Raw genomic sequence first — 72,089 nt, forward strand, 5'->3', positions numbered from 1 at the left:
GCATGTGTCTCTCAAAAAGGTGTGCATCAAGGATGATTGCGACACAACAAAAATAAAAGACTCCTATAATACACGACGCTCCAAGCAAAATACATATGATGTGGTGAATAAAAATATAGCTCCAAGTAACGTTACCGATGGATTGAAGACGAAAGAGGGGATGCCTTCCCGGGGCATCCCCAAGCTTAGGATTTTTGGTGTCCTTGAATTTGGCTTGGGATGCCCTTGGGCATCCCCAATCTTGAGCTCTTTCCACTCTTTATTCCATTGTCCATGAGAACATCACCCAAAACTTGAAAACTTCACAACACAAAACTTTAAACAGAAACTCATGATATCATTAGCACAAGAAAACAAACTACCAACTCTTTAGGTACTGTAGAAAACTTGATTTCTATTTAAATTGATGTTATATTACTGTATTCTCACTTTCCATGGCTAGTACCTCCCGATACTATCCATAGTTTCATCAAAATAAGCAATCAACACAACAAAAACAGAATCTGTCAAAAACAAACCAGTCTGTAGCAATCTGTATACTTCGTATACTTCCGTTATCTCAACAATTCTTAGAAATTATGACAATTAGGGAAATTTGCATATAAACCAGCATAAAAAAGAATCAACTCAAAAGCTCTATCTGGATAGGAATTAAAAATAATTTCGTGAGCACAAAGTTTCTGTCTTTTTCCAGCAAGATCAAACAACCATCACCAAAACTAGTCATAAAGGTTTTACTTGGCACAAACACAAAAAACACAATCATAACAGAATTATGATGGTGTGGACACAACAAAACAGAAATCAAAAAGCAAAGATAAATTCATTGGGTTGCCTCCCAACAAGCGCTATTGTTTAACGCCCTTAGCTAGGCATTGATAATTCAATGATGCTCACATAAAATACAAGAATTGAAGCACAACAAGAGCACCATAAAGCATGTGAAAATCACATCTAAGTCCAACATACTTCCTATGCATAGGCATTTTATAGGAAAAGAAATTATCAAGACAACAAATAGCTACCATATGCAAGGAAGAAGAAAGAGACAATATCAATCTCAACATAGCGAGAGGTAATTTAGTGATATGAAAATTTCTACCACAATATTTTCCTCTCTCAATACAATTACATGTGAGATCATATTCGAATTCAACAATATAGCTATCACATAGGATATTCTTTTCATGATCCACATGCATGCAAAGTTGACGCTCTTCAAAAATAGTGCGATTATCATCAACTAAAGTCATGACTTCTCCAATCCCACTTTCAATATTATCGCAAACATCATAATCATCATGAGGCTTAAATTGTTTTTCTAGATCATAAGAAAAATCATTACCCCAATCATGATCATTGCAACAAGTAGTGGACATAGAAAAACTAGCATCCCCAAGCTTAGGGTTTTGCATATTTTTAGCATGATTGACACTAATAAGATTTATAGTGAAACCATGGCAATCATGCTTTTCGTTCAAGGAGCCCTCATGAATGACTTCATAAATTTCTTCAGCACAATTTTCAGATTCACGCATCTCAAGCAAAACTCCATAAAGATAGTCAAGTGCACTCAACTCACTAGCAATTGGATCAACATAATCGGATCTCTTAAGGAGATTAGCAATTGGATGAGGATCCATATCAATAGATTTTCAGCAAGCAAAGATGCAAGCATATTGAAGGCACATAGCACACAAGAAAGGGAAAGGCAAACGAAAAAGGCAAATATTTTTGAAATTTTTGTTTTTCACAAGTGGTGGAGAGGAAAACGAGAGGCAAAAAAAGTAAATGCAAGAGATGAGTTTGCGACAGTTACTTGGATAAGCTTCACTTATAATAGTCCCCGGTGCCAGAAATTGACACGTTGAAGGAAGACTATTCTTGACTTGATACTCCTCGGCAACGGCGCCAGAAATTGGCACGTTGACGGGAGACTATTTTTGACTTGATCCTCCCTGGCAACGGCGCCAGAAATTCTTCTTGCTACCTCTTGAGCTCGCGTTGGTTTTTCCCTTGAAGAGAAAAAGGTGATGCAGCACAGTAGGAGTAAGTATTTCCCTTAGTTTGAGAACCAAGGTATCAATCCAGTAGGAGTATCAAGGCAAGTCTCCAAAGTACCTGCGCAAAAACAAACAAACTTGCACCCAACGCTATAAAGGTGTTGTCAATCCCTTCACGATTAAATGCAAGGTGAGATCTGAAGGTGGAAAGTGCAACAAAGTAAAAGTGTAGAGCTGCAAATATGATGTGAAGTAGACCCGGGGGCCATAGTGTTCACTAGAGGCTTCTCTCATGATAGCAAGTATTACGGTGGGTGAACGGATTACTGTCAAGGAATTTATAGAACTGCGCAAAGTCATGATGATATCTAAGGCAATGATCATACATATAGGCATCACGTCCAAGACAAGTAGACTGATACTTTCTGCATCTACTACTATTACTCCACACATCGACTGCTATCCGGCATGCATCTAGTGTATTAAGTTCATAACAAACGGAGTAACGCCTTAAGCAAGATGACATGATGTAGAGGGATAAATTCATGCAATAGATATAAACCCCATATTTTTACCCTTGATGGCAACAACACGATACGTTCCTCGCTACCCCTTCTGTCACTGGGTGAGGAAACTGCACAGTATGAACCCAAAACCAAGCACTTCTCCCATTGCCAGAATTATAGATCAAGTTGGCCAAACAGAACCCACAACTCGAAGAGAATTACAAGGATAGGAAATCATGCACATAAGAGATCGGAGGAGACTCAAATAATATTCATAGATAATCTGATCATAAATCCACAATTCATCGGATCTCGAAAACCACACCGCAAAAGAAGATTACATCGGATAGATCTCCATGAAGATCATGGAGAACTTTGTATTGAAGATCCAAGAGAGAGAAGAAGCCATCTAGCTACTAGATATGGACCCGAAGGTCTGTGGTGAACTACTCACGCATCATCGGAGAGGTAATGGTGCTGATGGAGAAGCCCTCCGTGTCCGAATTCCCCCTCCGGCAGGGCACCAGAACGTGCCCCAGATGGTATCTTGCAGAGACAGAAGATTGCGGCGGCGGAAAAGTATTTTTGTGGCTCTTTGTGGCAGTTTCAGATTTTTGGAGAATTTATAGGCGGAAGAAGTAGGGTAGGGGAGCCACAGGGGGCCCACAAGCCTGCTAGGCCCGCCCCCCTAGGCCGGGCCTGGGTGGCTTGTGACCTCCTCCGAGGTCCCTTGTCTTGGTTCTCAAGTTTCATGCGTGTCTTCTGTTATGGAAAAAATCATTCCGCAGGTTTTATTCCGTTTGGACTCCGTTTAATATTCTCCTATGAAAAAGGTCAAAAACACGGAAAAAGCAGGAACTGGCACTTGGCACCGAGTTAATAGGTTAGTCCCAAAAAAGATATAAAATAACATATTCATGCATACAAAACATCCAAAGTTGACAAGATAATAGCATCGAACCATGAAAAATTATAGATACGTTGGAGACGTATCAGTGATGAAGCCGAAGCGCACGGGGACGACTATGACGGTGATGAGAATTGCACGTCCCTCTAGGCCTCTCCACCCCATGGCCTTGTCGTCTTGTAATCCTGTCGGGGCGCGAAGCTAGTAGATTTTGCTTGAACCTCCTGCTCCTACCATGGATGTTAGTTTTTGTATGGATTCTGATGCCTCGGTTATTATTGCATACCTTGTGTCGTCCAATGTGTAACCCTCATGTGGGGCTTTGCTGCTAGCTGGTAACCAAGCCGCGGTCACGTGTGTAGGGCCAAGCAACAAGGATGTCCGGGGCAGGCATGTGCCCTTCCAAGGTGTAAGCCTGATAAGATGTCCGCTAGGTGTCGCACCTTCACGCAGGGTGTCTTGCTTCGGGGGCACAACATACGCTTGTCGACTCACTTTGGTGCAACGCATGAGAAAGTTAGGCGCTAAGGCCTTGGCGAGGTGGTACGCACGAGAACACGCTCGTAGACGGAGCCTGACAGGTTTGTGGACGAAGCCCGTATCTCGGGTGTGGGCACCGTGCCCCCGCTCTCACTTGTGTGATGTACAAGAGGAAGGTGGAGAGCGCATGTGGTGAGAAGAGAGAAAACCAACGTAACCCCGTGAAAACCGGAAGGGCCAGATCTTTTTTTAAAACCAGAGGCAAACTCGTTTACAAGCCCAAAAAGGGGAGGTGTGTTTTTTCGTGTCTAGCACAAGTCAGCCTGGTGAGCTTGCTTGCAAGTCAAAAAGGGGAAGAAGGAAAATCAGTTGTCGTACCCATGCACAAGTCAACCTAGAAATAAAGGGCGGTTGTCGTATCCAGCACGGGTCAACCTAAAATAAGTGTTAGGTCCGGCTCGTGAGACGTCTTGTTCGATCGATCCGAGGCGCGATGCAAGGGCTTCGACTATGCCGTGGCATAGTCGTGGTTCAACAGTCATTCCGCTAGCGGTATGCATTGGGAGTTCCACTTGGGCACGGGAGGGCCCCTCCACCGTGGCCACGACGTGGCTTGTCATGGGGTTACACATAGGAGGCCCCGGGCGTATACAACCCACTCGTTATTATGTGAGAGTGTCATGGGCAGACTCCAAAGATGCGGAATGTTCCACGCATTGGCCATCATGCTCCCACCCTCAATGTCCAGGTGCACGATGTGAGGCCTCGAGACATGGGCGATCCTGAAGGGCCCCTCCCACATGGGGGAGAGCTTGTGAAGGCCCTCCCCGGAGAGGACCCGCCTCAGGACAATGTCTCCAACTTCGAGGGTGCGGGGGGCGGACATGACGGATGTGGTAGGACCGCATGGCCTCGTGGTATCTTGCGGTGCGAAGGACGGCACGGTATCGGGATTCCTTGAGGAGCAGGATGTCGGCTTTTCACGAGTCAGCTTGATGTGCATCATCAAACGCCAACACCAGCGGGGAACCATACGTGAGCTCCACGGGGAGGACGGCCTCCGCCCCATAGACGAGGAAGAAGCGGTCTTCCCGGTGGGCTTGGTGGTGGTGGTGCGGATGAACCACAACATGGGTTGTAGGTCGTCAAGCTAGCCCTGTCCGCAAGCCTCAAGTTTCTTCTTGAAGCTCCTGGACTTGAGTCCCGTGAGGACCTCGCCATTGGCACGCTCATCCTGGACGTTGCTGCGTGGGTGCGCCACAGAGGCATAGCATACGTGCGTTCCAAAGTTAGCAAAATATGATTTAAAAACACCGCTCGTGAATTGGGAGCCATTGTCGGTGATGATGCGGTTGGGGAGACGTCGAAGCGGCCTACGAGTCCCTTGATGAACTTGATGGCCGAGCCAGCCAGGATGGTACAGACGGCCTCGACTTCGGTCCACTTGGTGAACTTGTCGACGGCGATGTAGAGGTAGCGGTATCCGCCGGCCGTGCGGGGGAAGGGGCCCAGGATGTCCATCCCCCACACCATGAAGGGCGAGGAGAGTGGAATGGTTTGGAATAACTATGAGGGTTGGTGGATCTGCTTGGCGTGGTGTTGGCACGCCTCGCAGGACCGGACCAACTCAGCGTCGTCGCGATGCTCTGTGAGCCGGTAGAAGCCTCTACGGAACGCCTTGACAACGAGGGCGCGCCACGAGTAGTGGTGCCCGCAGTCCCCTTCGTGGATGTAGGCAAGCAACTCACGTCCTTTCTACTCCGAGATGCACCGCATCGAGACGCCATTGGGCCACGTGCAATACAGCTCCCTGCCCTGCACGTGGTAAACGGTGGCCTGTTAGACGACGTGCTCTGCCCCCTCGTCCTCCGTGGGGAGGACACCACCTATCAGGTAAGCCTTCAGCTTGATGGTCCAGTCGCCCTCTTGAGGCTCAAGTGCCAGCAGTAGTCGATCCCTTGAGGGCGGGCCACAGTCCGACGCGCTCGTCCTCGGTGCGGGCGGCAGCTCCTGAGGCAGCAGCACTGTGCTGACGATAGGCTCTCACACACTGTTTTCACCTAACTTTCATTGTGGTTTCAAAATTCGTGTTTATTAAAAAATTCAAGAACAAATGCTATGAGTGCCATGGTTGTCATTGTATCCTTCTATGCTTGATTGAGTAGTATCAAAAACCATATTTTTCATAACATAAATATTCCCAAAACTCTTTTTCATATTTTTGACTATTTCAAAACCTTGCTTTGGGTTGCACTACAAGTCCTTGATAGGAAGGGAGTGCTCTAACCCAAAGATGGTGATCTGGTTTTAAAAACTATTTTAACTCTCGAAAACCATAAAATAATTATTTTATAAATTATTTTCCTATTTTATATGCATGTCCATTTGTGAGGCCAGAAATGATAATCCTAAATGGAAAATTACTTTTCTGCCTTAGAAAAATGTGAGAAAATTTGGAGATACTCGCAGGACATATATTTTCCATACATAAGATTTTCCACCCCTATTTATACTCAAAATATTTGAACAAAACCTTGAAAACCTATTATGTCTGTTTTGATATTTTGGAATATTTCCAACGGAAATATTTCCAATAAAATCCTAGAAAATTCCAGCAACATTCCCAAGCAATATTTGGTGGCCACACTAAGTTTCACGTCATTCCAAGGTGAGTTGGTTCACTAAATAATCCTAAGACCCTCTCTGTCCAGAACCAAGTTGTAACATCTCTACATTGCAAAGTTTATCCAAATGGGTTGAAACTTCGCAAGAGTGTTCAACACCCGAAATAAGGAGTCTGTGCCAAAATGGGATTTGCAGGAGGTATTCTACCCACATTACCTTTGGAAGGGACATATCTGCCCATTTGAGGGTGATTTCAAGTTTGCATTGCCAGTGGTGAGGTGTTGCTATCCCAAACACCTGTCGAAAACCTTCTGTCATATTAGAAAATCAGCTCCTACCCCACTCCACACCTAAGCTCTTCCCTCCAAACTCTTTGACCAAGCAGCCAGCACCACTCCCTAACTACTTGAGAGTGGCCCATCCTTGAATCCAAGCAGAAGATCCCCAAAACCCCATTCTAAGTTCTGGTTCAAAGTTGGTATCACTTCTTTCATCACACCCCATGGCCAAGAGAGAGTCCCTTGGCTCCCAAATGACTAGGCATCACCAGACCTAGCCCCAGGACACCCCAGACACGGCCAAAGTGCCCCAGAACGCTCCAGCATGCCGTGGCATGCCAAAAATGCGCTCTAGGCATGCTGCTGGGCGCACCCGAAGCAAAGGTGGCCAGCCCCGGCTGGTTCGAGCCTCCCCCTATTGCCCATTCGTGTCCCCGACAATCTCTCTATATGAGGGCAGCCCAGGGCCCCTCCACCCTTGCTCTGTTGAACCAAGCGACGCGTGCCCGCATGCACGAGAGCCAGCCAGAAGACCACGGCCACGCGCGCACGCTCCTCCTCACTCTCTCTCCCTCTCAATGGGTCACACGGGTCCTAAACCATGTCCGCATACCGTGGTTTCGACCCCGATCACTCACTGCCACTCCTGCGAGCTGCGGTAAAACCACCGGCGCCACCGGCTCGGTGCACCTTCGGGGGCCTATAAATAGGCCTTCCCCCTCGCTCCAGCACCCCTATCCCACTCCTCCAGTGCCTAAATTCCACCCCCAGCCACTCCATTTGAGCACAGTGAGCTCGTGTGCTCGAGATCGACCGAGGCTCTGCCGCTTCGAAGCTTCGTTGATCTCGGGCTACGGGCCAGCTCCGACGCTCCTCTCACCTTCTCCATGACCCTACCAGCCTCACGGAGCTTCCCCATCACCTTCCCGAGCTAATACACGCCTGTAGCACCTAGTTCATCGACCTCCCGAAACAGCTCCGCCACAACCACCTCGTCGCCGGTCAACCAGGGCCTCACCATCGACCCCTCCACCACGAACAGGTAGGCGACGGTCAGCTGGTTCCATTTCTGCCTTCGATTGGGCTCGAGGATGTCGGTAGCGTCGCGGGCGTGCATCATCGACCTCCCGAGTTGGAAGGCGACCCTGACAGGTGGGGCACACATGTCGGTGGCTATTTTCTCTCCCCCTCTCTCGTCTCTGTCGCTGACCACACGGGCCCGCGCGTCAGGTTTGAACCTGGCCGCGCGCGTGCCTGGGCAGGCAAGTTGGCTGGCTGGCCAGCTAGGCCGACCCAAGCCATAGGCCGAGCCAGGCCTGAGCCTTAGCCCCTTTTATCTTTTTCTGTCTAATTCAGTTTTAAAGGATTTTTATAAAAATTGTTATCCAATATATTTTTATTATTTTTCCACCATAATTCTTCTAAAAATGAGTAGAATTTAACAAAGTCTTTGCACTAATTTTAAGACAACCTTTCTGTTTTATAATAATTAAAAAGGTATTTGGAATATTTTTTCTTGTGTCAAAATGATTTTTAAAATAATCCTTTCACTAAAACCAGAGACAAATATTTTAAGAATAACAATATGGATTTATTGGAATATGGCAACATTGTAAAGTAAGTTTGTGATCTGTTTTTGAGTGAGCTACTTATTACTTCTTTATTTATTACGACGATAGAAACCACGTTTGACGAAGGAGTTTGAGTTGAAGACACCGAAGACCCCAGATACTTAGCTGATCAAGGCAAGCATCCCTTTGACCATGTTTGAGAAAAATATTATTTGCATGCTAAGTAGAGCAATTATTCCAGTTACATATGATATTTGGTAAATCATCGGTATGATGTTTCCGATAGCTCCTCCGGAGCACTTGCATTTTGAGCTTGATCCTACCACCTATGAGGGTCACACTAATATCATGTTGACAAGTAGAGCTAAGCATAGTAGAAGCATGAGCATGATGATGGTAAAAATTAAAGGTTTATGAAAACCCCGTCCGGTGCCACTAATGCCCGAGGGTGATGACGAGGTAGGTGGCCACTTTTGGAGAAGTGGTGCGCCGGGTGTATTTTGGTGTGAGTGGTTTCGGAAATGGGATTAGATTTACGATGTGTCGACCGTCCCAACCTTACATGTGCGACCACATTACCCCTTTATGGGACGAGGCTTTGTTGATTACTCTGGTCGGTGCTAGCAAAGAGCCACATTACTAGTGGCGGGAGTGATGTGTGGTCACTCCCGTGACGGGGTCGTGCCAGGTAGGACGACTATGCCATTTTTACGTGTTCCTGGCACACCGTTGGTCCCCTCATGGATGATACTGTCTAGAGTCGGTGCTCGTAAGACGAACATCATGTGGGCTGGGTACCAATCGAGTGGACCTCTTTGTCGGGTATCGTAAGGGGAAATACATTGATCTGGTACTTACCTCGGGTATGTTATGTACGGCGAGTCATGGATGACACGAAAGTTTCCCGGATCTCGTGGGTACATCGTACAACCTCTGCCGAGTGTAAAACTATTCGAATAGCCGTGTCCACGGTCAAGGACTGTTGGGTAATCCTTCTTAAACTACGTCCAGTCGTTTCTGCAGAAACCAAGTGTGTGTGTGTGTGTTTAATGGTGTTATTTGAGAAAGAGTTGATATGACTAAGTTTGGTGACTTGGCATATCGGGTGAATCGGAGTGTTCAGCCCATAAAAGATATGTTGATATCTATAACCTGTTCTTCTAAATACCATCTAGCTCAAGTTGCATTTCCATCTATGATCATGTTTATTTACAATTAAGTTGCTATCCACCAATATTACATATTACATGTTATCCTACCAAATGCATTATCCATATCATGGGTTGTTTGCGAGTACATTCAAAGTACTCACTGGCTTGCCACTTGTTATATTATTGACCAGATATGGAAGGAATGCAGTTTGGAGAAGAGTACGTCATCGGAGACGGACTTGTGAACTAGGATGCTTCCCAGTCAGAATGTCTATTGATGAAGGCTGATGGCATGGGCACCCGCTTAGCCCCGAGATTTCCGGTATTAGTGGTATCAGTGTGTTTTTGCCCTACCTATGTGAACTTGACCTTGGTGGTCACGTGTTTTAATATTTCAATATGTTGGGTGTAAGACTCTTAATATTCAGCATATGTGTGTTTGGTGAGCATTGATCTCTGGGACCACTGAGCACGTTCATTCGGCGATCTCAACTCGTAAGTCGGGTCCCCACATAGGAGGCATGGACGACGGGTTGAGGAGTTGCTCCTCAAAGACGCCGGGTCCTCGGGACTCCCGGCGGGATGCCCTCTTTGCGATGTCATCAGCCTCCTGGTTGGAGTTGGGAGGAATGTGCTCCAATTCCACACCAAGGAACCGTTTCTCAAGTGTACGTTCCTCTTCCAGGTAGGCCGCCATGTGCTCATTGATACGTCTCCAACGTATCTATAATTTTTGATGGTTCCATGCTATTATCTTGTCAACTTTGGATGTTTTATATGCATGAATATGCTATTTTATATCTTTTTTGGGACTAATCTATTAACTCAGTGCCAAGTGCCAGTTTCTGTTTTTTTCCGTGTTTTTGGCCCATTTTCAGAGGGATTCCAAATGGAATGAAACTTTCCGATGATTTTTTTTGGACCAAAAGAGACCCCCGAAGCTTTGGGAGAAGGCCAGATGGGCCACGAGGGAGTCACAAGCACTCACGCGGCCACCACCCCCCCGGTGATAGCGCGCAGGCTTGTGACCTCCTCGTGGGCCCAACTGACGCAATTCCACCGCCATAAATTCCTATAAATTCAAAAATCCCCAGAAAGAATCCTAGATGGGGAGTTCCGCCGCTGCAAGCCTTTGTAGCCACCAAAAACCAATCTAGAGCCCGTTCCGGCACCTTGCCGGAGGGTGAATCCATCTCTGGGGGCCATCTTCTTCATCCCGGCGATCCCCATGACGAGGAGGGAGTAGTTCGCCCTCGGGGCTGAGGGTATGTACCAGTAGCTATGTATTTGATCTCTATCTCGTGTTCTTGAGATGTCTTGATCTCGATGTACCATGGGCTTTGCTACTATAGTTGGATCTTATGATGTTCTTCCCCCTCTGCTTCTTGTAATGAATTGAGTTTCCCCTTTGGAGTTATCTTATCGGATTGAGTCTTTGAGAACACTTGATGTATGTCTTGCACGTGTCTATCTGCTGTGATCAACTTACGGGTTTGTGACAATTGGGAACCTATGCATATGGGTTGGCACACGTGGATTCATGTGAGTACTTGATGTATGTTTTGGTGATCAACTTGCGGGTTCGTGACATAGGGAACCTATGCACATGGGTTGGCACACGTTTTAATTCTCTGGTAGAAACTTTGGTGCACTCTTTGAAGTTCTATTTGTTGGTTGAATAGATGATTCTGAGATTGTGTGATGCATATCATATAATCATGCCCACGGATACTTGAGGTGACAATGGAGTATCTAGGTGACATTAGGGTCTTGGTTGATATGTATCTTAAGGTGTTATTCTAGTACGAACTCTATGATGGATCGATCAGAAAGAATAATTTTGTGGTGGTTTCGTACCCGACAATAATCTCTTCGTTTGTTCCCCTCTATTAGTGACTTTGGAGTGACTCTTTGTTGCTTGTTGAGGGCTAGTTATATGATCCAATTATGTTATCATTGTTGAGAGAACTTCGCTAGTGAAAGTATGAACCCTAGGCCTTGTTTCCACGCATTGCAATACCGTTCGTGCTCACTTTTTTTACTTGTTACCTTGCTGTTTTTGTAATTTCAGATTACAAAACCTATATCTACCATCCATATTGCACTGGCTTCACCATCTCTTCGCCGAACTAGTGCACCTATACAACTTACCATTGTATTTGGTGTGTTGGGGACACAAGAGACTCTTTGTTATTTAGTTGCAGGGTTGCTTGAGAGAGACCATCTTCATCCTACGCCTCTTGCAGATTGATAAACCTTAGGTCACCCACTTGAGGGAAAATTTCTACTGTCCTACAAACCTCTGCGCTTGGAGGCCCAACAACGTCTACAAGGAGAAGGTTGCGTAGTAGACATCAAGCTCTTTTCTGGCGCCGTTGCCGGGGAGGTTAGCGCTTGAAGGTATATCTTTAGATCTTGCAATCGAATCTTTTTGTTTCTTGTTCTTTCGCTAGAAAACTACAAAGAAAATGGAATTGATGAGGCCTCATATGCTCCATCTTTTCAATATCTTTCGTGAGCATGATGGGAAGGAAAATTGTGTTCAAGTGCTGAAAGGAGAATTATATAGAATGCTTGGCATAGAATATGTGAATGATGAGCATGATTGCAATGTTGTTAGCATGAATTCTATGAATACCCATGATGCTAATGATATGCAAAGCCACAAGCTTGGGGATGCTATATTTGATGAAGATGATCTTTTTAGTTCTTCCACTTTGAATGATCAAAATCATTTTGATGAAAGCATGCCCCCTATCTATGATGATTATTGTGAGTATACTTATGCTTTGAAGAAGAGGGATGATAAAACTTGTCATACTCTCGAGAACCCCTTTGCTAAACCTTGCTTTTTCATTGGGGACACAATTTGTAGTGCTCAAGTCTTTTACGATACTCCCACTACTATGCTTGAGAATAGATTTCCTTATGTGGAGAGTAGTAAAATTTCTATGCTTGTAGATCATGAAAAGAAAGCCTTAGGTGCTGGTTATATTATTTAATTCATTCATGATGCTACTGAAAATTACTATGAGAGAGGATCATATGCTTCTACTTATTGCAATAGTATCAAGCTTCCTCTCCATATGTTGAAATTTTTGAAGCTATGTTTGTTTTGCCTTCCTATGCTAGTTGATTCTTGCTCAAATAAATTGTTTGATCACAAAATCCCTATGCATAGGAAGTGGGTTCGACTTAAATGTGCTAGCCATTTGCTCCATGATGCTCTCCTTGTGTTTCAATCCTTACCTTTTATGTGAGCATCATTGAAATCAATGCCTAGTTAAGGGCGTTAAACGATAGCGCTTGTTGGGAGGCAACCCAATGAATAAATTTTTCTTTGCTTTTTGCTTCCTGTTTTGTTTTCTTCACACCATCATAATTCTATTATGATTTTGTCTTTTGTGTTTCTTTTTGCGTTTGTGCCAAGCAAAACCGTTATTATTAGTCTTGGGGATGATCGTTTGGTCATGCTGGAAAAGACACAAACTTACTGCTCACGAAAAGAATTTTCCTTTTTTTTTGTAAGAGATTTTGAGTTGATTCGTTTTGCTACTGATTGCTACGCAAATTCTTCAGACTGTCGTAATTTGTCAGATTTCTTGAAGTACGAGAAGTATACGAAGTATACAGATTGCTACAGACTGGTCTGTTTTTAACAGATTCTGTTTTTGTTGAGTTGGTTGCTTATTTTGATGAAACTATGGATAGTATCGGAGGGTATTAGACATGGAAGATTGAAAATATAGTAACCCAACATGAGCATAAGTAGAATTTAAGTTTTCTAGAGTACCTAAGGAAGTGGTGGTTTGCTTTCTCATACTAATGATATCACGAGTTTCTGTTTAAGTTTTGTGTTGTGAAGTTTTCAAGTTCTGGGTGAAGTGCTTATGAACAAAGAGATAAAGAGTGGCAAGAGCTCAAGCTTGGGGATGCCCAGGGCACCCCAAGTTGATTCAAGGATGCCGAAAAAGCCTGAGCTTGGGGATGCCCCGGGAAGGCATCCCCTCTTTCGTCTTCAATCCATCAGTAATGTTACTTGGAGCTATATTTTTATTCACCACATAATATGTGTTTTGCTTGGAGCGTCTTGTATCATAGGAGTCTTTTATTTTTGTTGTACCACAATCTTCCTTGCTGCACACCTAGAGAGAGAGACATGCACTCACCGTGATTTTGTCGAGCTTCACTTATATCCTTTGGTAGACAATTCAGCTCACATGTGCTTCACTTATATCTTTTGAGCTAGATACTTTTTCTCTATGTGCTTCACTTATATCTTTTTGAGCGCAGCGGTGCGTGGCTTGGTAGTTGATCTATGCTTTGAAAGTAGTCTCAAAAGGGGTAGTTATCTAAAGGGATACGAAAACTTCCACCTTCATGTGCATTGAATAGCTAGAGAAGTTTTATTCATCTCAATTAGTTTTGAGTTGTGGTTTTGGTAATATTGAAGTCATGCTAGTAAGGTGTTGTGGATCTAGAAATACTTGTGTTGAAGTTAGTGATTCCCGTAGCATGCACGTATGGTGAACCGCTATGTGATGAAGTCTGAGCACGATTAGTCTTTTGATTGTCATCCTTTGCGTGGCGGTCGGGATCGCGCGATTTTTTATACCTACCAACCCTTCCCTAGGAGTATGCATTGAATGCTTTGTTTCGATTACAAATAAAACTTTTGCAACAAGTATATGAGTTTTTCTTGACTAATGTTGAGTCCATGGTTTAGATGCACTTTCACCTTCCACCATCACTATATTCTTTAGTACCGTGCAACTTTCGTCGGTGCATAAACCTACCATATAGCCTCCCTCAAAACAGCCACCATACCTACCTACTATGGCATTTTCAAAGCCATTCTGAGATATATTGCCATGCAACTACCACCATGACATGTGCCACCACATCTACATTCCCATTGCATGATCGTAAGATAGCTAGCATGATGTTTCGATTAATGTCTATGCCATGCTAGATCGTTGTCACGGTACACTACCGAAGGCATTCCGTATAGAGTCATCGTTGCTCTAAGTTTTGAGTTGAAAGTGTGATGATCATCATTGATGGAGCATTGTCCCATGTGAGGAAATAAAAGAGGCCAAAGATGCCTACCAGAAAAAAGAGGCCAAAGAGCCCACCAAAAATAATATGAGAGAAAAAGAGAGAAGGGACAATGCTACCACCTTTCCACACTTGTGCATATTAAGCACCATGATCTTCATGATTGTGAGTCTCTCGTTTTGTCACCACCATATAGCTAGTGGGAAATTTTCATTATATAACTTGGATTGTATATTCCTATGATGGGCTTCCTCAAAATTTCCTTAGGTCTTCGTGAGCAAGCAAGTTGGATGCACACCCACTAGTTTTCTTTAAGAGCTTTCACATACTCCTAGCTATAGTGCATCATTTGTAAGGCAATCCCTACTCATTCACGTTGATATCTATTTTTGAGCATCTCCATAGCTCATTGATATGCCTAGTCAATGTGACCATCTTCTCCTTGTTTGCCTTGCAACCTCCACCACAGTACACACCACTTATAGTGCTAAAACCATGGCTCACGCTCATGTATTGCATGAGAGTTGAAAAGGTTTGAGAAAGTAAAGGTGTAAAACAATTACTTGGCCAATACCGGGGTTGTGCATGATTTAAATTCGTTGTGCAATGATGATAGAGCATAGCCAGACTATATGATTTTGTAGGGATAACTTTCTTTTTGGCCTTGTTATTTTGAAAGTTCATGATTACCTTGCTAGTTTGCTTGAATTATTATTGTTTCCACGTCAATAGCAAACTATTGTTCTGAATCTAATGGATCTGAACATTCATGTCACGTGAGAGAAGTTACAAAGGACAACTATGCTAGGTAGCATGCAACATCAAAAATTCATTCTTTATCACTTCCCTACTCGAGGACGAGCAGGAGTTAAGCTTGGGGATGCTTGATACGTCTCCAATGTATCTATAATTTTTGATGGTTCCATGCTATTATCTTGTCAACTTTGGTTGTTTTATATGCATGAATATGCTATTTTATATCTTTTTTGGGACTAACCTATTAACTCAGTGCCAAGTGCCAGTTTCTGTTTTTTCCGTGTTGTTGGCCCATTTTCAGACGGAGTCCAAATGGAATGAAACTTTACGATGATTTTTTGGACCAAAAGAGACCCCCGAAGCTTTGGGAGAAGGCCAGATGGGCCACGAGGGAGTCACAAGCCCTCACGCCACCACCACCCCCCCCCTCCGTTGGTGGCACGCAGGATTGTGACCTCCTCGTGGGCCCAACTGACGCAATTCCACCACCATAAATTCCTATAAATTCAGAAACCCCCAGAAAGAAACCTAGATCGGGAGTTCCGCCGCCGCAAGCCTCTGTAGCCACCAAAAACCAATCTGGAGCACGTTCCGGCACCCTGTCGAAGGGGGAATCCATCTCCTGTGGCCATCTTCATCATCCCGACGATCTCCATGACGAGGAGGGAGAAGTTCTCCCTCGGGGCTGAGGGTATGTACCAGTAGCTATGTGCTTGATCTCTCTCTCTCTCGTGTTCTTGAGATGTCTTGATCTCGATGTACCATCGGCTTTGCTACTATAGTTGGATCTTATGATGTTCTTCCCCCTCTCCTTCTTGTAATGAATTGAGTTTCACCTTTGGAGTTATCTTATCGGATTGAGTCTTTGAGAACAATTGATGTATGTCTCGCACGTGTCTATCTGCTGTGATCAACTTGCGGGTTTGTGACAATTGGGAACCTATGCATATGGGTTGGCACACGTGGATTCATGTGAGTAGTTGATGTATGTTTTGGTGATCAACTTGCGGGTTCGTGACATAGGGAACCTATGCACAGGGGTTGGCACACGTTTTGACTCTCCGGTAGAAACTTTGGGGCACTCTTTGAATTTCTATGTGTTGGTTGAATAGATGATTCATAGATTGTGTGATGCATATCGTATAATCATGCCCACAGATACTTGAGGTGACAATGGAGTATCTAGGTGACATTAGGGTCTTGGTTTATATGTATCTTAAGGTGTTATTCTAGTACGAACTCTATGATGGATCGATCAGAAAGAATAACTTTGTGGTGGTTTCGTACCCAACAATAATCTCTTCGTTTGTTCCCCGCTATTAGTTACTTTGGAGTGACTCTTTGTTGCATGTTGAGGGCTAGTTATATGATCCAATTATGTTATCATTGTTGAGAGAACTTCGCTAGTGAAAGTATGAACCCTAGGCCTTGTTTCCACGCATTGCAATACCGTTCGTGCTCACTTTTGTTACTTGTTACCTTGCTGTTTTTGTAATTTCAGATTACAAAAACCTATATCTACCATCCATATTGCACTTGTTTCACCATCTCTTCGCCGAACTAGTGCACCTATACAACTTACCATTGTATTGGGTGTGTTGGGGACACAAGAGACTCTTTGTTATTTGGTTGCAGGGTTGCTTGAGAGAGACCATCTTCATCCTACGCCTCCTGCGGATTGATAAACTTTAGGTCACCCACTTGAGGGAAAATTGCTACTGTCCTACAAACCTTTGCTCTTGGAGGCCCAACAACGTCTACAAGGAGAAGGTTGCGTAGTAGACATCACTCATCCTTGGGTGTGTACTTCTTGTTGGAGAAGTTGATGAGGAGCTGAGAGTAGCCCTTCACAATGAGGAGCTTGACGCCAAGAGCCGAGGCAACCTTGAGGCCGGCGATCAGGCCTTCGTACTCAACAATGTTGTTGGAAACCTTCATGTTGTGCTTGCAGCACAACTGGACTGCGTAGTAGAGCTTGTCGCCTTTCGGCAAAGTGAGCACCACGCCAGCCCCCGCGCCCTGCATGGAGAAGGCGTGATCGAAGCGCATGACTCTACCACAAGGCGCCTCGTCCCCATGCATGGTGGATTCGCACTCGCGAGGCTCCTCTTCTCTTGGGTCCGTCCACTCCGCGATGAACTCCACCAGGGACGCACCCTTGATGACCCTGGTGGTGCAAAACTCAAACTAGAAGGCTTGCAACTTGATGTTCCACTCGGCGACCCTGCCAGCGGTGTTAGGTTTGTGCATGATTGCCTCCAAGGGGTATGCAGAGATAACATTGATTGGGTGCCCCTGGAAGTAATGGAGCAGCTTCCTGGAGGCGACGGGGAGCACGAGGAGGAGCTTTTGCTGCATGGGATAACGCTCGCGGGCATCCCTTAGTACTGTACTCACATAGTACACAGGGTGTTCCACGTGCCTTGTGACCGTGGTGCCCTCGTCGCACTGATCGTGGGACTCGTGGGGTGAAGCCGCGCGGACTTCCGATGGGCGGCGTCACGGGTCTCGCGAGTCCCCTGTGGTGAGGCAACCTCATGAGGTGAGGCGCCCCTCAGGGGGAGGCCTGGCGGATCCCGCGCAAGCAACTGTAGAGCTTGCCCGGTGGACGCCGACTTCTTACTGGGGCGAGCAGGGCCTTCCTGCTCCACCACGAGGGCTTCACTGGTCGTCCGAGGGGTGGCGGCCAGGTACAGCAGCAGGGGTCGTGAGGCTACAGAGCGACCATGACCGCAGGGCTCGTGAGGTACCACCTGATGTCCGCGAAGGTCGCGTTAGCCTCCGGAGTGCATGAGATTGGGCCCGACCTCTTCATCAGCTTGAAGAACGGCATTGCCCGCTTGCCGAACTTGGAGATGAAGCGCGCGAGGGAGGCTGGCCACCCTGCCAGCTTTTGCATTTCCTTGAGGGTTCGGGGGGCACATCTACTCAATGGCCTTAACCTCCTCTAGGTTTGTTTCTATCCCTCGATGCGACACGAGGAAGCCTAGGAGCTTACGAGAGTGAACCCCGAAGACACACTTGTCGAGGTTGAGATTCAGGTTGACCTTTCGCAAATTGATGAAAGTTTCCTCCATGTCCTCGATGAGTGTTGTGGCCACACGTGTCTTGACCACGATGTCATTGACATAAGCCTCGGTGTTCCTCCCAAAACGGGGCCCGGACACAATCTACATTAGCCGTTGGAAGGTGGTACCAACACACTTCACGCTCAAAGGCATCCTCACAGAGCAATACACTCTGCAGGGGGAGACGAAGGCTGTCTTTTCCACATCTTTCCCTGCCATCTTGATCTGATGGTAACCCGAGAAGGCATCTAGGAAGCAGAAAAAGTTGTAGAAGGCGGTAGATTCCGTGATCTGGTCGATGCGTTAGAGCGCGAAAGGTTCTAGTGGACCTGCCTTGTTGAGGTTGGTGAAGCCGACACACATCTACTCCTTGCCGCCTTCTAGGGGACGATGATGGGTTACCAAGCCACAACGGTCGGCGTACCTCGTGGATGGCCCAAGGCTTCTTGCAGCTTGTACACTTCCTACACGATGAAGTGCTGCTTTTTCGGTGCTTGGCACCACACCTTCTGCTTGATGGGGCGTGCGTTGGGGCTCACCTCCATGTGATGCTTGATCACGTGCCTCGGCACCGTGGTTAGATCAGTCTCCTTCCACGCGAACACATCCGAGTTGGCCCTGAGGAAGGCAAGGAGCGCGCCCTCTTGTTCCGGAGAGAGGTCGACACTAATGGTGAAGGTGGGGCTCGAGTCGCTGTAATTCAGCGGCACCTTCTTCGTCTTGGTCTGGTCTTGCCCGAACGTCATCTTCTTCCTTATGGGTGCCGCTTCGAGTAGGCTCTAGGGACGCACCACCTTGCCCCCGTCAGCTGCACACACAGCCTTTAGGGCTTCGCGCGCTTGCTTGAGGCATCTCACCACGTCCCAGCTGCCGGGGATCTTGATGATGTTGTACCCCGGATAAGTAGCCGCCATGAATCTGGCGAGTGCAGGGTACCCCAGGATGGCATTGTACGAGAGGCATATTTGTGCCACACGGAAGTAGACGAGCTCGATGTGGTAGTTGGAGCAAATGCCAAGGTGACGGGCAGGCGGATGTGGTCGAGAGGGGCTGCAATCTCGCCGACTATCCGAGAAAGAGGCTTGGTAGGCTTCAAGTCACCGTAAGGTGTTGGAAATATGCCCTAGAGGCAATAATAAAATGGTTATTATCATATTTCCTTGTTCATGATAATCGTCTATTGTTCATGCTATAATTGTATTAACAGGAAACAGTAATACATGTGTGAATAAATAGATCACAATGTGTCCCTAGCAAGCCTCTAGTTGGCTAGCTCGTTAGTCAATAGATGATCATGGTTTCCTGGTCATGGGCATTAGATGTCATTGATAACGGGATCACATCATCGGGATAATGATGTGATGGACAAGACCCAATCCTAAGCGTAGCACTAGATCATATTGTTCGTATGCTAAAGCTTTTCTAATGTCAAGTGTCTTTTCCTTCGACCGTGAGATTGTGCAACTCCTGGATACCGTAGGAGTGCTTTGGGTGTATCAAACGTCACAACGTAATTGGGTGACTATAAAGGCGCACTACGGGTACCTCTGAAAGTGTTTGTTGGGTTGGTACGAATCAAGATCGGGATTTGTCACTCCGCGTGACGGAGAGGTATCTCTGAGCCCACTCGGTAGAACATCATCATGAGCTCAATGTGACTAAGGAGATAGTCACACGATGAAGTGCTACGGAACGAGTAAAGAGACTTACCAGTAACGAGATTGAACAAGGTATAGGTATACCGATGATTGAATCTCGGGCAAGTTCTAAACCGAAAGACAAAGGGAATTGTATACGGGATTGATTGAATCCTTGACATCGTAGTTCATCCGATGAGATCATCGTGGAGCAAGTGGGCGCCACCATGGGTATCCAGACCCAGCTGATGGTTATTGGCCGGAGAGGTGTCTCGGTCATGTCGGCGTGCCTCCCGAACCCATAGGGTCTACACACTTAAGGTTCGATGACGGTAGGGTTATAGGGAATTGTTATACGATGTTATCGAAAGTTGTTCGGAGTCCCGGATGAGATCCCAGACATCACGAGGAGCTCCGGAATGGTCCGGAGGTAAAGATTGATATATAGGACGGATGGTTTGGGTCACTGTAAGTGTTTCGGGCGTCGCCGGTAACGTACCGGGACCACCGGGACCACCGGAGGTGGCCCCGGGGGTCCACCGGAAGGGGGCCACGACCCCAGGAGGCTACATGGGCCAAGTGCGGGAGGGAACCAGCCCCTAGGTGGGCTGGTGCGCCCCCACACTCAGGCCATGGCGCAAGAAGAGGGGAAGGGGGGGGGGGAACCCTAGCGCAGGTGGGCCTAAGGCCCACCAGAAGGGTGCGCCGCCCCTCCTCCCCTCCTAGCCTCCGCACCTCCTCCCCATCTAGGGCTACTGCCCCTCCCAGGAGAGGGAAACCCTCAAGGGGGCGCAGCCCCTCCCTCCCCCTATATATAGTGGGCACTTTGGGCTGTTGGAGACACAAATCTTCCTCTCCCTCGGTGCAGCCCTGCTCTTCCTTCTCCTCCTCTCTGCCGGTGCTTGGCGAAGCCCTGCCGGGAGACCTCGTCTCTCCATCGACACCACACCGTCGTGCTGCCAGAGATCTTCCCCAACCTCTCCCTCCTCCTTGTTGGATCAAGGTGCGGGAGACGTCACCGGGCTGCACATGTGTTGAACGCGGAGGTGCCGTGGTTCGGCACTAGATCGGAATCACACTGCGATCTGAATCGCCGCGAGTATGACTCCATCAACCATGTTCTAGCAACGCTTCCGCTTAGCGATCTTCAAAGGTATGAAGATGCACTCACCCCTCTCTCGTTGCTGGTCTCTCCATAGGAAGATCTGAATATGCGTAGGAAATTTTTTGAGTTTATGCTACGTTACCCAACAGTGGCATCCAAGCCAGGTTTTCTATGCGTAGATTCTATGCACGAGTAGAACACAAAAGGTTGTGGGCGATGATTTGTCAATTTCTTGCCGCTACTAGTCTTATTCTTTTCCGGCGGTATTGTGGGATGAAGCGGCCCGGACCGACTTTACATGTACGCTTACGTGAGACTGGTTCCACCGACAAACATGCACACCGTGCATATAGGTGGCTAGCGGGTGTCTGTCTCTCCCACTCTAGTCGGATTGGATTTGATGAAAAGGGTCCTTATGAAGGGTAAATAGCTTTGGCATATCATCGTTGTGGCTGTCACGTAGGTAAGAAGGCCTTCTTGCTAGAAACCCAAATCAGCCACGTAAAACTTGCAACCACAATTAGAGGACGTGTAACTTGTTTTTGCAGGGTTTGGCATGTGATGTGATATGGCCAAAGTTGTGATGTTGCATGTATGATGTATGAGATGATCATGTTATTGTAATAGGTTTCACGACTTGCATGTCAATGAGTATGACAACCGGCAGGAGCCATAGGAGTTGTCTTAATTTATTGTATGAGATGCAACGCCATGTGCTTACTACTTTTACTTCATTGCTAACGGTTAGCTATAGTAGTAGTGATAGTAGTAGTTGGCGTGACGACTTCATGGAGACACGATGATGGAGATCATGGTTTCACGCCGGTGACAATGTTGATCAGGTGATGCCTGAAGATGGAGATCGAAAGAGCAAAGATGATAATGGCCATATCATGTCACTATATGATTGCATTGTGATTTTTATCATGTTTTTCATCTTACTTAGAACGACGGTAGCATAATAAGATGATCCCTCTTAAAATTTCGAGAACGTATTCCCCTAAGTGTGCACCGTTGCGAAGGATCGTTGTCTCGAAGCACCACGTGATGATCGGGTGTGATAGATTCTAAAGTTCGCATACAACGGGTGTAAGCCAAATTTACACACGCGAAACACCTAGGTAGACTCGACGAGCTTAGCATGTATAGACATGAGCTCGAATACAAGAGACCAAAAGGTTGAATATGAGTCGTATGGTTGAATACGATCAGCATGAAGTTGCTCACCATGGTGACTAGTCCGTCTCACGTGATGATCGGACACGGGTTAGTCAACATGGATCATGTATCACTTAGATGACTAGAGGGATGTCGATTTAAGTGGGAGTTCATACTTAATTTGATTAAATGAACTTAATTGTCATGAACTTAGTTTAAAAGTTGTCTTTATAAATATTGTAGATGGCCAACGTCAACCTCAATTTCAACGCATTCCTAGAGAAAAACAAGCTGAAAGATGATGGTAGCAACCATGCGGACTGGGTTCGCAACTTGAAGCTCATCCTTGAAGCCGCTAAAAAGGCTTATGTCCTTGATGTGCCGCTAGGTGACCCTCCCACTCCCGCAGCAGCCCAGGACATTCTGAACGTCTGCCACGCGGAGTGATGACTACTCTCTGGTTAGGTGTGGCATGTTATATAGTTTAGAAACGGGGCTCCAAAGGCGTTTTGAGCAACACGGTGCATATGAGATGTTCCAAGAGCTGAAGCTAGTTTTTCAAGCTCATGCACGTGTCAAGAGATATGAAGTCTCCGACAAGTTCTTTAGTTGTAAGATGGAGGAGAACAATTCTGTCAGTGAGCACATACTCAAAATGTTTGGGTTACACGGTCGTCTGACTTCACTTGGAGTCGAACTTCCGGATGATGCTATAATTGACAGAATCCTCCAGTCTCTCCCACCAAGCTACAAAGGTTTTGTGCTGAACTACAACATGCAAGGGATGGAGAAGACCATTCACGAGTTGTACTCGATGCTCAAGTCTGTAGAAGTAGAAATCAAGAAAGAGCATCAAGTGTTGATAGTCAACAAGACCACTAGTTTCAAGAAGGGCAAGGGTAAGAAGAACTTCAAGAAAGACGGCAAAGACGTTGCCGCGCCTGGTAAGCCAGATGCCGGGAAGAATAAAAAGAATGGACCCAAGCCTGAGACTGAGTGCTTCTATTGCAAGGGAAAGGGTCACTGGAAGCGGAACTGCCCCAAATACTTAGCGGACAAGAAGGCCGACAACGTTAAAGGTATATGTGATATACATGTTATTGATGTGTACCTTACTAGCGCTTGTAGTAGCTCCTGGGTATTTGATACCGGTGTTGTTGCTCACATTTGCAACTCAAAGCAGGAACTACGGAATAAGCGGAGACTGGCCAAGGACGAGGTGACAATGCGCGTCGGGAATGGCTCCAAGGTCGATGTGATCACCGTCGGCACGCTACCCCTACATCTACCGTCGGGGTTAGTTTTACACCTTAATAATTGTTATTTAGTACCAGCTTTGAGCATGAATATTGTATCAGGGTCTTGCTTAATGCGAGATGGCTACTCATTTAAGTCAGAGAATAATGGTTGTTCTATTTATATGAGTGATATGTTTTATGGTCATGCTCCGCTGGTGAATGGTTTATTCTTGATGAATCTCGATCGTGATGTTACGCATATTCATAGTGTGAGTACCAAAAGATGTAAAGTTGATAATGATAGGCCCACATACTTGTGGCACCGTCGCCTTGGTCATATCGGCGTTAAGCGCATGAAGAAGCTCCATACTGATGGACTATTAGAGTCTCTTGACTTCGAATCATTTGACACATGCGAACCGTGCCGCATGGGCAAGATGACTAAGACTCCATTCTCAGGAATAATGGAGAGAGCAACCGACTTATTGGAAATAATACATACTCATGTGTGTGGTCGAATGAACGTTGAAGCTCGCGGTGGCTATCGTTATGTTCTCACTCTCATCGATGATTTGAGTAGGTATGGGTATATCTACTTGATGAAGCACAAATCTGAGACATTTGAAAAGTTCAAGGAATTTCAGAGTGAGGTTGAGAATCAACGTGACAGAAAAATTAAGTGTCTACGATCTGATCATGCAGGAGAATATTTGGGTCACGAGTTTGGCACACACCTAAGGAAGTGTGGAATCGTTTCACAACTGACGCTGCCTGGCACACCGCAATGCAACGGAGTGTCTGAACATCGTAATCGCACTTTATTAGATATGGTACAATCTATGATGTCTCTTACCGTCTGACTGCTATCATTTTAGGGATACACATTAGAAACTGCAGCATTCACTTTAAATAGGGCACCGTCTAAATCCGTTGAGATGACACCGTATGACCTATGGTTTGGCAAGAAACCTAAGTTGTCGTTTCTTAAAGTTTGGGGCTGCGATGCTTATGTGAAGAAACTTCAACCAGAAAAGCTCGAACCCAAAGCGGAGAAATCCGTATTCATAGGATACCCTGAGGAAACTATTGGGTATACCTTCTATCTTAGATCCGAAGGTAAAGCCTTTGTTGCCAAGAACGGATCCTTTCTAGAGAAAGAGTTTCTCTCGAAAGAAGTAAGTGGGAGGAAGGCAGAACTTGATGAGGTAATTACACCCCCTCTCGAACAGGATAGTAGTGCAGCGCAGGAAGTTGTTCCTATGGCGCCTACACCAACTGAAGAGGAAGTCAATGATAATGATCATGAAGCTTCTAATCAAGGTACTACTGAGCCGCGGAGGTCCACAAGCGTACGATCCGCACCAGAGTGGTACGGCAACCTTGTAGTGGAAATCATGTTGTTAGACAACGGTGAACCTTCGAACAATGAAGAAGCGATGGTGGGCCTGGATTCCAACAAATGGCTTGAAGTTATGAAATCCGAGATAGAATCCATGTATGAGAACAAAGTATGGACTTTGGTGGACTTGCCCGATGACCGGCGAGCCATAGAAAATAAATGGATCTTCAAGAAGAAGACTGATGCAAACGGTAATGTAACCGTTTATAAAGCTCGACTTGTCGCAAAGGGTTTTCGGCAAATTCAAGGAATTGACTACGAAGAGACTTTCTCTCCCGCAGCGAAGCTGAAATCAGTCCGAATCATGTTAGCAATTGCCGCCTTTTATGATTATGAAATTTGGCAAATGGACGTCAAAACAGCGTTCCTTAACGGGAACCTGAAGGAAGAGTTGTATATGATGCAACCAAAAGGTTTTGTCGACCCTAAGGGTGCTAACAAAGTGTGCAAGCTCCAACGCTCCATCTATGGGCTGGTGCAATCATCTCGGAGTTGGAACATTCGCTTTAATGAGGTGATTAAAGCGTTTGGGTTCATACAGGTTTACGGAGAAGCCTGTCTGTACAAGAAAGTGAGTGGGAGGTCTGTAGCATTCCTCATACTGTATGTGGATGACATATGATTGATGGGGAGTAATATAGAGATGTTGGAGAGCATAAAGGCCTATTTGAACAAGAGTTTTTCAATGAAGGACCTTGGAGAAGCTGCATACATATTAGGCATCAAGATCTATAGAGATAGATCGAGACGCCTCATAGGTCTTTCGCAAAATACATACCTTGACAAGATATTGAAGAAGTTTAATATGGAAAACTCAAAGAAAGGGTTCTTTCCAGTTTTGCAAGGTATGAGATTGAGTAAGACTCAGTCACCGACCACGGCAGCAGATACAGATAAGATGAGTTCTGTCCCGTACGCTTCAGCCGTAGGCTCTCTTATGTATGCCATGCTATGTACCAGACCTGGTATAAACCTTGCCATAAGTTTGGTAGGGAGGTACCAAAGTAATACCGGTATGGAACACTAGACAGCGGTCAAGAATATCCTTAAGTACGTGAAAAGGACTAAGGAAATGTTTCTCTTTTATGGAGGTGACGAAGAGCTCGTCGTAAAGGGTTACGTCGACGCTAGCTTCGACACAGATCCGGATGACTCTAAGTCACAGACCGGATACGTATATGTGTTGAATGGTGGGGCAGTGAGATGGTGCAGCAGCAAGCTAGAAGTCGTGGCAGCATCTACATGTGAAGCAGAGTACGTAGCAGCTTCAGAAGCAGCTCATGAAGGAATTTGGATGAATGATCTCATCACCGACCTTGGAGTCGTTCCAAGCTCGTCGGGTCCAATGGCACTCTTCTGTGATAACACTGGGGCCGTTGCCATAGCCAAGGAGCCCAGGTTTCATCGGAAGACGAAGCACATCAAACGCCGCTACAACTCCATCCAGGACCATGTCCAGAGTGGAGTAATAGAGATTTGTAAAGTACACACGGATCTGAATGTTGCAGACCCGTTGACTAAACCTTTTCCACGAGCAAAACATGATCAACAACATGATTCTATGGGTGTTCGATACATCACAATGTAACTAGATTATTGACTCTAGTGCAAGTGAGAGACTATTGGAAATATGCCCTAGAGGCAATAATAAAATGGTTATTATCATATTTCCTTGTTCATGATAATCGTCTATTGTTCATGCTATAATTGTATTAACATGAAACAGTAATACATGTGTGAATAAATAGATCACAATGTGTCCCTAGCAAGCCTCTAGTTGGCTAGCTCGTTAGTCAATAGATGATCATGGTTTCCTGGTCATGTGCATTAGATGTCATTGATAACGGGATCACATCATTGGGAGAATGATGTGATGGACAAGACCGAATCCTAAGCGTAGCACTAGATAATATTGTTCGTATGCTAAAGCTTTTCTAATGTCAAGTGTCTTTTCCTTCGACCATGAGATTGTGCAACTCCGGATACCGTAGGAGTGCTTTGGGTGTATCAAACGTCACAACGTAACTGGGTGACTATAAAGGCGCACTACGGGTACCTCTGAAAGTGTCTGTTGGGTTGGTATGAATCGACATCTGGATTTGTCACTCCGCGTGACGGAGAGGTATCTCTGGGCCCACTCGGTAGAACATCATCATGAGCTCAATGTGACTAAGGAGTTAGTCACACGATGAAGTGCTACGGAACGAGTAAAGAGACTTACCGGTAACGAGATTGAACAAGGTATAGGTGTACCGACGATTGAATCTCGGGCAAGTTCTATACCGACAGACAAAGGGAATGGTATACGGGATTGATTGAATCCTTGACATCGTGATTCATCCGATGAGATCATCATGGAGCAAGTGGGAGCCAGCATGGGTATCCAGACCCCGCTGATGGTTACTGGCCGGAGAGGTGTCTCGGTCATGTCTGCCTGCCTCCCGAACCCGTAGGGTCTACACACTTAAGGTTCGATGATGCTAGGGTTATAGGGAATTGTTATTCAAGGTTATCGAAAGTTGTTCGAAGTCCCGAATGAGATCCCGGATGTCACGAGGAGCTCCGAAATGGTCCGTAGGTAAAGATTGATATATAGGACGGATGGTTTGGGACACTGAAAGTGTTTCGGGCGTCGCCGGTAACGTACCGGGACCATCGGAGGTGGCCTGGGGGTCCACGACCCCGGGAGGCTAGATGGGCCAAGTGCGGGAGGGAACCAGCCCCTAGGTGGGCTGGTGCGCCCCCACACTCAGCCTTTGGCGCAAGAAGAGGCGAAGGGCGGGGGACCCTAGCGCAGGTGGGCCTAAGGCCCACCAGAAGGGTGCGCCACCCCTCCTACCCTCGTGGCCGTTGCACCTCCTCCCCATCTAAGGCTGCAGCCCCTCTGAGGAGAGGGAAACCCTCAAGGATGCGTAGCCCCTCCCTCCCCCTATATATAGTGGGCAATGTGGGCTGTTGGAGACACCAATCTTCCTCTCCCTCGGCGCAGCCCTGCTCTTCCTTCTCCTCCTCTCTGCCGGTGCTTGGCAAAGCCCTGCCGGGAGACCTCGTCTCTCCATGGACACCACGCCGTCGTGCTGCCGGATATCTTCCCCAACCTCTCCCTCGTCCTTGCTGGATCAAGGTGCGGGAGACGTCACCGGGCTGCACGTGTGTTGAACGCGGAGGTGCCGTGGTTCGGCACTAGATCGGAATCACACCGCGATCTGAATCGCCGCGAGTTCGACTCCATCAACCGTGTTCTAGCAACACTTCCGCTTAGCGATCTTCAAAGGTACGAAGATGCACTCACCCCTCTCTCGTTGCTGGTCTTTCCATAGGAAGCTCTGAATATGCGTAGGATTTTTTTTGAATTTATGCTACGTTACCCAACATAAGGCACCTGGAGCGCCTGGAAAACCACGACGGATATGATGTTGATCCCGACGCCCCTGTCAATGAGGGTCTTGGTGATGGCGATCCCGTCGATGGTGGGGGTGCACACCATGGGGAGAGCGCCCGAGGCCAGAAAAGATCCGAGGCGGTCCTATGGGCCGAAGATGATGTCCTTCAGCGCCTGAGCAGGCCCGGGGGCGGTCCCCGGGGGCCCCACGTCCTGTTGACCCTTGAGGGCTGCGCCCACCCTGTGAAAGTATGTCGTGGAGTGCTGGCCATCGCATGGTATCTGGGCTCCACCCATGATGCACGCGACCTCGCGCCGCCCCCGATGCAACGCGGTGCCACCATTAGCGAGTGGTGCGTCGTACCGACGTGCGCCTGGGCCGATGCCCCGGGATCCATGTTTCGTACCTCCCACATGTAGCAACAGGGGGCAAGGTGGTAGAGGAAGGGACATGGCCCCTCCGAGAACGGTGGTGAGCCCGATGCGTCGGCCCTGCCAGGCGACGGGCCCTGCGCCCACTATATGAGGACGGAAGAGCCCCCTACACAGTGAGGCATGGGCGCCCGCCTATCCACGGGCGACGGGCCCGGCGAGGGAGCCAGTGTTGACACCTCAAGTGGCCGCCTATTTGACGCGCAAATGGCGGGCATCTTCCATGGAGTCAGTGTAGCTCGAGTGGAAACCCGAGTCGGAGAACAGCTAATCACGCCTACCTGGAGTGCCAAATGTCAGAATCGGGGCTCCGCACACCCAAGAAAAGGTTCGACCTCTAGGGTGCCCGCGCTCTCCTGCCCTGTTCTACCCCCAACATCACGCCGACTCTCCGGTGACTCGAGCTAAGATAAGCGAACTAGAACACACATCAGTTTACCCAGGTTCGGGCCACCTTGCGGTGTAAAACCCTACTCCTACTTGTTTTGGAATTGCTTGAGGTGGAAGATGAGTACAAATGTGTGTTCTTGCTGCAGTGGAGATAAAGGGGACTAGATCCCCTATTGAGGATGCCGGACCTATCTTTTATACTGGCCTTGGTGCTCTCCCCCCTGAAAATATTGGCAGGAAGGTTTGCCACAACAGCCATTTTGAAAGGTGATAGGACCGCAGTCATCCCTAAAAAAGTGGTATTCGCGTGCAAAAGTTTCTCTTCATGATGTGCCGGTGGGCTCGGGGGTGACCTCAATCTTGCCGATCCCCCAGCCTTAGTCCTCTTGCAGCAGTTGGCAAACCTTTGGGTGGTTACTTTGGGAACCAGCAGCTGGCCTGACACCCTTAGCACCAAAGGCGAAAGCTCCTCCGCCCATGCCCGCTGGCACTGCCTCGGTATCGCCTGCATAGCCTGCACCACCAACGTGGAGGCGCAGAGCCGTGGGGCCCTGCCATGATGCCCTTGGCAAGTCCACCTCACGAGGTCCTCGGGGGTAGCCCTAAGGCGTGCCCCAGAGTGCGCGCCGTTCTGCAGCCCTTGATGACGACCCTCAGATGCTTCCCTCGCGAGGGTCTTCCTTGTTAAGCCCAAAGATGGGCCGAGCCAGGATAGGACGGCCGTACCACGCATGGGGCCGCAGGCCGACGGGCCTGGGCACCCCCGTTCCTAGGGGCCCGACAACCACCTCTATGTTGACAAAAATGCCAAATATTTTGATGAGAAGGTATATCGCTACATGATTGGTTCTTTGTTGTACCTATGTCCATCTAGGTCAGATATAATACTTAGTGTTTCCATGTGTGCCCGATTCCAAGTGGGACCAAAGGAATCGCACCACCTTGAAGTGAAGCGAATTCGTTGATATTTAGCTCACACCCCAACGCTAGGATTATGGTATCCAAAGGGCTCATGGTTTGATCTAATTGGCTACTAAAATTTTCATATGCTTAAGACAGAGTTGATCGCAAGTCTATATCAGGCAAATGTCACTTTTTGCGTCGATCTCTTGTCTGTTGGTCTTCAAAGAAGTAGAACTACATCTCACTCTCCACTGCCAAAGTCGAATATAGTTCTGTTGGTGCCTGCTGTACACAACTCCTCTGGATGAACGAAACCTTCATGGACTACGAAATCAACAAGAATAAAGTACCACTCTACTACGACAATGAGAGTGCCATCAAGATCTCCCACAACCCAGTACAACACCAGAAGACAAAGCACATTCAGATATGCCGTCATTTCCTTCGTGGTCATGTGTTGAAGGAAGACATCATCATTGAGCATGTGAAGATAGAAGAGCAATTGGGTGAAATATTCACGAAGCCTCTGGATAAGAAGAGGTTTTGCAAGTTGCGGTGTGAGCTAAATATCTTAGAATCCTCAGATGTACAACGAATGGACACACATCCTAACGCTTATGCCCTTTGATGACTTTGACGCACAACACACGAAGTAACGTATGCCTTCAAATCATGAAGATATATACTCTAAGGGTGAATATATTTACAAAGAATATTATTGACACTGTGGGAACCAGGGTACGTTGGTCCGTCTGCTGTTGTCCTAGAGGACGACACTTGGGCCGGCCAAGGAAGATGACCTTGCCCTAGACGCTCCAAAGAGAGTTGCCTCACGAGGTCCCTTGCCACCAGGCTGAGCCCTATTGAGATCTCTAAGCGCCAGGTCACCTCGCGAGGCTTCCTCACGAACCTTAGCATAGGGCGCCTGCCAAAGGGCCCTATTCCCATCAAGCGGGTGATGCACCTGTGCATGGAAGGAAGATAGACGCCATGCCAGCCGGCATTGATAGGGAGGGTTTCCTCTTCGGTGATTAAAGTACATCCCCCGCTGTCCCTCCAAAAGCAGGTTCAGAAAGCTTGCCATTCCATTGAAAATAGATCAGGGCAGATCGGTGCACCAGGATGGAGGTCACCGCCGAGCCCACCCACGCGTCACGAAGACAACTTTAGCAGGCCGAGACTGCCTTTTGTCAGGATGATTTTTAGTTCCTATCCCTCCTTGAATTGCCACACTATTGCCACCCTTTCTCACTCATGTTTTTGGAGAAGAGGACCAAGGAACTACAAGGGGGAATGGGCCACTTCCATGTAAGGGGATCGAGCCATTCTCTCCCCCACACCCTGTGTACTTGAGCCATGAGTTCTCCTTCACAAAGGAATTCAACACAGGAAGGAGTAGGGTTTTAGACCGCACGGTGGCCCAAACCTAGGTAGCTCGTGCATCCCCAAAGTTCCTGGTGAGAAGGAGTGAGCTCGCCGTCGATCTTGCTGTGGGTTGCAGGTTGCTAAGACAAGACCTCCTAGTGTTCGTACCATAGTTCTTGGACGCTGACCCCACACTCCAAAATTTAGTGTGCTAGGTAGGGGGGCATGCCGCCTTTGCTCCATCGACCTCGACATAAACATTTACATGGACAAAGTAGCCGCTCATCGGGAACGTGTTGGATGATGAGCTGTCACTAGGACCGCCGCGACGCCCACTACCCGAGGTGCCTCGGGTTGGAACCATCGCGCCTTCATCAAGCCTGTCTGGGAGCGGGTGCCTCCTTCGTCCACCCATCGGTGAATGACCTGGCGCGTGGCTGCTCTGCCGCCATCTCCTCACTCGTTCGATGTGACCTTACGTCCCGTCGTGCTGCTCATGGCGTAGGAGCTCATGCGCTATCAGCCTGTCAGTGACGGCTACGATGCGTGGCTAGAGCGCATTACTGAGCTCGTCGACACCGCGCGCGATGCTCCAAGTCACCATGGTCAACCACCCTCCTACTCCTTTCTTGCTCCCCCATTGCATGCCGACTGGGCTAAGAACGATGGTCCACCTCCTCCTCCTCTGGCCCACAACACGGTCGAGCGGTGCCTTGTGGCACGTGCTTCGGAGCCGTCGCACGGGGCGTTAGCGCCCGCCGGTGGCGCCTATAGCTGCTAGATCATCCAGCATGCACAACCGAACATGTAGGTGACCCTAGAGAAGGCGCGCAACCGCCAAGACTGTATTCTCCAAGGCGTTTCCATGGCCAGCCTTGAACCACGCGTCCCTCAATGGAGGTCCCTTCACCATCGGGGGCTACCTGGCCCTCGCTCCCGAGATACACCGCGTGGTGTGTCCTGACAAGTTCAACACAGAGCTTCCTCCTAACTACGAAAGTCGTGCCAACCTCAAGGAGTTCCTCCTTCATTACACCGTCAGCGTCCAGGTTGCGAGGGAGGATGACCGGTTCATGGCGAACTAGTTCCCAATGGCCCTCAAGGACGTCGCGCATGTGTCGCTCATTAACCTCCCCGAAGCGTCCATCACTTCATGGGAGGACCTGCGCAAGCAGTTCATCGCCAAATTCACGGGCACGAGCGATCGTCCCCTCATGCTCAACAACTTGCAGGCCATGAACCAGTGCCCTGAGGAGCCCCTTCGCAAGTTTATTCAAGGCTTCAACCACGTGCGCAATAGGATCCCTAGGGCCTACGACGATGCGATCGTCTGTGCCTTCATCAATGGCGTCACCGACGTGAAGATGCAAGAGAATCTCTCCATCAGGGATGAGCTCAACTTCACAGTAGAGCTGTTCATCCTCGTCGACCATTCCACCAAGGCCGAAGAGGGACGCCTTTTCCTACACAACGACCCTGACACCAAGGCCGACACATCAAAGTCCAAGGGCAAGGATCCCATGCACAAGGGCCCTTCCGTCCTTGTAGCAGAGCCTTAGAAGAAGTGTGGGTGCGACCGCGACGAAGCACCTAAGAAGCCCTTCTGCGCCTACCACAACATGAACTCCCACATCACCAAAGACTGCTACAAGCTTAGGCAGAGTCGCGAGGGCTGCACCGATTGGCACAACAGCCATAAGGAGCATGGTAGGGGTGATGACCCACAATTATAGGTGATCAATTGCAGTCATTCCAATAAGTAAGAATGTCGAACCCAACGAGGAGCAGAAGGAAATGCTAAGCAATTTTCAGCAAGAAATTCTCTGCAAGTGTTGTAAGTAACACTGATAGATAGTTCTGTAACAAGATAATTCATAACAAGTGAAAAGTAACAAGAGCAGCAAATGTGTAGCAAGGTAGCCCAATCCTTTTATTGCAAAGGACATGCCTGAAAGTTCTCTTATATAAAACAAGTGCTCCCGATGACACATAGGAATTTATGTCTAGTCATGTTCATCATATTAAGTTGATTCACGTTTTCTACTTTGATGATTTGATATGTGGGTGGACCGGTGCTAAGGTGTTGTTCTTACTTGAACTAACAACCTACTTATGATTACCGCCTCTCACAAGCATCCACAACTAGGAAAGAAGAAATAAGATAAATCTAACCATAGAATGAAACTTGTGGACCCAAATCTGCCCCTAGTGAAGCAATGCATAAACTAGGGTTTAAGCTTTTGTCACCCTCGCAACCCATCATCTACTTGTTACTCCACAAAGCCTTCCCTTAGGCCCGTAACATGGTGAAGTGTCATGTAGTCAACGTTCACATGACACTACTAAGAGAAGTAACATCATCCATATTAGCAAAATATCGAACGAATACCAATTTTATATGATTATTTATAACATTACTTCTCCCATGTCGTTAGGAACAATAAATACTGCTCACATATCATCAACATGTTCAATATGAGAGGTGCAGTAATAATGATTAAGGATCTGAACATAATATCTTCCACCAAGTAATCCAACAAGAATCAACTACAAGGTGTAATCACCACAACTAGTAACCCACATGTAGGAATCTGAAGTTTTGTGACAAAGATTGAATACACATGATGAACTAGGGTTGGAGATGAGATGGTGCTAGTGAAAATGTTGATGAAGATTGGTCCACACATGAAGGAGGAAGCGTTGTTGATGACGATGGCTTCGATTTTCCCCTCCCGGAGGGAAGTTTGCCCGGCAGAATCTCTTTGTTGGGGAGGAAAAGTGCCTGTGCCTAGGTTTCCGCCTTGAGACACGGGAGCTTCGTCCCAAAAGACGACTTATGATTTTTTCTAGGGTAAAACACACCATATAGGAGGAGATGGTTGCTAGAGGGCCATCTGGGGCGCGAGAATCCATCAGGGCGTGGCCAAGGGGGTCGCGCCCTATTGGCATGTGCCCAGCTGGTGGCCCATCTCCGGTATATTTTTGCTATAAATTCTGAAATACTCCAGTAAAATTAACCATAAAGTTTCAAGTTATTTGGAGAAAGTTGATGTTTCTACATTTTTCTAGGTTTCCCAGTCCAAAATTCGAGTTTCCACATATTTCCCTCTCATTGATATACCTTCCATATTTACAGAGAAAGAGCATACAAATTGTATGATAGTACGGGATAATTGGTGGGATCAACACAAATATAAATAGTAATTCACGATGAAAAATGATTGTATCAACTCCCCCTCTTAGACCACACTTGTCCTCAAGCGGAATAGAAGATAAAAAATAATGACCACGTGATTTGAGAGAGAGGTGTCAATCAAACAGAATACAAGCATGAGAGTATCATTAATACCATCATAGCAGCAAGTATTTTATCATATATATTTTCATAAACAAGTAACAATCCATTCACAACTATTGGAGTATGAAGCATAAACCTGATTGATAATCAACAAACTATCTTCTCAGCCATTAGGGCAATCATAATTCAGAGGATAGTCTATGTCAGAGCTTTCTTTTTGGCAAATTCACATACTCAACTATCGTTTAATCTTCTATTATTGCTCACGCTCAAGGAAAATTTTTGGAGCTCATGTTTCCATGGACACATAGGAAGATAGGGGATTGAATGATTTTCCACCTAACTTATTTACTTCAAGGATAATGTCAACAATAATAAATCATGATCATTTACATTCACTTGGATATATAAATATGAATCTTTCCTCGACAGATCGTGCTTTCCACTATAATATTAACAAGTTGGAAGACGGATAAACTTTATTGACTCAAGCACAAGATTGAACTCCTGAAAGTAAAAGATAGGCCCTTCACAGAGGGAGGCAAAGGTTGTAATGCACTTTTAATTGGTTGCATGTGTGAACTCTTAAAGCAAAGTAACTGTCACACCCTGTTTTTACCTTACTTCAACTGTAGCCTCTTCAAAAATTTGAGTTTATTAAAAAAATTTAAGCAAGTGCTATGTGTGCCATGATTGCCATTGTTTGTATGTAGGCTTGAGTGAGTGGATCCAAGAACAATATTTTTATAACCTGATATTTCCAAAAAGGTATGTTTCTCATTTTTTACCATTTCTTAACCTTGCTTTGGGTTTGCACTACAAGTACCTGATTTCAAGGGAGTGCCTTCACCCAAAGATTGTATTATGGTTTTGGCACTATTATAACACTCCAATATCATAAAATAAATAATTTATAATATATTCTACTATTTTATTTGCTTGTCCTTTTCTGAGGCTAGAAATGATATTTATGAATGGAAAATTATTTTTCTGCCTTAGAAAAATCAGAGAAAATTTGGGAATACTCACAGGACATATATTTTCCATACATAAGATTTTCAACACCTATTTATGTTCAAATTATTTGAGAAAATCCTTGAAATCCTATTTTGTTTGTTTTGACCTTTTGAAAATTCTAGCATGCTTTCAAATCTATATTTGGGAGCCATGCCAAACTTCACCTCATTCCAAGGTGGTTTGGTTCACCAAATAATCCTAAAACCCTGTGTGTCTACAATCAAGTTGAAGCAACTATACATAGAACAGTTTGTCCAAATGGCTTGAAAGTTTGCAGGAGTGCTCAACACCCCAAATGAGGAGACCTGCCAAAAATTGGATTTGTGGGGATTAATTTACCCACATTCCCTTTTTAAAGGATTGAACTGCCCATTTGGGATGATTTCAAGTTTGCACTGCCAAACTTGTCCAATGGAGCTCAAATTTGGTGGAGCATTCTATTTTTGCATCAAACTCAATCCTGTTAACTTTCAGCATCAGTGGTGAAGGTTAACTACCCCAAACACCTGTCGAACACCTTCCGCCAGCTTGGTAAAACAACACTTGTCTCACTCTACCCCCAATCCCTTTTCATTAAACTCGTAGAGCAAGCTGCCAGCACCACTCCTCAACTGCAAACGAGTGGCCCCTCTCTGGTTCCAAGCAAGTAAGCCAAAATCTTCATTTTAGTCTCTGGTTCAAAGCTGACAACTCATCTTTAATAACCTCCTTTGACCAACAGTGAGACCCTTCGCTCTCAAACGGCTTAGGAGCATCCAACCCAACCCCCGAACAAGCCAGACAAAGCCAAAACACCCGAGAGCACGCCAGCATGCCGTGGCAAGCCAAAACTGCACTTTGGGCGCACTAGAGGGCGCTCCCGAGGCAAAGGTGGCCAGCCCCGGCCGGTTCTCACCTCCCCTCGGTGTCTCTCAGCGTCTCCGACAACCCACCTGAATCAGGGCAGCCTCAGGGCCCCTCCTCCCCCTCTCTGCTGACAAGGGCGACGCGTGCCCACGCGCGCCAGATTCGGCCAAAAGAACGCGACCACGTAGCACGCGCGCACCTCGTACCCTCTCTGTCTCGTTGAGTCTCCGGGGTCCTAAACCACATCAACGAGACTGTGGTTTCGACCCCGAGCTCTCTCTGCCTCTCCTGCAAGCCACGGTGAAACCACCAGCGCTCCCCGCTCGGTGCACCATTGCTGACCTATAAATAGGCTCCCCCCTTCATTCCAGCACCTCACACCACTCCTCCAGAGCCTCAATCGAGCCCTAGCCACCCCATTAGAGCACAACAAGCTACGGTGCTCGAGATCGACCGAGGCGCCGCCGCTTGGGAGCTCCGTCGATCTCGAGCTACAAGCCAGCTCTCGCGCTCTTCTCACCTCCTCCGTGACTGTAGTGAGCTCAGGGAGGTTCCCCACCTCTTCCCCGAGCGAATCCCCGTCTGTAGCACCCTTCTCCTCCACCTCCCGAATCTGCTCCGACGTGGCCTCATCATCGCTGGTGACCCACGTCCTCCCCGTCGCTCCTTCGACCACTTGCATCTAGGTGGCGATGCGCTAGTTCCATTCCTGTTGTCGTTGGGGCATGAGGGCGTCGGTATCACCACCGGTGTGCCTCCCCTCCCCTATGTCCAGAGGAGGAAGACGACACCGACAGGCATGCCACACCTGTCGGTGGCCAGTCTCTCTCCCTCTCTCCTCTCTCTTTCGCTGATCGCACAAGCCCGCGCATCAGGTTTGAACCTGACGGTGCGTGGGCCTGGGCTACTGGCTGGCTAACTAGCCGATTGGCCAGATGGGCCGGCCCAGCCACTGGCCAAGCCAGGCCAAGGCTGAGCCCCCTTTTCTTCTAGTTTTTAATCTATTTTTAAAATATTTTTGTAGAGATCATTGTTTAATAAAAAAATTAATTATTTTTCAACCACAATTCTTCTAAAAATGTGTAGAATTTAATAGACCTGTTATAATAATATGAAAACTTTTCTGCATAGTTATAATTAAAAGGCTTATTTTGAATACTTTAGCTCGTGTTAATTTGACTTTAAAAATAATCTTTTCATCAAAACCAGAAACAAATATTTTTAAAACTAAAATATAGATTTATCAGAATAGGATAACATTCTTAAAGTAAGTTTGTGCTCTATTTTTGAGTGAGCTACTTACTTTATTACTAGTACTACGACGATAGATTCTGCGTTTGACGAAGGAATTGGACTCGAAGACCCTGAAGACCCCGGATACTTAGTTGATCACGGGAAGCAGCCCTTTGATCATGTTTGAGCAAAATATTATTTCATGCCATGTAGAGAAATTATTTCCGTTGCATACGATCATGAGTATTCGGTAAATCATCGATAGGGTGTTACCGATAGCTCCTCTGGAGCTCTTTGATTTTGAGCATGATCCTACCACCTATGAGGATCACGTTGATATTATGTTGACAAGTAGATAGTAGAGCTACGCATAGTAGAAGCCTATGGTGGTAAAGTTAATATCAAAGGATTACGAAAACCCCGTCGGGTGCCACTAAGGCCCGAGGGTGATGATGAAGAAGTGGTGCACCAGGTATATTTGGTGTGAGTGGTTTCGGAAATGGGATTAGATTTATGATGTGTCGACCGTCCCAACCTTACATGTGCGACCATGTTATCCCTTTATGGGACGGGGCCTTGTTGATTACTTTGGTCGGTGCTAGCAAAGAGCCACATTACTAGTGGTGGGAGTGATATGTGGTCACTCTCGTGACGGGGTCGTACCTGGTAGGTTGACTATGCCGTTTTTGCATGTTCCGGGCACAAGTTGGTCCCCGCATGGATGATACGGTCTAGAATTGGTGCTCGTAAGACGTACATCATGTGGGCTATGTACCAATCGAGTGGAACTCTTCGTCTAGTATCGTCAGAGGAATGGCAATGATCGGGTACTTACCTCGGGTATGTTACATATCGCAAGTTGTGGATGACACGGAAGTTTCCCGGATCTCATGGGTACAGCGTACAACCTCTGCAGGGTGTAAAACTATTCGAATTGCCGTGTCCATGGTCAAGGACAGTTGGGCGGTGCTGCTTAAACTACGTCGAGTCGTTTCCGCATAAACCAAGTGTGTGTGGGTGTGTGTTCAAGGAGTTATCTGAAAGAATTGATATGACCAAGTTTGGTGACTTGGCATATCGGGTGAACCCGAAGTGTTCAGCCCTCAGCAGATATGTTGATATCTGTAACCCGTTCTTCTGAATACCATCTAGCCTATGATGCATATCCATACCCATCTATGATCACGTTTATTTACATTCAAAGCTTGCTTTCCGCAAATACTGCATATCACTTATTATCATACCAACTATCCATATCATGGAACGTTTGCGAGTACATTCAAAGTACTCACTGGCTTGCCACTGGTTATGTTATTGACCAGACATGGAAGTACCGGAGTTTGGATAAGAATTCGTCATCGAAGACGGACACGCGAATTAGGATGCTTCCCATGTTGGCGACATGGAAGTACCATTTAATGCCTGTTGGTGAAGGCTGATGGCATGGGCTCCCGTTTATTCCCAAGATTTCCGCTAGTAGTTGTATCGATGTATTTGGCCTTCTAGGCCCTACCTATGTTTGACTTGACCATGATGGTCATATGTTGTATTAAATGGTATGTTGGATGTTAGACTCTTAATATTCAGTATTTGTGTATTTTGTGAGCATTGATCTCGGGGATCACTGAGCACATTCATTCGGCGATCTTGATTCGTAAGTCGGGGTCACCATAGAGCTGGTATCAGAGCCATCCTGACTGTAGGAAGCCTTAGGTAGCAGGGACGATAGTCGAGATGATTAGAACACTCAGCCCATGCACTTGAGCTTTCTACACCTTACTACTATTTCCTACCACCCAAAAAGTTCTAACCCTCTCCTAAAAACCTTGTAGATGGCCGTCGTACCCGAGACACTTCTGGAAATCGACTTTCCCTTGCTTTTGGGAGACAACCTGGAAAAGTGTCAAGTACGCTGCACGCCCATTTTCCTCTACCACGATCACCGGGTCAACACCGACACAAAGGAATATCACGTAGACGTGATAGTGAAGCCAAACGACTCCCCAACTAGCTGGTTCTTTGAAGGACCACAGATGGAGAACCTAGTGATGGCAGTGGAGACGGCAACACGAGAGGCGCTCATGCATCTCCGTGATATCCTCCCCGAGATGGCCAATGAGCCGGCTACTCGTCACCCGCCTTTTGTTAAGGACGAGCTTGACTGGAGCTGGACACTCAACCCATCCCCGAAGGACAGGACACCACTCAGGTTTCAGACCTACTATAGCCTCTCCGCCGACACCTTGACTCATCTTCTGATCAAGGAATCCGTGACGCTTCACCAAGAGCTACACGAAGTCATGGACCTACTTCACCTGGAAAAGATGAAGACCCGCAAGGTCAAGAAGGAAGGAGCACCCGGAGGGCAGTCGGCCATTGCCTTCCGAGGAGGGATAATACTGCTCCAGGCTATTCCTATGCAGAGTCACCATCTGACAGCGGAAGAGTACACTGAGCTTCTCACCGCTTCACCAACAAAGAGACGCTGTGATGGACCTCTTACATCTCCCACAGCTCTGAAGGAAGAAGGCACCGACGAGGGTGAAGACGAAGACCACGTAGAACCTGCATACAAGACCGAGCATTCCACCGCTTAGAGGAACGTCTTAGATAAATTAGGATTCTCCCGAGCAAAGTCAAGTCCGTGTATCGGTTCATGAGAACCACGAGTGTTGTGTGCTTCATGTTCATGTTTTGATGCCAGCCGCATTTCTGGCTTAGGCAGCTTGTAAGCGACTGCATCACTTGTTTTAATTTATTCCATTAGTTTCCTCAAACCTTTTTGTTTGTCTCACACACTTGCACAACACCAAATCCCCTTATCTAGGAGCGTCATCCCTTATGATCCCCCACCAATTCGGAATATTAACCTATCTGCTCCCAAACAGGATGGTGATTTCAACTCGCACCAGCACCTTCGGCAACCCTAGCACTGCCACTTCTGGCCAGCAGCAGGGAACCGGTGGGTCTGCCCAAGCTGGAGATCACCTCGAGCAGTAGCAAGGAGGCATTCCTCCGCCGCCACCTCCTCTGGAGAGCATGACCATGGCTCAGCTCCTCCAAGCTCTCCAAGAGGAACGTCAAGCCAACAATGCCGCCATCCAACAGCTGGCTCAAGTCTTAGTGAACAATCCGCCGCAAAAGGGAAATGGCAACAGTCGCTCCGCTAAGTCTGAGTTTATGAGGACTATGCCTCCCATATTCACGGAGACAACTGAACCGTTGGATGCCGATGACTGGATCCGCACTGTAGAAGACCTCCTCACGCTGGTCAGATGCACCAATGACCGCGAGAAAGTGCTGTATGCTTGTCACTGTCTCGGAGGCACGACCAGAGCTTGGTGGGATGGGTTCGAAATGATGTGGGAAGGGCAAGCTATTACTTGGGCTGTACTGAAGGAAGGATTCCGTGCCGCTCACATCCCCGTGGGATGATGACCATTAAGAAGAGGGAATTCCTAGCTTTGAGGCAAGGCAGTGGAACCATCAAGGAGTACCTGCAAAATTTTAACCTTTTGTCATGATATGCATCGGAAGACGTCAACACTAAAGCTGGGAAGGTGGAACGCTTCATGGAAAGACTCCAGCAGTCGCTTCAGTATCAGCTTGTTGTCTGCGAATGCTTAACCTTCTACGACCTGGTGAACAAGGCCATTATGTTAGAAATTAAGCGTCGTGCGATGGATGACACCTGTAAGCGCAAGCTGATGGGTAATGGGGGTCCCAGTAACCAGAAGTCACGTTCGTGGCAATCAGCCCTGGCAAGACCCAGCTATCAGTCACAACAGTATAAGGCACCAACGTTCCGCCAGAACTACCAGCCCCAACAACAAGCCAAACCCAAGCCAGCAATCAATCCACCCAGTAGTAGTTGAGTCAAGCCCAACATTTCAGGGCAGGTTACCTGCTTCGGATGTGGGCAGACTGGGCACTACTCGAGGCAGTGCCCCAACAAGAAGCCCGATACACCGCGCCCCAATGCGCCTAATCAAGGACAAGGTCATGGAGCCCCAAGAAGGAACGAGGATCCCCACAACCAGCAGTACCACAACAGGGGACGAGTGAATCACATCTTCGCAGAGGAAGTCGAGGAGGACCCGGACTATATTCTGGGTACGTTCCTCGTCAACTCCACCCCAGCAACAACATTGTTTGATTGTGGTGCTTCGCATTCCTTTGTCACGCAAAATTTTGCGAAAAAATGTGGGTTGAATCCTACCCTCCTTAATGGGCAAATGGCAGTATATATCCCAGGAGCAGTGCTAAGAACCAACCAAGGATGTAGATGAGTCCGGATCAACATCAATGGGATAAGGATCAATGCAGATCTCATCGTTCTTAAGTCACAAGTCTTGGACATGATCCTTGGTATGGATTGGTTGGCCAGGCACCAAAGCATACTAGACTGTGCAAATAGGACAATTACCATGACAAGTGACCAAGGGGTCAAAGTCAAGTATGTCCCTCAACCTACCTCCACTCAAGTTTCTCAGGTTAATTGCCTTTCGGAAGAAGAGTTGGATCGAGTACCAATAGTCTGTGAGTACCTGGACGTCTTTCCAGATGAGTTGCCTGGGATGCCTCCCGACCGAGATATCGAGTTCATTATTGAGATCATGCCCGGATCAAGGCCTATCTAGAAGAAGACTTATAGGATGGGATCCGAAGAGCTAGCAGAATTGAAGAAGCACTTGGATGAGCAACTCGGGAAGGGATTCATCCGTCCGAGTGCATCACCTTGGGGATCACCTGTTCTATTTGTGTCCAAGAAGGATGGGACTATCAGGCTCTGCATCGATTACCGTACCCTCAATGCAGTCACGATAAGGAACAAGTACCCACTCCCCAAGATCGAAGACCTATTTGACAAGTTAAATGGTGCCAAGGTATTTTGCAAGATCGACCTCAGATCTGGATATTACCAACTGAAGATCCGACCCAAGGACATACCTAAGACGACATTCGTGACCCGGTACGGTCTATACGAGTGCACAGTCATGTTATTTGGTTTGACGAATGCCCCATCATACTTCAGATACCTCATGAACAAAGTCTTCAAGGAATACCTGGATAAGTTTGTCGTAGTCTTCATCGATGACATATTAATCTTCTCCATGTCCGAAGAAGAATATGAGCAACACTTGAGGCTAGTGTTCGAAAAGCTTCGAGAGCACCAACCTTATGCCAAGTTTAGCGAATGCAAATTTTGGCTGCACGAAGTTGGATTCTTGGGGCATACCATGATGGCAAATGGATTGGCGGTCGATCCTTCCAAGATTACCACAGTAACCAAGTAGGAGTCGCCAATCGATGTAAAGGAAGTCAGAAGCTTCCTCGGGCTCGTGAGATACTACCGCAAGTTCGTGGAAGGATTCTCCCGCATCGCCCGACCAATGACTCAGCTCTTGGAGATGGGCAAGAAGTTTGAATGGACGCCGGAGTGCAAAGAAAGCTTCCAGGAACTAAAGAAGAGACTGACTACCACCCCGGTGCTGGCTACTCCGGATATCAGCAAGCAGTTTGTGATATACTATGATCCCTCAAGAACCGGGCTCGGTGGCGTCCTAATGCAAGACCACAGGGTCGTGGCTTACCCCTCACGGCAACAGCGCCCACACAAGGAGAACTACGCCAAACATGACCTCGAGTTGGCAGCCGTAGTGCATGCCCTGAAGACATGGTGACATTACCTTCTGGGGAAGCGATGTGAAATATACACTGACCACAAGAGTCTGAAGTATAGTTTTACTCAAAGGGAATTGAATATGAGGTAGCGGGGATGGTTGGAGCTAATCAAAGACTACGATCTCAGCATTCAATACCACCCCGGTAAGGCCAATGTGGTGGCCGATGCCTTAAGCCGGAAGGCCTGCACCTTGACTGCTATGCTCAAGGAAAGGCTACCCGCCTTATATGATGAGCTGGAGAGCTTCGGGTTGGAGGTAGTTGAACCGAGATTCCTAGCTAACCTCGAAATCAAACCCACTCTGGCAGACGACATTAAAGAGGCCCAGAAGGGACACAAGAACGTTGAAGGCATCAAGAAGAAGATCCAGGAAGGCAAGGCCCCAAAATTCTCAGTGGATGAGCAAGGAGTCATGAGGTTTGGGAAATGCTTATGCATAGACAAAAAGGTTGAACTCAAGAATTTAATCTTGCAAGAAGCCCATGACACACCCTACTCAATTCACTCCTGTGGCACCAAGATGTATCAAGACCTCTGGGAAAGGTTCTGGTGGCATGACATGAAGAGGGAAATACCTTCCTATATCGCCAAGTGCGACGTGTGCCAGCGAGTCAAGGTTGTGCACCAACGACCTACTGGATTGCTACAACCTCTCCAAGTGCCCGAATGGAAGTGGGATAGAGTCAGCATGGACTTCATCACTTGTCTACCCAAGTCAGGCAAAGGGCACGACTCCATATGGGTCATTGTCGACTAACTAACCAAAGTGGCCCATTTTATTCCAGCCAACACCACTTATGATGGTAGCCAATTGGCCAGCCTATATATCCATATTATTGTGAGCCTCCATGGAGTTCCTAAGGAAATTGTATCTGACCGAGACACCCAGTTCACCTCAAGATTCTGGAAGAAGTTCCAAGAAGCTCTCAGAACCTATCTCTCTTTCAGCACTGCCTTCCACCCACAGACGGGCAGACAGACGGAGCTAGTGAACTAGATACTTGAGGATATGCTCCGCGCTTGTGTCTTAGCGCATGGGACTAAATGGGAAGACTCTGTGCCATTCGTTGAGTTCTCTTATAACAACAGCTACCAGTCTAGTCTCCAGATGGCCCCATTTGAAGTGTTATACGGACGGAAGTGCCGCACTCCGCTCAACTGGTCTGAAACTGGTGAAGGATTGATTTTCAGGCCAGAAATTCTTCGTGAAGCAGAAGACAAGGTGCAACATGTCAGGGAAAACCTGAAAGAAGCCAAGTCGCTACAGAAGAGCTATGCGGATTCCCACCACAGAGAAGTGGAGTTCAACCCCGAAGACTAGGTGTACCTTCGCATCACACCTCTTAAGGGAACCAAGCGTTTCCACGTCAAGGGGAAACTTGCTCCAAGGTTCATTGGACCTTTTAAGATCACGACAAGGCGTGGAGAAGTTGCTTACCAGTTGGACCTACTTATAGAAATTCGGGTCTGCACAACGTCTTCCACGTGTCACAACTCCGGAAGTGCCTTCAAGCGCCGAACCGTCTAGATCTTTATAAGGACATCGACCATCAAGCCATTGACCTTCAACCAGACCTCACCTATCGCGAGAGGCCGATCCGCATCCTGGACGAAGCCAAGCGTTGTACCATAAGCCGCAACATCAAGTACTTCAAGGTTCAGTGGAGACACCACACCGAAATAGAAGAAACATAGGAGCGTGAAGACTTTCTCCGATCCGAATTTCCGTACCTTTTTAGCACCTAGCTTAGGAATCTCGGGGACGAGATTCTTGTAAGGGGATAGGTCTGTCACACCCTGTTTTTACCTTACTTCAACTGTAGCCTCTTCAAAAATCTGAGTTTATTAAAACTTTATAAGCAAGTGCTATGAGTGCCATGATTGCCATTGTTTGTATGTATGATTTAGTTAGTGGATCCAAGAACATTATTTTTATAACCTGATATTTCCAAAAAGGTCCTTTTCTCATTTTTGACTATTTCAAAACCTTGCTTTGGGTTTGCACTTCAAGTCCTTGATTTCAAGGGAGGGCCTTCACCCAAAGATTGTATTCTGGTTTTGGCCCTACTATAACTCACCAATATCATAAAATAATTATTTTAGAAAATATTTTCCTATTTTATTTGCATATCCTTTTCTGAGGCCAGAAATGATATTTCTGTATGGAATATTATTTTTCTTCCATAGAAAAACATGAGATAATTTGGGAATACTCAGAGAACATATATTTGCATACATAAGATTTTCAACCCCTATTTATGTTCAAATTATTTGAGCAAATCATTGAAAACCTATTCTCTCTGTTTTGACATTTTGAAATATTTCGAAAGGAAATATTTCCAACAAATTCCCAGAAAATTCTAGGATGATTTCCAAGCTATATTTGGTAGCCATGCCAAACTTCACCTCATTCCCACGTGGTTTGGTTCACCAAATAATCCTAAACCCCTCTTTGTCCAGAATCAAGTTGAAGCAACTCTACATAGAAAAGTTATTCCAAATGGGTTGAAACTTTGCACGAGTGCTCAACACCCCAAATGAGGAGACCCTGCCAAAAAATGGATTTGTGGGGATTGATTTACCCACATTCCCTTTTTAAACGACATAACTACCCATTTGGGGGTGATTTCAAGTTTGCACTGCCAAACTTGTCCAATGGAGCTCAAATTTGGTGGATCATCCTATTTTGGCATCAAACTCAATCCTGTTAAGTTTTAGCATCAGTGGTGAAGGTTAACTACCCCAAACAGCTGTCGAACACATTGTGCCAGCTTGGTAAAACAACACTTGTCTCACTCCACCCCCACTCCCTTTTCATTAAACTCTTAGAGCAAGCTGTGAACACCACTCCTCAACTACAGACGAGTGGCCCCTCTCTGGTTCCAAGCAAGTAAGCCCAAATCTAGTCTTTGCTTCAAAGCTGACAGCTCCTCTTTAATCACCTCCTTTGACCAACAGTGAGACCCTTGGCTCTCCACCGGCTAAGGAGCATCCAACCCAACCCCCGGACACGCCATACACAACCAAAGCACCCCATAGCGCTCCAACATGCCGTGGCAGGCCAAAATTGCGCTCTGAGCACGCTACAGGGCGCACCCGAGGCAAAGGTGGCCAGCCCTAGCTGGTTCTCACCTCCCCTTGGTGTCTCTCCGCGTCTTCGACAACCCACCTGAATCAGGGTAGCCTCAGGGCCCCTCCTCCCCCTCTCTGCTGACCAGGGTGACGCGTGCCCACGCACGCCATGTTTTGGCAGAAGAACGCGGCCATGCAGCACGCGCGCACCTCGTCTCCTCTCTCTCTTTGAGTTTCTGGTGTCCTAAACCATGTCCAAGACCGTGGTTTCGACCCCGAGCTCTCTCTGCCTCTCCTGGAAGCACCAGTGAAACCACCATCGCTCCTCGCTCGGTGCACCATTGCTGGCTTATAAATAGGCCTCCCCTCTTTGTTCCAACACCTCACACCACTCCTCCAGAGACTCAATCGAGCCCTAGCCACCTCATTCGAGCACAACAAGCTCTGGTGCTCGAGATCGACAAAGGACCCGCCGCTTCAGAGCTCCGTCGATCTCAGGCTACAGGCCAGCTCTAGTGCTCCTCTCACCTCCTCTATGACCATAGTGAGCTCAGGGAGCTTCCCCACCTCTTCCCCGAGCGAATCTCTGTCCGTAGCACCCTTCTCCTCAACCTCTCGAATTGGCTCCACCGTGGCCTCATCATCGCCGGTGACCCAGGGCCTCCCCGTCGCTCCTTCGACCACCAGCAGGTAGGCGGTGATGCGCTGGTTCCATTCATGCCATCGTTGGGGCATGAGGGCGTCGGTATCGCCGCCGGCATGCCTCGCGTCCCCTCTATCCAGAGGTGGAAGACGACCCCGATAGGCATGCCCCACCTGTCGGTGGCCCGTCTCTCACTCTCTCTCCTCTCTCTACCGCTGACCACAGGGGCCCGCGCGTTAGGTTTGAACCTGACGGCGCTCGCGCCTGGCCTGCTGGGTGCCTAACAGGCCGGTTGACCAGTTGGGCCGGCCCAGCCACTCGCCGAGCCAAGCCAAGGCTGAGCCCCCTTTTCTTTTTGTTTATAATCTATTTTGAAAATATTTTTGCAGAGATCATTATTTGATAAAACTTTAATTATTCTGCCACCATAATTCTTCTAAAAATGTGTAGAATTTAATAGACTTGTTATACTATTTTTTATGAAAACTTTTCTGCATAGTTATAATTAAAAGGCTTATTTTGAATACTTTAGCTCCTGTTAATTTGACTTTGAAAATAATTTTTTCATCAAAACTAGAAACAAATATTTTTAAAACTATAATATAGATTTATCAGAATAGGATACCGTTTTTAAAGTAAGTTTGTGCACTGTTTTAGAGTGAGCTACTTATTTTATTACTATTACTACGATGATAGATTCCGTGTTTGACGAAGGAGCTGGACTCGAAGACCCCGAAGACCCCAAATACTTAGCTGATCAAGGCAAGCAGCCCTTTGACCGTGTTTGAGTAAAATATTATTGCATGCCATGTAGAGAAATTATTTCCGTTGCATACGATCATGAGTATTTGGTAAATTTTCGATAGGGTGTTACCGATGGATCCTCTGGAGCTCTTGCATTTTGAGCATGATCCTACCACCTATGAGGATCATGCTGATATTATGTTGACAAGTAGACAATAGAGCTACGCATAGTAGAAGCCTATGCGTGATGATAGTAAAGTTAATATCAAAGGTTTACGAAAACCCTGTCTGGTGCCACTAATGCCCGAGGGTGATGATGTTGAGTTGGTGGCCACTTATGAAGAAGTGTTGCACCGGCTATATTTGGTGTGAGTGGTTTCGGAAATGGGATTAGATTTATGATGCGTCGACTGTCCCAACCTTACATGTGCGACCACGTTATCCCTTTATGGGACGGGGTTTTGTTGATTACTCTGGTCGGTGCTAGGAAAGAGCCACATTACTAGTGGCGGGAGCGATATGTGGTCACTCTCATGATGGGGTCGTACTAGGTAGGTCAATATGCCGTTTTTACGTGTTCTGGGCACACCGTTGGTCCCCACATGGATGATACGGTCTAGAGTCGGTGCTCGTAAGACATACATCATGTGGGCTGGGTACCAATCGAGTGTAATTCCTTGTCTAGTATCGTCAGGGGAAAGGAAATGATCGGGGTATTTACCTCGGGTATGTTACATACCGCGAGTCGTGGATGACATGGAAGTTTCCTGGATCTCGTGGGTACAACGTACAACTTCAGTAGAGTGTAAAACTATTCGAATTGCCGTGTCCGCGATCAAGGACAGTTGGGTGGTGCTGCTTAAACTGCGTCAAGTCATTTCCGCATAAACCAAATGTGTGTGTGCGTTCAAGGAGTTATCTGAAAGAAAAATATATGACCAAGTTTGTTGACTTGGCATATCGGGTGAACCCAAAGTGTTCAGCCCTCAGCAGATATGTTGATATCTGTAACCCGTTCTTTTGAATACCATCTAGCCTATGATGCACATCCATACTCGTCTATTATCATGTTTATTTAGATTAAAAGCTTGCTTTCCGCAAATACTTCATATCACTTATTATCATACCAACTGCATTATCCATATCATGGGCTGTTTGCGAGTACATTCAAAGTACTCACTGGCTTGCCACCGGTTATGTTATTGACCAGACATGGAAGAACGAGAGTTTGGAGAAGAATTCGTCATCGGAGATGGAAAAGCGAACTAGGACGCTGCCTAGTCAGAATGTATGTTGGTGAAGGCTGATGGCATGGGCTCCCGTTTATTCCCAAGATTTTCGCTAGTAGTTGTATCGGTGTGTTTAGTCTTCTAGGCCCTACCTATGTGAGAATTGACCATGATGGTCATATGTTGTATTAAACAATATGTTGGATGTAAGACTCTTAATATTCATTATTTGTGTGTTCGGTGAGCATTGATCTCTGGGATCATTGAGCACGTTCATTCGGCGATCTAGACTCGTAAGTCGGGGTCCCCACAGTAATGTCACTTTATATTGCCCCTTACGATAGCAAACTTTATTATGCACTCTGTTGCTTTTATTTATTTGTCATCACAAGACCGTACAAAGGTTATTTTATCTTGCAATAAAACATCATACATATTTAGGAGGAATTTTTATTTCTTGATGCATCGATGACAACTTACTTCATAGATCTTACTCAATCCATAGGAAAATTTTGTGGACTCTCATGTCAAGAAACTAGGTTCGTGGGTTATGGATGCACAAGTAGTATTCCTACTTAGTGCGGAATGTTTGGGCTAGCAAAATATCCGAAGCAAGCATCACATGTTAAAGGATCCAAGACCATATAACTTCTATGTAAATATAAACTACCGTGATCATTCTGTTGTCTTCCATGTCCAACATCAACACTTGATCATTATATAATATTTGATCAAGGCTCACAATCAGAAAAGGTGTCCGAGATAGTGTATTTATGTGTGAGTCTCCTCTCCTCTACCTTAATATTTCTTAGGTTGCAACAATGACTAATACTATGTCTATTTACTATCAACAACTTTTATCACTTACACCCTTTTTGTGTGAAGTCATTACTTCTGATGAGATAAGCATATGATCTTTATCTTTCTCTTTATTGCCATGCTATGATGATGGGTGCCCACGGGTAAACCACGAAACTCAACTAATCTTTATTACTCCCTCCATTTTTATATACAAGGCCACTATCAAAATTACAATTTGCATAAATACAAGGCCACAAACACTAATCGATGCAATATTAATGGTGTTTGCCTCATAGTACTAATAAATGAGGACATTAATTATCCCTTGCATGCATGTGGGAGTGATATAATTGGCTTAATGTGCATGAGAGAGAAAAATACACATTAATTTACACGGCAAACAAGAAGGCATTAACTTTTGCCTTGGTACCTGTAATATGGGTTTGTGGCCTTGTATATAAAAATGGAAGGAGTATATAACTCGCATACTCGATTACAAGGATAGATGGAACTCAAAAGAAAATTCTAAGAAAATAAAATATGAAATTTATTTCTCTAAATCATAGAAAAACTAAGGATCGAACTAAGATAGATAGTAATGGTGGTGATACAATACAGGGGCACCTCCCTCAAGCTTGAGGCAAGCCAAGGGTGGGGCCCATACCCTTGTACTCAAGCTTCCTTCTCAAGTGATGGTGGTGGTGTAGTAGCAGGATTCTTCTTCTCCATCTTACGTTGGAGGATAAAATTCTCCTCCCTCAAGTCATCATGTTCTTACTCAAGCTTGAATAAACGTGACGGCATAAACTGATCCTTAGATTTATTTACCCTATGTGGGGGACTTGATTTCTTGGATTCCACATGCACATCTTGAGGCTAGGGTAGTGGAACTTCGTCCTCATCTGAGCTGGCCTCCTTTGTTTCTTCGAAATAATTGTCCTCCTCCTCGTCTGTGGACGAAAGGTAGGGAATGATATCCCCAGAGATCTTTGAGTCCGGAATATACTGAGAGAAATAGCTCTCTCCATCTGAATCTTAAGACGACATATTCTCGCGCCTGCGAGAAAAACACCTCGAAACAAGAATAGAGGAAAATCTTGCGATGTGGTGGTCAAAACACACGGGAGTATATATAATGATTTCTTCGAGGTAAGAATGTGTGGTAAGGAGTAATTCAGAGTCCTGGACGCGCACGAGGGCCCCACAAGCCATCACGATGCGGCCTAGGGTGGCGCCGTGTTGGCTTGTGCCTCCCTCATGGGTCCCCTGGACTCCGTTTTATTTTTGTATTTGTTCAGAAATACCAAAACCAGTAAAAAATATTTTTTAGAATATTTCTAGTCGGTTTACTTACCGTACCACGTACCAACCCCTTTTTCATGTTTCTGGAGTGTTCCGGAAGACTTCCCTTATGTACTCCTCCGGTGTTATGACTTGGATGGCATTACTTTCCTCATTAATGGTTGTACGTGAAATATAATGCTTGATTCTTTTCCCATTCAACACTCTCTGGTTATTACCTTCGAACTTATTATTTTTATAGCACCAGAGTCATAAACCTCCTCTCGCTGAGAATGTCGGGAGCTACGAGGAGCCCCGCGGGGTGGCATGCATCCCTGGTGAGGCCCAGATCCCTCTATTGAAGCGCCACTTCAAGAAGTTCTCTCGGGAGGTGAATGCAGCCCTGTCAACACTTGAGTCCGCCAACCGCCTCAAGTGGTTTGAGATTCCCATCGCCTTTGACGCCAGTAACCATCCCAAGTCCACTAATGTCGTGGTTGCCATCCCCTTTTTATGCACTCCCACTATCAACAACATGGATGTCACCAAGATCCTCATTGATGGTGGGGAAGGGCTGAATGTACTCTCTGTGGAGACATTCGGGACACTCCAAGTTCTCTACGAGGGCCTAGTGCCCACCAGGCCCTTCTCGGGTGTCACCGATGACTCCACTATCCCGCTGGGGCAAGTGCAACTTCCCGCGACCTTCGGCACCCGTAGGGACTATCACAATGAGTTGATCGACTTTGATGTGGATCACATTGGCCTGCCCAATAATGCCATCTTGGGATACTCGACGCTCTCCTTGTTCATGCTCGTGACTCACCACATCTACGGCCACGTCATGATGCCCGGCTGTGGTGGCACCATCATCATCCCCTGCAAGGAGAAGGACGTGGTGCACACCCTCGAGCATGCCTAAAGGGCTGCTGCCACCACCTAACCGGCCGATGAAGATGCCCCAAGGCTTGTGGAAGAGTTGCACGTGAAGAAGAAGCCCCTACTCTCCCAGGAGCAGGAGGAGTTCAAGAAGGCATTGCTGGATGAGTGCGACATAGGCCCCACCCTCACCGTCGGCACTGACCCCTCCCCCAAATAGGGAGGCGCGCTCGTAGCCTCCCTGTGGGAAAGCTTAATTGCGTTGGCTTGCACCTCATCAGTCATGCCCTCCCTGCCGAGCGAAGCGATCGAGTACTACTCATCCGCGGCCCAGAGCACGCGGCCCGTCAAGCACAAGGAGTGGCATTAGGTGCCTCAGAAGTGGAATTGAGCAAGCTCTAAGATGCAGGACTTGCCACTAAATCTCTCCACCCCAAGTGGATGGACAACCGCACCCTCGTCTCCAAGATGCGCTGTGGTAGGAGCATGTGCATCGACTTCATCGCCATCAACCATTCTCGCCCCGCGAGGCCCTGTTCTCCTCCACCTGCGCTCATGTGTATGACTTTCGGCCTGGAAGGTATCGCACCCACATTCACGAGGATCATGTCCATGAGCATGGATTCCCGCACCACGGGCATGGTTCATGACCACCTACCGGCCCTGAGCGGTGCCACTCATGACAATGGAGTTGTTCTGGTACAAAACACATGGAACGCCCGTCATCACTAAGTTCTATCCGCGGTCCAGGATACAAGCGAGATGGATATGTTCACGCTCTCGGGCTCTCTCTCTACCCATGTGATACGTCTCCAACGTATCTATAATTTTCGATGGTTCCATGATATTGTCTTGTCAAACTTTGGATGTTTTGTATGCCTTTTCTATCTTTTTTGGGACTAACTTATTAACTCAGTGCCAAGTGCCAGTTCCTATTTTTTCCGTGTTTTTGACCCTTTTGAGAGGAGGATTTTAAACGGTGTCCAAACGGAATAAAACTTCCGAAAAGTTTTTTTTCCGGAACAGAAGATACGCACGGGACTTGAGAACCAAGGCAAGGGCCACCAGGGGTCCCCACAAGCCCCCTAGGCGCGGCCAGGGGGCGCGCCTAGCAGGCTTGTGGGCCCCCTGTGGCTCGTCGGCCCTACCTCTTCCACCTATAAATTCAGAAAAATTCGAAAACTGCACAAGAGATCCATGAAAATACTTTTCCGCCTCCGCAAGCTTCTGCCTCCGCAAGATCCCATATGGGGAACGTTCTGGTGCCCTGCCGGAGGGGGATTCAGATACGGAGGGCTTCTTCATCAACACCATGACCTCTCCGATGATGCGTGAGTAGTTCATCATAGTTCTCCGGGTCCATAGCTAGTAGCTAGATGGCTTCTTATCTCTCTTGGATCTTCAATACAAAGTTATCCATGATCTTCGTGGAGATCTATTAGATGTAATCTTCTTTTGCCGTGTGTTTGTCGAGATCCGATGAATTGTGGATTTTATGATCAGATTATCTATGAATCTTATTTGAGTTTCTTCTGATCTCTTATATGCATGATTTCATATCCTTGTAATTCTCTTCGAGTTGTGGGTTTTGTTTGGCCAACTTGATCTATGATTCTTGCAATGGGAGAAGTTCTTGGCTTTGGCTTCATACCGTGCGGTGACCTCACCGAGTGACAGAAGGGATAGCGAGGCACGCATCGTGTTGTTGCCATCAAGGGTAAAAATATGGGGTTTTCATCATTGGTTTGAGTTTATCCCTCTACATCATGTCATCTTGCTTAAAGCGTTACTCTGTTCGTCATGAACTCAATACACTAGATGCATGCTGGATAGCGGTCCATGTGTGGAGTAATAGTAGTAGATGCAGAAAGTATCGGTCTACTTGTCTCGGACGTGATGCCTATATGTGTGATCATTGCCTTAGATATCGTCATGACTTTGCACGGTTCTATCAATTGCTCGACAGTAATTTGTTCACCCATCGTATTATTTTCTATTTTGAGAGAAGCCTCTAGTGAACACTATGGCCCCCGGGTCTACTTCACACCATATTTTCAGCCTTACAATTTTACTTTTGCACTTTCCGCCTTCAGATCTCACTTTGCAATCAATCTTGAAGGGAGTGACAACCCCTTTATAGCGTTGGGTGCAAGCTCTTTTTTGTTTGCGCACGTACTTTGGACTTGGCACGATTCTCCTACTGGATTGATACCTTGGTTCTCAAACTGAGGGAAATACTTACTGCTCCTCTGCTCCATCGCCCTTTCCTCTTCAAGGGAAAAACCAACACAAGCTCAAGAGGGAGCAGAAGGATTTCTTTAGCCATAGCACAATGTTGCCTCCATCACACGAGATACCCTTCCCACTCTCATGGAAGTCCCATGCTCAGAGCTCGAGGATGCCCCATGCTCAGTCATGGCGGACCTTTTGACAATGTGGGCACTTTTCAGATGCATCAACCTTAGCCTCACCCGTGTCCGTATGTGCAACATTTATGTCATGTTTTGAGGGGCGCCTCTTGGCGACAGCCTCAAGCTAAAAAATTCCAAACACGGCAGCATGTATCTTTGTGTTATGTAATGAAATTACTTCATGCAATGGTTAAGCTTATTTCCTTAAGCATCCTCGTGTACTTGTAGTTGAGTATGCCTCGGGAAGGGAGCGCGCTCACTGTCTCCCCTATGTCTGTCACGCAAGCGGGGGCCTTAACATGTTAAGACGTCCTAGGTAGCCTCCCGAAGCAGGCTCCACCCCTCCTCCAAGCACCACCGCTCCACCGTGCAAACCTCCGCCTCCTTCCTGAGCTCGCTCTCTAGGGTGTCGAGGGTCGTACTAACGCCACTAGGGTCCCCACCCCAGGAGCGGTGCTGGTGACCCCCAACGCTATGACGCGGCTCGCCCGGGCCTCCTCTTAAGTCGCGGTGCCATCATGTGGGAGGGCACGATCTCAAGCCCCTTCATTGGCTCCGCCTAGTTTCCCCAGCAAGGGTCACGCGTGTAATCTGGCGTGTAGGACTCATGATTACTGTCCCAAGCACCGCCAGCGTTGCATCGTCCCTTGGGGTTACCAAGGGTGCCTCAAGGGCTGGCTATCCGGGACCAGAATCAGTTCCCATGGTCCATGGAGGCTGTGGGGTCCTCCGACGCGGCGAGTGCGGTGTTCTCAGAGGGGTCCGCCCTAGAAGGATTTGCCACTATAGGCCTGGGATGCGTCACCTCGCTCCGGGGGATTGCCTCTGCGCGCCCCTGGGAAGCCCTTCCATACCGTCGATAGCCCCGCCCTCGACCTTGGGCTAGAGCTCGCCCTCCGCATGGCCACCTGCCGATTGCTCCACCAAGTGTGCATACACGGCGGGTGGAGCGGCCCTCAAGTGAGGAGAGGTCCCCTCGACCATGGTCTTCTTCTTCTTGATCTTCTCCTTCGTGGTCGCCAGCTCGGGACTCCTGCGCGGGCAGATATCATTAGTGGCCATGTGGTGGCGATCGAAGGACGGGGGTGGGGAGGCTTACTCATCCTTGGGGTTCCAACACCCCTCTTCAGCTCCCCTACGACACCATTGATATTGTCGTCCCCGCTGCGAGGTGCACCGGGTGGCCAAGCGAGGGCGTGGCGGTCCCATCGACACAATGAGCGCGATGGTCCTCTCCGCCCACGCCGATAGAGGTTCGCCGTCCTCCTGAGCTTCTCCTCACCTTTGCCTCTTGCCCGCTGGCTTGGCAGGCATGATGCGAAACTCGTTCCGCTTCGCCATCACCATTATCTCCTAACATGAGCTGGTGGCACGCCGACGGTGATAACAGGGACAGCTGTCTACTACTCTCCTCCTCGAGGGAGAGGCATCCCAGTCACCCGAAGTAGACTCCATCTCTGAGGATTCCTCGCGAAGGTCCTCGGAGCCGTCGAGATCTGTCTGGATCAGCCCCCAATAGTCAAACCAAGGCATCGCCGTGATGAGCTTGTCCTTGTTGGACCAACGATATAGTAGGTGCACACGGTCGGAAATCTCTTCTGCCTTCCTTGGGTGCAAGACTTCCCACGCTGCGGATCTCTCTTTGTGTGACATGCACTGTTGTACCAACCGGATCTGGTCTGTGTAATCTCCCACACCTTGCACGAGCGCTTCTACAGGGGCGCGATGCGGCGGTTGAGGAACTCATTGGCGACCATGCCCATTGTGAGCATGGTCTCACACAGCTCCGCCAACCACGCGAGGATCGGCCTCAGGGTTGTGCCACCGAGCTTATTGTGCTCCCAGCGAGGTGTCTTCATGACCGGCTCAGTAGGGATCGCCAGGAGGGAGCTGGTCCCTTCAGCATCAACGTAAACCGAGCGCATCCTGAATTTCTCCACCTTCTTTGAAATCTTCATGTTCATGAAGGTCCCGCACATATGGTCATCAATATGGAAGGAGATACCTCCAAAGCGCTGATTTCCCGTGGAAAAAGCATGCATGCTATCAAAAGTTGAGAAGAGTTCCATGGATGGCATCACTCCCAGGAAGGCCTCGTAGAGGTTCGCAAACAGAGCAACGACAAGAATAGAGTTGTGGTGTAGGTGGACAAGGAGAATCTCATAGTGTCCTAGTATGGCGAGGACGCAATCACAGAAGGGTGGTACCTGTTGGGGAACATTGCATGGGAAACAAAAAAATTCCTACGCACACGAAGACCTATCATGGTGCTGATCATCTAGGAGAGGGACATTGGATCCACATACCCTTGTAGATTGCTAAGCGGGAAACATTAAGAAATGTGGTTGATGTAGTGGAACGTCTTTGCGATCCAAATCGCCGCCGTCCTATGATCCGTCCTGATCTAGCGCCGAATGGACGACACCTCCGCGTTCAGCACATGTACAGCTCGATGATGATCTCCTCCTTCTATATCCAGAAAGAGGGGGCGGAGAGGTAGATGAGTTCTCCGGCAGCGCGATGGCGTGACGGCGATGGTGGTGTAGCTAGTCCAGCGGGGCTTCGCCTAAGCACCGCTGAAAACTAGACTAGAGGAGAAACAGGTCTAGAGAGAGGGGAACACGTGGCTGATTATTGTGTCTCAAGAACCCTCAAAACCTCTAGTGTATATAGGAGGAGAGGAGAGGAGCCTGCCTTGGTCCCTCCTCCAAGGAGAGGGGTCGGCCGAACCAACGGAGGAGTCCACCTCCTTGTGGGAAGGTGGACTACTTTGGGAGGACTCCTCCTTTCCCTTCCTTTTAAAAGTTCTTTGCCTTTTATCTCTTCTCCTAGCTGCATGGGCCCTTGAGAGAGGATTTGGCCAGCCACCATGGGCTGGTCCACCTCTTCTCACATCCCACAAGGCTCATGGGTCATCACACCCCTCCCGGTGGTCCCCCGACACCCTCCCAGCACTCCCGGTACACAACCGACGAGCCTAAAACTTTTCCGGTGAACAAAACAGGACTTACTATATATTAATCTTTGCATTCGGACCATTTCGGAGATCCTCGTGAAGTCCAGGATCTCATCCAGGACTCCGAACAACCTTCGGTCATTAACACCTATGACTCAACTATACTGAAACGTCATCGAACCTTAAGTGTGCAGACCCTGCAGGTTCGATAACTATGTAGACATGACCGAGACACTCTCTGGTCAATATCCCATAGCGGGACCTGGACGTCCATATTTGATCCTACATATTCTATGAAGATCTTATCGGTTGTACCTCTGTGAGATTTCAGGCTCCGCAAAACCCTTAAGATTCAAACTCAGGGGCGTGGACGGAGATCTTTCACGACCAAACCACGCCTAGCACGCTACTCGATGGGGACGACGAGGAACTTACTCGATGGTGAGGGAAACACAGAACACAACCGTTTACCCAGGTTCGGGCCGCTACGAAGCGTAAAACCCTACTCCTGCTTTCATGGATTGCCTCTCGTAGAGGTTGGTGGATGAACTAGTAAAGTGTTCTACGGCCTCCTGAGGCTAGGCGGCCTTAGTGGTGCGAAGATGGGTGAATGAATGGTTCGAAGTCGGCCCCTTTTTATGAAGCAACCTATCCTCTATTTATAGTAGCGGCCCCAGTCCTGTTCCCTTATCGTCTCTGCGGGAAGGGATCCCACAACGGCCAATTACGAAGGGGGACAAGGGAATATGCTTCCCCTGCCCAAAAGTGGTCTTCGCCTGCAAAATAGGTGCCAGCGCTGCAGGGGCTGACTCCGGGATGAAGTCCGTCCTGTCGGCGGGCGGCCAGGGTTTTGTCGCACGAGAATGGAAACCGTTAAAAGATGCCTTGGGAACCTGCATTCGTCCTTGCCCCCTTTGCACCAAAGGAGAAACTGCTCCGTCCTGCTGTTCGCTGCCCGCCTGTCCTTCCTCTGTGTCAGCTTTCACTCCTCAGGTCGAGCCTTACCTCGGAATATCCGCCGCTCTGTTGGGGTCCTGAGGAGGCACCCTGCGGGTCCTGATGTCGTTCCTCCTTGTGAGGCTTGGCCCCTCACGAGGGCCTTGCCTTGGGTGGTGCCGGGCCCGTTGGTTTTAGGTCAATGAAGTGGGCCAGCCCTGGGCCGCAAGCAGGCAGGTCTGGGTACCCCCATTCCGAGAATGCCGACAGTAGCCCCCAGGCCCAAGGCGTACGTGGGTTGGCTTCTCGGCGAAGCCTTGAGGGCGAACCGAAGCGTCGCGGGCCCTAGTTGCTTGCGGTCTGGCGGCACACGTGTCCTGATACGTCTCCATCGTATCTACTTTTCCAAACTCTTTTGCCCTTGTTTTGGACTCTAATTTCCATGATTTGAATGGAACTAACCTGGACTGACGCTTTTTTCAGCAGAATTGCCTTGGTGTTATTTTTGTGCTGAAATGAAAGTTCTCAGAACATCCTGAATATTTACGGAGAATATTTCTAGAAAATATGAAAAATACCTGCATAAAGATCCACCGGAGGGGATGGGCCAATGGGCCACAAGCCCGATAGCCGCCACCCCCTGGTGGCAGCTAGCAAGCTTGTGGGGCCCACGTGGCACTACCGCCCCAAAAAAAATCAACAGAGAAGATTTCGTCGCGTTTGCAATACGTAGGCGCCGCCACATCCTGTTCTTCATCTGGAGGGCAGATCCGGAGTCCGTTTTGGGCTCCGGAGAGGGGAAATCATCGCCATCGTCATCATCAACCTTCTTCCCTCTCCAATTCCATGAAGCTCTTCGTCGTTCGTGAGTAATCTATTCGTAGGCTCTCTGGGCGGTGATGAGTAGGATGAGATCTATCATGTAATCGAGTTAGTTTTGACGGGGATTGATCCCTAGTATCCACTATGTTCTGAGATTGATATTGCTACTACGTTGCCATGCTTAATGCTTGTCACTAGGGCCCGAGTGCCATGATTTAAGATCTGAAATTATTATGTTGTCACGAATATATGTGTGTTTTAGATCCGATCTTGCAAGTTGTAGTTACCTACTATATGTTATGACCCGGCAACCCCGGAGTGACAATAACCGGAACCACTCCCGGTGATGACCATAGTTTGAGGAGGACATGTGTTCACCAAGTGCTAATGCGTTGGTCCGATTCTTTATTAAAAGGAGAGCCTTAATATCCCGTAGTTTCCTTTTGGACCCCACTTCCACGGGAGGGATGGACAATAGACGTCATGCAAGTTCTTTTCCCTAAGCACGTATGACGACACACAGAATGCATGCCTACATCGCATTGACGAACGGGAGCTAGCCATATATCTCTCCGTGTTATAACAGTTAAATGATGAATATCATCCAAACGAATCACCGACCCATTGCCTACGAGTTTGTCCCACTGCTCCTGTTACTTGCTACTATTGCTACTTGCTACTGTTGTTACTTGCTACCGTTGCTGTAGTTGTTACTTGCTCTGCTGCTACTTTTCTGTTGATACTTTGCTTGCAGATATTAATCTTTCAGGTGTGGTTGAATCTGACACATTCAACTGCTAATACTTGAGAGTATCCTCTCACTTCCTATTGGCGAATCAACAAATTTGGGTTGAATACTCTACCCTCAAAAACTGCCTCGATCCCACACGTTGGTGGGTTATTGCAAGACAATTTCTAATTGTTGAGCAATTGAGAATAGCAGTCGTCCAGCCATTGCTAGAGATTGCCAATCAGCATTTTTCTGGCACCGTTGCCGGGGAGGTATTGCTATATTCTCTGAGTCACTTGGGATTTATATCTGCTGACCATTATGAAGAATCTGAAGGATCCGAAAACCAAAGTCTTGCCCTCAACTACGAGGGGAGGTAAGGAACTGCCATCTAGCTCTGCACTTGATTCACCTTCAGTTATGAGTAAGTTTGCGACATCACCTTCTGCTAGAAATCTTGATATGTCGCTTGTGCTTGATGATGCTTATGATGCTGTTGTGCCTGATACTGCTTTGCCTGATACTGCTAGAGATGCGTTGTCTGATACTTCTAGAGATGCTATGCCTGATACTGCTTTTCCTGATGATGCTATGCTTGATACTGCTAGAGATACTACTTTGCGTGATGTTCCACTAGGGGTATTCCTTGATGCTCATATTGCTAGAGTTACTCTCAATGCTCGAGATGCTTCTGAAACTGCCGATACTATTGAGATAGAACCTGCTTTTGCTCCTGCTAGATCTAGCTCTCCTAGATATGAATAGCCTGATATACCTGAGGGTTACATTATGGAGGGAGAGATAGCTGAGGATTTTCTTGCGTGTAAGGATGCCTATGACGCTGAGAAATTACTTCTCAAGTGAAAGGAAAATCTCGGAAAGCTAGGATGAAATACGACCCGAAGTTTGCCACTTCACCTATCTTTATCACCGATAAGGATTATGAATTCTCTATCGATCCTGAGATAATCTCTCCAGTCGAATCTGATCCTTTCCACGGTTATGAGTGTGAGATGGTCGTAGCCCATCTTACCAAACTACACGATATGGCCACCCTTTTCACTAGTGAGGAGAAGATCCGCCACTACTATATCCTTAAGCTGTTTCCTTTCTCTTTAAAGGATGACGCTAAAGCCTGGTTCACCTCTCTTGCTCCTGGATGTGTGAGTAGTCCCCAGGATATGGCCTATTACTTCTGTGAGAAATATTTCCCCGCCCATAAGAAGCAAGCTGCCTTGCAGGAGATATACAACTTTGCTCAACTCAAAGAAGAGAGTCTCCCACAAGCATGGGGGAGGCTCGTCCAGCTACAGAATGCTTTGCCTGATCACCCTCTTAAGAAGAACGAGATACTTGATATCTTCTATAACGGACTTACCGATGCCTCTATAGACCACCTAGATAGTTGTGCCGGCTGTGTTTTTAGGGAACGAACTATTGAACAAGGTGAGATCCTACTGAATAATATCTTCATCAATCTAATGCTTGGACTATTCCCGAACCACCTCCTAAGCCAACTCCAAAGAAAAGAGGTATTCTATTCCTCAGTCCCGAAGATATGCAAGAAACCAAGAAATCTATGCAAGAGAAAGGCATTAGATCTGAAGATCTCAAAAATCTACCACCTATCGAAGAATTCCATGGTCTCGATAACCCGATACAGGTAGTAGATGTAAATTCTCTGCGTAGGTATGATGAGAGTGATATTCCTTTTGATAAACCTGCTCGCCTATGCTTTGATGAATTTGACAACTTGGTTGCCAAACAACAGAGTTTCAATGATTATGTTAGCAGACATTTGGAACAAAGTACTCGTATGCTTAGTCATTTAAGTTCTTGTGTAGACAGAAATGTCAATGATCTTAAGCTTCTGAGTAAACATGCCTCTATGATTACTACTCAGGTAGAACAAGTACTTAAAGCTCAGAATGACCTGCTCAATGAATTAAATGACAAGTCTGTCAGAGTCATTACTAGAGGAGGCAAAATGACTGAGGAACCTTTGTATCCTGAAGGTCATCCTAAGAGAATCGATCAAGATTCTCAAGGAATTAATGCTGATACACCCAGTCATCCTAAGGAGAAGAAGAAGGATGATAGAAACCTGCATGTCAGTTCACCTAATACTGTCACACCTGAAGAACCTAATGATATTTCTGCGTCTGATGCAGAAACACAATCTGGTGATGAACATGAACCTAGTGACAATATGGACAGTGATGTTCATAATAATGCTCACAATGATGAGGATGTGGAGATTGAACCTACGGTTAATCCTGATAACCCACAACCTAGGAGATACGATAAGAATGACTTCGCTGCTAGGAAGCATGGTAAAGAAAGGGAGCCATGGGTTCAGAGATCTATGCCCTTTCCTCCTAAGCCATCCAAGAAAAAGGATGATGAGTATTTTGAGCGCTTCGTTGAGATGATAAGACCCATCTTTCTCCAGATGCGGTTAACTGATATGCTCAAAATGTCTCCGTATGCCAAGTACATGAAAGATATCGTGACTAATAAACGAAAGATACCAGATCTTGAGATCTCCACCATGCTTGCCAATTACACTTTCAAAGGTGGAACTCTTAAGAAGCTTGGTGACCCCGGAGTGCCCACTATACCTTGCTCCATTAAAGGAAACTACGTAAGAACTGCCTTATGTGACCTTGAAGCCAGTGTTAGTGTTATGTCGCTCTCTCTTTATCGTAGACTTGAATTGGATAACTTGACACCCACTGAAATTTCTCTGCAAATGGCCGACAAATGAACTGCTTTCCCTATCGGCATTTGCGAGGATGTGCCTGTTGTGGTTGCTAACACCACTATCTTAACAGACTTTGTTATCTTGGATATTCCCGATGACGATGCCATGGCTGTCATCCTCGGAAGGCCATTTTTAAACATTGCAGGGGCTGTTATAGATTGCAACAAAGGCTATGTCACTCTCCATGTCAACATTAATGAGCACACAGTGCACTTTCCGAAGAAACGGTATCAAGTACATTGCATCAATGCTATCGAAAAGACTTCATCGATTCTTATTGGGAGTTTTGAATGCCCTATTTCTTGTGTCAAGATGAAGTATGATTTGCTTGTTGGGGAGATACATATCCCCATTGAGGTGACTTAGTGGCTATTCAAAAATTCTCTGTTCTCTCTTGCGATTCGAGAAGGTTTTGTCATGAGGACTTGATCAACCCCATTGACGGATTTCTTTCGATGACCATGAAATGGATGAATCAAAGAGTCACATACCTCTTGAAAAGACCTCGATGACGCCTAGAGGGCGAGTGAATAGGCTATTTAAAAACTTCTTCGGATTTGGCTTGAACCTAATGCGGAAATAAACTAAGAGGGTACTTGACAAGCACAAATCCTAAATGCACTAGGCACTGCAACGTGTATCAACAACACGATCTACCAAGATGGACACAATACAGTTACTAACAAGCACAAGTAAGTTACACAAACTTACTTGAGCTATATCACTCGAGAAGTAGGTGAACAACGCAAGATACTAGATCACACTATATCAACACAATATATCAAGGGCTGCAAGTATGAACGTCTGGATATAGAGGGTATGCTTGAATGATTAATCTTGTACAAGAAATAGACAACACAATATAATGAGCACAACCAATATGCAATGTATGTATGCTCAAATAACACAAGTAAACCACAAGTAAGGAGTTAGGGTTAAGGATAACCAAGGTCACTGAGACGAAGATGTATCCCGATGTTCACTTCCTTGGAGGGAAGCTAGTCACCGTTAGAGAGGGGGATGTTACCACGAAGGCACACCAACGTCACGAAGGCTCACCCTATTCTCCCTTTGAGATAACACCACGAAGGCGTTTCTCAACCACTAGTGGTAAGCCTTTGAGGTGGCTTCCAAACCCTCACAAACTTTTCCGGGGGAAATCACACAAATTGATTCCTCTCCGAAGAACTCCTACCGCCTAGGAGTCTCCAACCTCCAAGAGTAACAAGATCGCGGGGAATGCTCAAAACTTTCTCAAATCACAAATAGCTTGTGCTGAGAGAACGAGAGGGAGACGATCTATCTTTTGATTGGAACAACTCTCAAAGGGGCTCACAAATGCACTTGGGATCTAAGATTTGGAGTGAGCAAATGTGTGTGAGGTGGAAATGTGTTCTTATTAGGATAAGGCTGTGTTAGGCAACCCTCTCACGAATTGGGAGGGGGGTATTTATAGTGGGGAGAGAAAAAGAGCCGTTGGGGACACTTTAAGTCACACAGGGTCCGGACGTCCGACAGTTGCCGGAAGTCTGGGCGTCCGCGAGGGGTCGGTAGTTCGAGGCCTGTAGATACGACTGAAACTATTTTGAATTAAACAGCGATCGGACGTCCGACAGGGGTCGGTCGTCCGAGGCCTGTAGATACGACTGAACCTATGTTGAATTTATCAGCCACCGGACGTTCGGAGAGGACCGGAAATCCGAGTTATACAGCTCAACTTCTACTGCTGGTAGGTTCCGGATTTCCGACGGGTGTCGGATGTCCGGCACTCGGACGTCCGGAGGGAGCCGGATGTCCGAGATATAGAACTCAACTTCTACTGGTGCAGGCTTCCGGATTTCCGGGACTTGGTCGGACATCCGGGCCTCGGACGTCCGGAGGGAGCCGGAAGTCCGAGTTATATGGCTCTGATTTCTCTGGTATAGGATTCCAGATTTCTGAACTAGTCGGTCGTCCGATCCTCGGACGTCCGGAGAAAGCCGGATGTCCGAGGCACTGGTTCTGTTTTCAGATAACAACAAAACAGTGGAGATGTGGTCTGAGCAGAAAGTGATGATGTAGTTTGAGAAAGTTCATCGCAAAACATGTGATCCCCTATTAATAGTGCGGGATCCCTAAGGACTCAAGAATCATAAAAGAGTACTGATGATCCATACTCGAGTGTATACTTTTATTCGCTGATCATCACTCCGCACAACTAACGTCAAAGGAACTGATACCTTTGAGTTAGCCCTTTCACCTGAGCTTGATGTTGTTGTTCCTTCTTGGCTCAAGTTGAAAGCAAGACATGATGAAGTCTTCAAGTAGCTTTCCCATACACAATGCGGAAAGCCTAGCTTATGTATTCATCTTCATTTGTCCATCATGTGAACATCCACAAGAATCAAGCATGTAGTGCTCAGGAATGCTTATCTTGATCTTGTCCTTGTTAGCACATGAGGTTGTCCTTATCAGCACATGATCATTGACAATAGTTTCAATGATATATTCGTGCTGATCCACTTGAACTTGCACACCACAATCTTGATGACGATCACCACTTGACGTCATCCTTCATGGGTTGTATGAGATCTTCCTTTTGACGCAAGCCCAATGGAAGCACACCTAACCCCCACACAGGAGTCTCACAAAGACCATGGGTTAGTACACAAACACGTAATGGACAATGCTTACCATACCATGGGATCACTTGATCCCTCTCGGTACATCTTATACGTTTTGTGTGTTGATCATCTTGATTTACTATTTGTCTGAGATCTTGATCAACCTAGTGTTTCTATGACCATTCTTTGGATAATACCTTGAGTAACATCTTGGTCATCATATAAACTCCTTGAACCCGACAGATGGACTTCAAGAAGTTCCTATGGACAAATCCTATAAATATAACTTAAGGCAACCATTAGTCCATAGGAATTGTCATCAATTACCAAAACCACATATGGAGATACATGCTCTAACACCTCTGTTTTGAGCTTTCATTTTCTTTTTCTTAGAAGAAAAATGATAGATTTAGTTTAGCTTTTCCTCTTTTCTGTTTTAGCGTCCGGAGAAAAATACCCCGAAAACAAAAGTTCTCCGATGGTCCTGAAAATTTAGTATGATTTTTTCTAGAATATTTGAAAAATACTGGGCCTGAGAGCTGGCTTGGGGGCCAGACCAGTGGGCCACAAGCCCTGCAGCCACCGCCCCCCTGGTGGCGGCTAGCAAGCTTTTGGGATCCACAGGGACCCCCTCCACTCATTCCACCTCCCATCCTCTTCTTCCACCTCCAGAGAAAAATGTTTCGCGGCTCAAACCCGTGTTCTTGCTCATTTGGCTGTGATTTTCGATCTCCTTGCTCAAAGCACCATTCTCCGAGCCGTTTTGGGGAAATTACTCCTTCGTAAGTGACTCCTCCATTGGTCCAATTATTTTTTGCTCTAGTGCTTTATCCTTCGCGTATTCTTGCTACCTTGGTGACCCTGTTCTTGCGCTAGAAATGTTGATTTTAGCTGGTCCCAAGTAGTTTTAGCGCGTGATACGGTCTTTAGGCACTAGTAGGAGTAGTTGCTACAAGGTGTGATTGGTCTTCATTCGCTTTTCTCTTGAACTTCATAAATTTCAGCAAAAGGAAATTATGTTCAGGAGGAAGTTGATGGTGCTTCCTGATGTAAGAAGGGTCCCCGTCTTTCTTTTCGGGAGCCCGAACCTTACCAACTAAGGGACGCACCGGTACAACCATGTGAATGGCCTTCCGATGAGTTCATGATCGAAGCAGGTTTCAAGGATGAGTTTGATACACTTGTCCACAATGCCGGGTTAGAAGAATTCCCCTCAGATAAATGTGAAAAGTATGTTATGCTCACTGCCTCTTTCGTGCGTAGATTCAAATTTTCAGTTGGCCGTGACTCATCCTACTGTTTGATCTGTATGATAAATCCTATGCCATGGATTTGGAGGATTTCAATAGGATTTGCAAGATACCCGATGGGGGTAGTATTAATGATCCTTTTAAGTCTTCGGTCGGAGACTTTGTCTCCAGTATAACTGTTTGAGAAACTAGAGATATCACGCAAGCCACCATAGGAAGCATCCATTTCCCTGCCTTGCAGTACTTTGCCCTCTTCATAGGTAGGTGCATTAACGACAAGGGTGCACATTGTCACCTATGCGCTTCTGACCTTAGTATCCTTAAGAGCGCAGCAACAGGTGACAGGAGCTTCAATATGGGAGCTATAATAGCAAGGAGGCTGAATAATAATGCCATTGAGGGTGATTTCTTTGGTGGAATTTATGCTACATGCTTAGCAAATTTTCTTGGAGTATCCATCCGTTCAGAAGACCCTCCTCTTCGTACAGCCTACCTTGATCGTGTCGCTCTTACACGATACCAGTTCCTTGAGAGGGATCATGGATCCCTCCTATACCGCTTGATATTTAACCGGTAGCGTGTTTTCCATATTACCCTTCCTGCTCCTGCTTTCTTTGACTTTCAGGTAAAACGAAGATACTACATAACCATAGGAGAGGCAGAGGAGTATGAGAGGGAGGCGACGATTTCTCGACTACGTGAGGCAGCTATTCAGGTAGTGGCTGCAGCACTCCCGTATAACACCCATTATGATTTTGGGTTTCGCCAGGACCATCCATGGGAGTAGACCAAGCTAGGCAAAAAGCCTAAGCTTGGGGGAGTACGTGTTCTCACCGACCTTACATTCATGCTTATGCTTTCACTTTGTTAGCCGGTGTTTACACTTTGCCACTGTATTATCCATGCTAATTTATTTTTGTTTTCTTGTTTTGTGTCCTTTTGAGAAAACCCAAAAAGATTTTTCTTTCTTCTTTTGCTTGTTGGGAGCTTTCCCGTGTAAATAGTTTTCTTTTTCTTTGGGTCAAGGTAGAAGATATTGGTTACAATGTTAAGTGGCTCTTGCATGCATACCTGTTTAGCTTTCAAAGAGCGATATTACTTTTCTTCTCCTTTGTGTTTGCCTGCAGATTCAGCTTAGTCCAATGCACGAGCGCTCTTATTATTGTTCACATCGTTAGATCATGCAAATGAAAGGCAATAATGATGATATATGATGAAGTGACTGAGACTGGAAAAGCTGGTATGAACTCTATCTATTTTGTTTTTGTAAATATGACTAGCTTGTCATGCCTGATTCAGCTTTGTTGTGAGAGAACCATGTTTCCAATGACAACTTAAAGATCATAGTTTCTGATGCCATGCTTAACTAGCTACGAGCTTATAATGGTTTGTCTTGAATGTCAACATAGATTTTGAGATGACTATGGTGTAGTATGATAGGATGGTATTCTCCTTTGAATGATTCAAGTGGCTTGACTTGGCGCATGTTCATGCATGTAGGTGAAACAAAATCAACATAGCCTCTATGATGTTCGTGTTCATGGTGATTTATATCTTGTTCATGCTTGCATTCAATGTTAGTCAAACTCATTGCATCATGATGACTGTTGTCGCTCTCTAGTTGGTCGCTTCCTAGTCTTTTGCTAGCCTTCACTTGTACTAAGCGGAATACTACTTGTGCATCCACTTCCCTAAACCCAAAAGTTTTTCCATGAGAGTCCACCATACCTACCTATTTGCGGTATCTACCTGCCGTTCCGAGTAAATTTGCATGTGCCACTCTGTAAACCTTCAAGAAATAATCTGTTTTGCATGCCCGAACCGCTCATGTGGTGACAGGGGGCTATTGGTATCTTCCATGCTAGGAGTGTGATCCTCGACATGTGTTTATTCACTGTCATTCACGAGAAAGGGACCGGTAATTGGAATGCCCAGTTCCACGCTTAAATCGAAAACATAATTGTAAAACAAGACTCCCCCCGGATTGATGTTAGTATGGACGGTACCCGAGGATTCGGCTAGCCGTGGAGTGTGATTGATTGGTGGGGGGAGTTAAAACTTTACTTTTCTGTTTGGGAACTGCCTATAGTATGAGTAGCATGGAAGATATTGAGAACTCTTGGTCATTGCGTTGACAATGCAAGCATGCCACCCAAAATTATTATCTCTGTTTTCAAAGCTTGAGCTCTAGCACCTCTGCAAATCAATGCTTCCCTCTGCGAAGGGCCTGTCTATTTATTTTCCTGTTGAGTCATCCTCTTCTTTTATAAGCACCAATTAGAGAGCACCTCTTTCATTTTTATGCTTTGCTTTTGATTGATATTGAGTATGACTATGACTAGATCTTCGTTGCCATGAATTACAATGTTTAGTCAACCCTTGATCTTTGAAAGTGGTCTGCATTTATGTTTTGTGGTCTCAGAAAGAGCTAGCGAGATACCACCTATTCATATTGCTTCATGCTTGTGTTTGATTAAAGTGTTGGTATTTAAAACTCATTATTATTGGCTCGTTAGCTGATTATGCCATTGATATTAGTTTACCGTGAGACCTTTGTGTCACTTGCTTATGTGGTTAACTTGTGATCTGGCTGAAATTCTGGTTATGCGTTAGACATAGTTGCAACAACAAGATCAAACAGAGTTTGTCAAAGTTTTTCTTTCTCTCTCAGTTTGTCAACTGAGTTGCTTGAGGACAAGCAAGGTTTTAAGCTTGGGAGAGTTGATACGTCTCCATCGTATCTACTTTTCCAAACTCTTTTGCCCTTGTTTTGGACTCTAATTTGCATGATTTGAATGGAACTAACCTGGACTGACGATGTTTTCAGTAGAATTGCCTTGGTGTTGTTTTTTGCAGAAATGAAATTTCTTAGAACGTCCTAAAAATTTACGGAGAATATTTCTGGAAAATATGAAAAATACCTACGCAAAGATCCACCGGAGGGGATGGGCCAGTGGGCCACAAGCCGTGTAGCCGCCACCCCCTGGTGGTGGCTAGCAAGCTTGTGGGGCCCACGTGGCTCTACCGCCCCCAATCTAAGCTCTATAAATTCACTTTCGTCCTAGAAAAAATCAAGAGAGAGATTTTGTCGTGTTTGCGATACGGAGGCGCCGCCACATCCTGTTCTTCATCTCGAGGGCAGATCTGGGGTCCGTTTTGGGCTCCGGAGAGGAGAAATCGTCGCCATCGTTATCATCAACCTTCTTCCCTCTCCAATCCATGAAGCTCTTCGTCTTCGTGAGTAATCTATTCATAGGCTCGCTCGGCGGTGATGAGTAGGATGAGATCTATCATGTAATCGAGTTAGTTTTGACGGGGATTGATCCCTAGTATCCACTATGTTCTGAGATTGATGTTGCTACTACTTTTCCATGCTTAATGCTTGTCACTAGGGCCCGAGTGCCATGATTTAAGATCTGAAATTATTATGTTGTCACCAATATATGTGTGTTTTAGGTTCGATCTTGCAAGTTGTAGTTACCTACTATGTGTTATGACCCGACAACCCCGGAGTGACAATAACCGGAACCACTCCCGGTGATGACCATAGTTTGAGGAGTTCATGTGTTCACCAACTGCTAATGCATTGGTCTGGTTCTTTATTAAAAGGAGAACCTTAATATCATGTAGTTTCCTTTTGGACCCCGCTGCCACGGGAGGGATGCACAATAGATGTCATGCAAGTTCTTTTCCCTAAGCACTTATGACGACACACGGAATGCATGCTTACATCACATTGACGAACGGGAGCTAGCCACATATCTCTCCGTGTTATAACTGTTGCATGATGAATATCATCCAAACAAATCACCGACCCATTGCCTACGAGTTTGTCCCACTGCTGTTGTTAATTGCTACTGTTGCTACTTGCTACTGCTGTTACTTGCTACCGTTGCTGCTGCTGTTACTTGCTCTGCTGCTACTTTGCTATTGATACTTTGCTTGCAGATATTAATCTTTCAGGTGTGGTTGAATCTGACACATTCAGCTGCTAATACTTGAGAGTATCCTCTCACTTCCTATTGGCGAATCAAAAAATTTGTGTTGAATACTCTATCCTCGAAAACTGCCTCGATCCCACGCGCTGGTGGGTTATTGCAAGACAATTTCTAATTGTTGAGCAATCGAGAATAGCAGTCCTCTAGCCATTGCCAGAGATTGCCAATCGTGTCCTGCGACCATGTGGTGACGCTCTCTCTCCTCGAGGCATTTAGGGTGCCCCAGGCCACAACGACACGATCTCCACGAACTGCGCAGGCTATCATTGTTCTCATTGAATGGCGTCGGTGCGGCCTGACCACACCCAACGTCCCTTCGCGGACGTGACCGCTCGATGGACAGGTGAAGAGACGTGAGCAGAAACGCTCCAGTCGGCCCACCTCGCGACCCTTGTGGGGCGCGCGACGCTCATGCTCCCATGACGGTTGGTGGCCGTGGTTCGCCTATAAATCTGCCCCACCCCCGCCAAGGGGGAGGCACGACAACCTTGAGCTCCTTCTCTGCTTCCTCTGCTTCGCCGTGAAATTTTTTCTTCTTCCCTTCGTTCCTTGTCCACATGGCGTCTCCCGGAGGCGAGCTTAGCCGGAAGAAGCGCGCGGCACCTGCCGCGCCTTTGTCCATCCCCGAGGGCAGCGGTGGAGGGACCTCCGAGTCGCCGCGCGTCCGCCAACGTTGGGCCCTGAGCGACGAGTAAGTCCCTCGTCTGCACCTCCTTTCCTTTGGGCCTCCTATGCTGCTTGTTGGTTGATCTGTCCTTTACCCCAGAGCGCCCTCGGCCAAGAAGCTGAAATTAGGCGAGCTTCAGGAGGAGGTGGAGGGGCTGCGGGCTGAGCTCGCGAGTGCTGAGGCTGCCCTCGAGGCCGTCCGCGAGGGCGAAGCGGAGGCCAAGGCCGAGCTGACGTCGCTATAGAAGAAGGTCCACGAGGCCACCGATGACGTCTTGGCCGCCAAGGACGAGGCGTCATTTGCCCGGATGATGGCGTCCCAAGAGGCTAAGCAGTTCGCAGGCATCGCCGGCCGGGCGGTTGACGCGACGCGCTGACTTGCGGGGGAGGCCCTGGCGCTGCCAAACATGAGGAGCGACGGGGGCTACCTCGCCTTCTTCGAGAAGGTCGTCGAGGTGCTGGAGGCCGGCGTCTCCCAAGTGGAGGAGGAGAGCGCGTCCGATGCGTGCAAACTTCTGGGCCTTGCCTTGACCCTTGTCTTCTCTAACCTGCGTCGCCTTGTCCCGGAGCTCGATCTCCAGAGCGTCGTCGAGCGGGTGCCCGCTGAGCCCGACGCCTTCTCCGGGACGAAGTGCACCCGCATGTGGACGCCCTGGTGGAGCGGTACGTCCGGGCACCTTTCTCCTGTGAGCAGGAGGCCTCCGACGCCGAGCTCACGCGCGCCAAGGGCGGCATCGGCGACCTTTCCCCCTAGGCCTCTCCCAGCTTCCGTTTCCTTCCCCTGTAACGTCAGACCAAGAACTCTGCCTTTT

This window comes from Hordeum vulgare, chromosome 6H (assembly GCF_904849725.1).
Source record: "Hordeum vulgare subsp. vulgare chromosome 6H, MorexV3_pseudomolecules_assembly, whole genome shotgun sequence".
NCBI classification, from domain to species: Eukaryota; Viridiplantae; Streptophyta; class Magnoliopsida; order Poales; family Poaceae; genus Hordeum; species Hordeum vulgare.